This window comes from Colobus angolensis, unplaced genomic scaffold, assembly GCF_000951035.1.
Source record: "Colobus angolensis palliatus isolate OR3802 unplaced genomic scaffold, Cang.pa_1.0 Scaffold278, whole genome shotgun sequence".
Classification (NCBI taxonomy): Eukaryota; Metazoa; Chordata; class Mammalia; order Primates; family Cercopithecidae; genus Colobus; species Colobus angolensis.
This window is the reverse complement of record NW_012116021.1, coordinates 2,113,734-2,184,914: the sequence shown is the minus strand read 5'-3', so window position 1 is coordinate 2,184,914 and position 71,181 is coordinate 2,113,734. Positions and strand designations below refer to the sequence as shown.

General features: G+C 43.9%; 1 protein-coding gene across 3 annotated transcripts; it reads right to left on the bottom strand.

The window, feature by feature from the left end:
* Positions 1–24,643: 24,643 nt before the first annotated feature.
* DET1 (de-etiolated homolog 1 (Arabidopsis)) lies at positions 24,644–49,438 on the bottom strand. Of its 3 annotated transcripts, XM_011948336.1 has the most exons (7): positions 49,299–49,432; positions 46,882–46,951; positions 41,971–42,073; positions 40,981–41,831; positions 37,998–38,185; positions 28,618–28,809; positions 24,644–25,304 (listed from the first exon to the last, which is right to left on the bottom strand). In XM_011948336.1, the coding sequence occupies exons 4-7, from the start codon at positions 41,215–41,217 to the stop codon at positions 25,115–25,117; spliced, it is 807 nt and encodes a 268-aa protein (XP_011803726.1). In that variant the 5' UTR covers positions 41,218–41,831; positions 41,971–42,073; positions 46,882–46,951; positions 49,299–49,432; the 3' UTR covers positions 24,644–25,114. The 3 variants fall into 3 exon arrangements, with proteins under 3 accessions (XP_011803726.1, XP_011803724.1, XP_011803725.1); XM_011948334.1 differs by having other exon boundaries at positions 40,981–42,073; positions 49,299–49,438; XM_011948335.1 differs by lacking the exon at positions 46,882–46,951 and having other exon boundaries at positions 40,981–42,073.
* Positions 49,439–71,181: the final 21,743 nt, after the last annotated feature.

Below are 71,181 nucleotides of genomic sequence, written 5' to 3'. Positions count from 1 at the left end.
AGAGAGAGAGAGAGAGAGAGAGAGAGAGCATGAGAGAGAAAGAGAAAGGGCACGTGAGAGAAAGAGAGAGAGCACAAGAAAAAGAGAGAGAAAGAATGCAAGGGCCAAGTTGGGTTTTCTAACAATCTACTCCATGACCTAATCACCTCTTAATGGCCCCACCCCTTAATACTGTCACAATGGCAATTCAATCTCAACATGAGTTTTGGAGGAACATCCAAACCATGGCAGAGGCAAAGGTGCCATTTCCGGGTGGAGGAGGGGTGAGAAGCACAGAAGTGGCTGCAGGGGCGCCACCAGCAGAGCCTGTGTGGGCCCTGTCTCAGGGATGGGACTCGCCTGGGCCTGATCCTGGGCCCTCTGAAAGGGGGTGGGAGGGGGAGCCTCAGTGCATTGCAAGGACCCCTCTCCAGTCCCCTCAGCTGTGCCAGCCGGGCTGCCTCTGGGAAAGGACACACAGGGGATCCTGGTGGTCTTGTCCCTGAGAGCAGGCAAAAGCACATTTTTTGTCCTGTTGGGATTGGGATAATTGGGGCATTAACGGAAATGCATTTCTCACCTATTTTCTGTCTGATTGAAAAGAACTTTGCAGTCATTTAGAGCTCTTACACCCTCTCTAATCAGAGCTCACTTCACTCAGACAGAGGCAGAAAACTGGGTCACACGTGGACTCCAAAGCCTCCCAGGATGCGACAAGCCAAAAGTGCAGCATCCCCCACCTCCTCTGCTCCCTGCCACCCAAGGACATAACCACCCTATCCCAACCCCTCAGTGAGTACAGACTCAGTAGCGGGCTGAACTTGGAGTACCGACAAGATACCCTTTATTTTTCTCCCATCACTGCCTCCAATCAGCTTCCTCACATCACCCTTTCTAGACTCCTGAAGCTCTATCTCAGGGAGACTCCATGGCTTTCTGGTACTTTTTCTTCTTTCAGTAGGGACAGGGTTTTTCCATGTTGGCCAGGCTGGTCTCGAACTCCTGACCTCAAGTGATCCACCTGCCTTGGCCTCCCAAAGTGCTGGGATTACAGGGGTGAGCCACCACTGCGCCTGACCTGGTTACTTTTAATTCCAAGAATAAATCCCATTTGATAGTTATGACTCTTCTTCAGGGACCTAAAATTCCAGTCAAGTCTATAATAAAACCTCAATCTCACCACCCACGTGCGGCTTCCCCTCCTCATCTTCAGGCTCTTCCAGGTCTGGGATCACAGAAGATGAAACTGGGGAGAACTCACGTTGTTTTGCTCAGCAGGTGCTATATGTGGTGCTCTCTTGGCCAACCCTGGCAGTCACACCTCCTTTACTCCAGGGGGATTCTTTCAAGGGCCCTAGAGTGAGCCCTTTGGAGACTTGCCCCACCCATCCATCCATGCAGAGACCTCTGCCCCAGGCCCTTCTGAGGGGGATATGGAGTTGTACTGCCTCACATCTCCTCATGGAAGCACCTATCACCCAGCTACCAGGAGCACTGTCAGCACCAGGGACAGCCCAGGCCACACCCTTCCAATGGCATGTCCACCAACAGGGGACATCCCTGACAGACACTTTCGGCTCCAACTGAACCCCCCAGGGGCCTGCAGCACAACTCACCTTCTTCCTCCGCCTGATCCCGCTTCCTCCACTTCTTCCCACAGGCATTGATCCTGGGGTACTCCCCTAATCTCCAACTCAGAGCTGTCTCCAGGTCGGCTCCTTGGAGAACCCAAACACAACCCCTTCCCCGACAAGCCTAAGCACTCTCTGCACTGCCTCTCCTCACCTGTCTCAGCTCCTGCCCTGTGGCCCACCCCATCCAGCCTCCTACTGGGGGGACCCCTGAACCCCATTAGGTGAGAGGGGTACCAGCAATGTTGGCTCAAGCCCAGCTCGCTTCACAGTACCCACTGAGCTGCAGGAGCCTCAGGGGCCACCAGTTGCTAGCAGCAGAACTTACCCGGCCATTGCCCCTCTCTCTTTGCCTACCATACAGGCTGCTCCTCCAGCCTTCCACTTCCAGGCTTCTCCTGGAAGAAGCATGCTCCATTATCTACCTGCACAGTGATGCCCCAACCAAGTCACATGAGTTACCATCAGCGCTTTGCTCCCAAGAACTCTCTTGTTAAAGTCTGCTTTAAAGTGGTCGAGGCCGGGCGCGGTGGCTCACGCCTGTAATCCCAGCACTTTGGGAGGCCGAGGCGGGCGGATCACGAAGTCAGGAGATCGAGACCATCCTGGCTAACATGGTGAAACCCCGTCTCTACTAAAAATACAAAAAAAAAAAAAAATTAGCCGGGCGTGGTGGTGCGTGCCTGTAGTCCCAGCTACTCAGAGGCTGAGGCAGGAGAATGGCGTGAACCCAGGAGGCGGAGCTTGCAGTGAGCCAAGATGGTGCCACTGCACTCCAGCCTGGGCGACAAAGCAGGACTCCGTCTCAAAAAAAAAAAAAAATACAGTGGCATGGAGTAGGCTCACAGGTTTTCTGCAGCTCAGCAAGCCTCCAACCAGATCATGAGACACCATCCTGCACTTGTGATAGGCTCCACACTCTACAAGCCAGCTGCCCATCGCTTGACTTCCAAGCAGGGGAAAGCAGCTGTGACTGTATATGGTGTCTCTCTAGTTGTGCCTGCACAAGAATTGGAAGAGGAGCGGCAGAGACCATCCTCATGCCCCACCCCCTCCCTCTGCCCTTGGTTAGTTGGGGTTTTTTCTACTTTTTAGTAAAGCATTTGCTTACTCCCCATGCTTTGGTTGGGGAGATGGTGGATTTTTCCATAGCAACTTTATGGGTGTTGAGAGATGGCTGTGACAGTGGCCATGACAACCTCTCCATTGGGGTCAAGGAGCTGAAGGTCACCCACCCCCATAATCACTCCCAAAGCCCTGTCTCCAGGGGACCAAGGTAGCAGCAACCTAGGACATCTGCAGGGACTCTCTGGACCCTTCCAAGGATATGTAAACACCTAACATCCAGTAACAAATCCTTTTCTGCCTGAAATAGCCAGGGTGGTTTCTGTTTCCTACAACCGAGAGCCTGACTGGCGCAATACACCTTTTCCAATTTCTAATCTCTTACTTGGCCTGGAATGGGTGGCCACCGTTGGATTCATTTTGCTGTCCTTTATTAGTCCTGTCTGGAGATAAGTAGCCCTTCTCTTACCAGCCCTTCTCATCCTCGGCTGTTCACATGAATTCCTAGGGACCCTTGTGAAAATGCAGGTGTGGATTCAGTGGGCCCTGGCTGGGGCCTGTAAGTCTGCACCTCTAGCAAGTTCCAGGAAAGGCCTTTGCAGTAACCCTACCCTGGATGTGCTGAAAAGCACAGCTTTAGACTGTCGACCCTGTCTCAGCCTCCAGGAGTGCACAGTGAGTTGGCTCCTAACTGCACACAGGGCTGGCTGGGCAGTAAGAACACGGGCCACCTGCCTTCTCTGCACCTTGAGACTGAAGGAGAAGTCCAGCCTCCCAGGCAGAGGGCAGCAGTGCTTCCTGGGTGGGCTTGTGATTCCTTGAAGGACCAGCACCTCAGGAGCACCGAGGAGCACAGCAGTCATTGTGCTGGGGGCGGAGATGGACAGGCACCAGGCAGGAAAGGAAGTCCTCTGAGGGTGGCAGCTGCTGGGCTAGGCCTTCTGTGGCAACAAGTGGGCAGAAGGCATGGCGTGAGTGATGGGGAGAAGGCAAAGAAATGCACTGGCTGTGTTCCAGGACCCAGGAAACAGCCCTCCTGAGTGATCTGGGCAGGATGGGGCAGAGTCAGTGCAGGTGCAGGCTGAGGGGAAGGACTGGAAACAGGGCTGAGGCCAGGCAGTGAAGGGCCTGCAGAGGAGGCTGGGGCGTGCCTAAGAGTCCCGAGCAGGGCTGTGATCAGAAGCATGGCAACACTTGGAGAACGGAGAGTGGAGAGCAGTGAGGAGATGGTGGCCTGGAGAGAGTGGACTGAGGGACAGAGGCACAGAATAAAAGGGCTCCGAGTTCATGTGTCCTCCCACCGGCCTAGCAATGGGAGCCAGGCCTCATGGGCCTTATTAACTATATTTTATAAACTGATCCATTCACTCAGCCAGCTTTCGTGTTTTTTCAAAAGTTAGGGCACTAAATAGGCAACAGAAAAGAATACGTTGTCCATTCATTTAGATTATGCCATAAACTTGTGCCTTTGCAGGGCACATTGAAAATATCCAGCATGGCACTCAATATATGTGTTGAATGTGTTAAATGAATGAGTGAATTTATAAAAACTAGAGCAAGTTGCCATGGGTGGGGGTCTTCCAGGTTGCTCTGGTCATAGGCTGTGGGGTTGGCAGCCTGTTCCTGTGGGTCCACCCTCTCTACTCTGACACACTCAGCCCAGGTTTAGCAAAGTGGTCACTGATCACTAGAAATATATAGATCTTCTTATTGAATGTCTAATAAACAGCTCAACCCACATGGCAAAACTGCAACTCTTGGTTTTCATCCCATCCCCAGAAAATCCTTCCTCTGACCCAGTCCTACCTAAAGTAACCACTCACTCAGTTCAGGCCAACAGACTTTGCAGTCATTGACTCCTTTTCCTTACCCCTGTGCTGAGCTCATTGACTGGTCCAGTTGGCCCAGCCTCCAAAATATAACCCAATCTGACCACTGCTCACCATTTCTCCTGCCATCACCCTACTCTTGCCTGGCCCTTTGCCTTGGCCTCCTAACCACCTTATCCTCCAAGCACAGCCCCATTTTGCCCCCAACATCCAGAGTAATTTTTTTTTTTTTTTTGAGACAGAGTCTCCCACTGTCACCCAGGCTGGAGTGCAGTGGCGCGATCTCGGCTCACTGCGACCTCTGCCTCCCAGGTTCAAGACATTCTCATGCCTCAAACTCCCGAGTAGCTGGGATTACAGGTGCATGCCACCACGCCTGGCTAGGCTTTTTTGTATTTTTAGTAGAGATGAGGTTTCACCATGTTGGCCAGGCTGGTATCAAACTCCTGACTCAAGTGATCTACCTACCTCACAGTGTTATTTTTAAAGCACAAGTCATATCATGTCACTCGTTTATTAGTTTTCTTACGTTCTTTGTCTTTGGCTAGAATGTAACTCTATGAAGGCAGGATCTGTGGTTTTGTTGTAGCTGGGGCCTAGGAAAGTGCTGGGTAGGTGCTAAATGTGTGTTGAGGGCCTCACCGAAGAGGAGAGTCTATGGCGGTGGCTGGAGTGGGGGCCTCACCTTTAACCATGTCAGTTGCCCAGAGCTGTCCTGACCCACCCCACAATGCAGAGGAGCAAACGCCCAGCTCCAGATTCAGCCATGTTCCAGAAAACGGCATGGGAACACTGGCGTGCATTACAAAATGTGATTTTTAAGATGGTTTTCTAGAATGTTTCTGGAGAAACATCCCAAAACGTTAAGTGAACTCTGAATTAACAACAAGATGAATGACTAAAATGATATATGGGGTGGATTCTACAGTGTTATCTAGAACCCAAAACATTAACCAGGGTCTGATTCTGAAAGGACTATAGTGGTATCTCCAAAATGTGACAAAAGAATTTAGAAAAGGAGGGGTATTTTTTCTTTTCAAAAAATAGGTGCTTAATAAATATGTATTGAATAAACTGCTTATATAATATAAAAGAAAAGAAAATGTGTCCCACATGTCATTCTGAGACATACTAGAATGGCTCCAGAAGCAGTATTCTGAAAAGGGGTCACTAAGAAATCCTGGCACTCCATCCACCTCAGGGGTTTATTATATATTCCTCTGACTCCAAATTATTCAAATATTTACTTTATTATTGTATTATTTTGAATGTATTGTTGAGAGGGGCGTCTAATCCTTTGTGAAATGAGGCAGGAAATAGAAGGCAGACGTAACAAATGAAATCAGCAGACTCAAATCATGGGGGATGTAGAAAACATGGAAGAAGGAGAATCGAGAGGAGGGGAGGAGAGAGATCACTCACTTCAGGTACCAACTACAGGCCCATTGTCCTGGTTTACATCTTCCTTTCTAGAAGGGAGGTTAAAGGGGGTTCTCTAATAATTCATAAAATCTTTTGCTCTCCCAGCTCTTCAGATTAGGAGACACTTGCTGGGTGAACCACCTGGCCATTGAGAGGTGGGAGATTCCAAGGCCTTGGTAATGGTTGTGTCTCATCTCACTGCCATGGAGATGGAGATTAGAAAGCCCTAAGCATCCAGGACTCAGAGTTGTGGGAAGGGCCAGGCAGAAGGGCCCACCGTGCGTCTCCACCAATGGTCCCTACGGTTGCTGGGTACACTTAATCCCACTGTCACCACCCACTCACCACAGGGGTACACGGGCAGCTCTCCCCTGCAAACAGCAGCTGGTCAGGGCTGGGCTCCACAGCTGCCTATCTGCCACCCACTCTCCTAGATTCGAGGATGTCTCTAAGACAGGCCTTATCCCTCAGAGCATCTCATTCAGTTTCTTCTGGTTTGGATCTGTGGCTCAGATGGGGATTTTCCCTCCTTCCCACATGGCTGGCCACCTGCATGCAGTGTGAGTTCCAGATAAACCGTTTGTCCTTCCCTACTCCATGCCCTTCCCCAGTGCCTCACGTAGCAGGAGGGTAAAGATGACTGAGCCGCAAACTTGAAGTCTAAGTTTGAATTCTGGCTCCAGCTTTGTGACTTTCAGAAGGTCACTTAGTTTCTCTGTGCCTGAGTTCCTTATCTATAAGAAGAAGACAGTAACAGTAGGCATTTCAGAGAGTTAAGTGGATCATAATTGACATATACAAAGAATTTTAGCACAGTTCAAGTGCCCAAGAAGTGCTCACTGTTCTTAGCTCCCCTGCACTCCTCCTGGGTGGGGCTTGTAGACGCCTGCTTTAACTCAGTCAGGGCCTTCAGCTCATCTGTTTGCACTCTAAGGAGGCCCAAAGTAATAGCTTTAGAACCCTCTTCAGAAAGTGTCCTGAAAACTATGAATGGACCTTAAGAATCTAGTGGCAAGACTATAAAACAAAAGGCCTGCATGCCAATTGTGACCCTGTCAGTGACTCCCTTGTCCTTGTTCTCTTACTGGTTTCCCAGTCTATACAGTGGGAATCCTTTCGCCTAATTCTCATCACTCCAGCAGTAGAATAATTTTTTATGCTATTTCCAGATGTGATCTGGAAAACTCAACTTTGGTACTAAAATACTAGTATCTGGGGGCTGCTGCCCTAGATAGGGAGCTCCCCCAGGCTATCTGTGTTGCACAGCTGGCTCCAGAAGTCTGGCACAGGTGGGCTGATTGGCAGAGCCTCAGTAGCAATGCCCCCGTGAGGGAGGCTGGCCCTTGCTTCCAGTTAGAACTCAGAAAGTGTAGCACAGCACAAACCCAGAAAGAGGTTCAAATGCTATGGGAACCAATCAAATGACAACGTCGCTCAAAGGGTCTGAAAAGTAGAACCATGGGGGTGAGCCCACTGAAGTCACTGTATGGGTGAACTGACGCCCTGGACTGGAAACTGCTGGGAGCCTCTGAATTAGGTGGCCTCGGAGACCCCACAAGCACTGCTTCAGTGCGAGGTTGCAGTGTGAGACTGCCTGCGGTTCTGTGCTACCTGCAGCACTGAGTGGCCACAGCCCAGCTGCTCCTTTTCATTTTCTGAGGAAGTTGTGGAAAGGACACAGCCTTCCACCGTCTTCCTCTGCACTTCTACCCTCAAGCCAGACTCCTGTTGTTCTGTGGCTCACACAATATAAAATACACACACCTAGAAGGTGTCTGCAGGCTGAGACAGGCCGGTGTTGCCTGCACAGCAGGAGAACTGAGAGGTGGTCGCTTCCTATTTTCACTTCATCAATAAGCAGCAGTTGGAATGGAAGCCAGACCAAGGGCTGTCATCTCTTATAGTCTCTCCAGAAATGGAAAAAGCTTGTCCTTTCTCGCTATGGGTAGAATGACTTGAAAATGCCAAATTAACCCTTCAAACATGCACTTGTGCCCACCCTGACTGAAGGAGAGGCTCTCTGGAGAGGGCAGCCTAGCCTGGCACTTGACAAGTGCTTTCTGTTGTGGATGGCTCACTACATATTAGACCCTGGCCAGACATGCAGTCTCTCATTTCATCCTCAACACAACACTCAGCAGTCAGTATTATTATGCCTATTTATAGATGAAGAAACTGAGTCTGAGATAATACAACAGGGTCAGATAGCTGAGGAAGCATGGAGTCTGAATTCTAGAGACCAAATCTTAGGCAACTCACCAGCCTCCCTCCCTTGGCGAGTGTGATGAATTCTGTCCCTCTGGGCACTCTCCCTCTCTCGCTCCTACTCCCCTTCCCTCTGCTTCATCTGAGCATCAGGTCACAGAACTCCTCTGCCTCAGGTTTCCAGGGGTCCTCGCCTCCTTCACTGTCCAACCTGGCCCCAAAGACAGCATGTGCTCATGACAACAGCTCGGGCTTCAGAATCAGAGACTCAATTCAAATCCTGATTTTACATCCACCGTGTGTGTTATTTAGGGCAAGTCTCTGAGCCTCAATGTTCTCATCTGAAAACAGGAATATTATTGCCTCCTTCACAGAGCTGTCGTTTAGATTGGTGGAAATGTCTGACAATTCCCTAAGACAGGTGCCCAGAGAGGGCAGCAATGCAGGCACGTGACAGTTCTCAGCAGAAGCTTCAGAAGCAGAGACCATGCAAGCTCAAATCCTGACTCTTCCACTCAGTAACTGAGGGCTGGTAACTGAGCAGTCCAGAAATACCTCCTGGTTTACTTCACAGGGTTGCTGGGAGGATTTAAGCACCATGCTTGCCACACAGTTACTGCTCAAAACACTCCCCTGGGTGACTCAGCGACTCCAGTTGCATGCTCTGCCTCTGGCTCCTCAAGCTTGACCTCCAGTCTCGAGGTCTGGCTCTCCAGGTTTATTACCTGCCTCTCCTATGCATGTTCCCACTGGGTATCTTCTCGTGAGCACCACAAACCGTGTCTGGCATCTTTCCGTCCCAACTGGCCTCTTCGTGGCTCCCCAGTCTTGGTTGGGCACCATCTTCCCCCACTTGCTAACTCACCCCTGACTCTGTCCTTCCCTTGGTCACCCATGTACAACTGCTCACTCTCTATATCATGCCCATCCATCCTATCCTCCCCATCCCTTGGCCACTGCCAACCCACAAACACTCCTGACCATCCACCCTGGGGCACAGGGCACTGAGGCCTGGTCAGTGTAGAGGGGATGGTGCCCTGGGCTGGGACAGGACACATGCGATAGTGCCCAGCAGACTGAGAGCTCCATCGAGAGGCAGCAGCTTGGACAGAAGCTGAGATCTCTGCCATCCAGGTTGTCCAACAATAGCTGTCCCTGATTGAGCACTGAGTGTGCCAGCACTGTGTCAAGCCTCCGCTGATATTATCAAGTCCAGCTGCCAGTTATAAGAAGCTAGTGAGGGTGGGAGAAGCAGGAACAAAGTGGACAGAGGAAGCAATAAGAATGCGGGCTGAATGCAAACAGCAGGAGCCGAACCTAGGGCAGTTTCTGCACCTCTGAAAGTCTGTTCCTCCCTTTCATCAGGTCTCCATTGCCTACAGGGTGGGAGGGAGGAGTTCAGGAGTCTCCTACGCATGGATGATTTATTTCCTATGTGACTGTAAAGGCCTCTTTTCTAGACCTCCCTGCTTCCTGCATCAAATCCATTCTGTAGCCAGGGTAATCTGAAAACACAAATCTGACAAATGGCTTCACCAATTAAACTCTTCAAGGGCTCTCTAAACGCAAAAGCTCAGAAGGCTGACAAGGCTCTTCATGGTCTGCTCCCCACTGCCTCCCTGGCCACCCCAACGGAGGCACTTAGCTTTAGGTAAGGTTTTGTTTGCTGGTCCCCAAGCATGCCAAACTCTGTTGAGCATCCATGCATCTACACCTCACTGCCTCTGGCTGGAACACCCTTCTCTTCCCATTCCTCCACCTCTCCCCTACTGTCATCAAGCTAACTCCTCTCATCCTTCAGAATTTTCAACTCAGGTGACATCTTTGCCAGAAGCCTTCCCCAACCCCCAAGTCTAGGTCAGATACCCAAGGTCTCTGTGCTCCCCCAACCCTTGTGTACCTCTCTGTCACCTGATTTCAGTGAATCCCCCCAGCCCATTTATTTGTCTGTCTCTGAACCTGGTCTATAAGCTCAGGGAGTCCAAAGACCACACCGTATTGACCTTTTTAGCCTAGTGCCTAGCTCAGGGCCAGATACTCAAAAGAAACTCAATAAACCTTTGTGGAATGAATAAATACGAGGTGGCCCCTGCAGACACAGCCATGCTCACCACTGTGGCTAGAGGACACAGGAGTCTCACACTCAAAACAGAGCTGAAGGAATGATGAGGGGACTGTGCAAGCTGCAGAGCACACATGCTCAGTCTAAAGGGGGCCCCAGTTATTGGCATGTGGGACTGTTGGGCTTCCTGACAGCAACATTGAAAAAGCAGGATATTCTTAAAAACTTCAAAACTGCAAATATACTAAATAAAGCATGTCAGTGTGCAGCACCTCATCTCAAGGCCTCCAGTTTGCAACCTCTGCAGAAGCACTTGGGAGGAACCAGCCTGGTCTGAAGTCTAGTCTCTGAGCAGCCATCTCTCAAACCTGGTGAGGAAGACAAGTTCAGACTCATAGTGGTGGCTGCTTTGGATATCCGCCATCCCACTCTCTCTTTCCAAGGGCCCTAATTAACCAGTTAGCCAGCCACCTAGGATGAGGCTGAAGCTCCCCTTGCTCCCCTTGCACAAGGTGGTGTGGTGCCAGGGCCTCCAGTACCGCCCTCTGCCAGTCCATCCTGAAAGGCAGGCCTCCCAACGGGGGGTGAGATCATTCCCTCTTCCTCAAAGTTGTACTTTTAAATCCCAGTGGACTTTTCTAGGCCATGTTGCTCTGTCTGTGTAATAGCTGGTCACATTCTGTCTGCTCTAATCATGAACTTGAAGGAGAGGAGTGGTGGAGCACCTGAACCACCAGTAGGCAGTTCAAGGATCAAGAGGTTCAGTACCACAGCTGGCAGGAATAACAAGTTCAGACCACTCTCTTCTGAAGAATTAGCCCCAGACCCAAGGACACCCCTGCCTCCACCCCAGGCTATGACGGCAGGTGAACTGGCCAACCCCTCCTCTGGAGAGAAAAGGCCTTAGAGCAATCAGATGTGAGTACTTCATGTTGCTAGGGAGCAACAGGCAGCAGCTGGCTGAGAAATAAGTCGTGTCCTTGGGAAAGCATGTTCCTGGCCACTAATTAAATGCTGCTGCAGCGTCTCCTCCTTCAGGGAGCTATAGAAATGTGCTGAATTAATGCAGATGGGAGCAGCTGGTTCCCAAGCCTGCTAAGCCTCCTCCTGTCTCTGCGCAAAGGAAAGGCTCAGGGGGCAGGAATGAAATTGCTAAACCCCTGGAAGGCTGGTAAAGAAAATCTGGCCTCAGACTACTCAGTTCAACTAGCCTACAGAGTGTCTACCTAATACCACCTCTACTGCTGCAGGTGAATTCATCTGTTAAATACTTTTAAGAAAATCTCATTAAATTCCACTTCTGGGTACATGCCCAAAATAACTGAAAGCAGGCTCTCCAAGAGATATTTACCCATCTATTGTTCATCACAGCACTATTCACAACAGCCGAGAGGTAGAAGCAACCCAAGTGTCTATTGATGGATGAATGGATAAACAAAATGTGGTACCTACCCACAATGGAGTATTACTCAGCCTTAAAAAGGAAGGAAATTCTGACAGGGCACCCTGTAATCCCAGCACTTTGGGAGGCTGAGGCGGGTGAATTATGAGGTCAGGAGATAGAGACCATCCTGGCTAACACGGTGAAACCCCATCTCTACCAAAAATACAAAAAAAAAATTAGCCAGGCGTGGTGGCGGGCACCTGTAGTCCCAGCTACTTGGGAAGCTGAGGCAGGAGAATGGCGTGAACCCAGGAGGCGGAGCTTGCAGTGAGCCGAGATTGTGCCACTGCACTCCAGCCTGGACAACAGAGTGAGAGACTCCATCTCAAAAAAAAAAAAGGAAGGAAACTGACACACGCTACAACATGCATGAACTTTGAGGACATGATGCTAAGTGAAATAAGCCAGTCACAAAAGGACAAATACTAGTATTCCACTTATATGAGGCACTAGAGTAATCAAATTCATAGAGACAGAAAGTAGAATGGTGGCTGCCAGAGTCTGTGGGGAGGGATAACGGGAAGTTGTTGTTTAATGGGTATGGAGTTTCAGCTTTGCGAGGTGAAAGTTCTGGAGACTGGTTGCATAACCACATGAATGTACTTCAGTAGCACTACTGAACTCACAGTGGTGTTATACTTAAGAAATAGTTATGATGATAAATTTTATGTTTTTCACTACAATGAAAAAAATCTTCTTAATTCATGTTCACAGTGAAAAAAAAATTACAAAGATAAAGGGAAATGTCTATCTTCCCTAACTTCCACGCCCACTTTCCAGAGAAAACCATTAATAGTCTTCTATGTCCTTTCAAAAGCATTCTGACTCTACAAGCATGTATGTATTTATATGTATACTGACTTTAAGTTCAGCAGTTTAGTTTTTTCTTCATATGAAAAATAGCATCATACTAAACACAGTTCAACTCATGTCTCGGAGAGCTTTCCAAATCAATATGTACAGATTTGCCTCATTACTTCTAACAGCTCTATCAGATCCCATTGTATGGCTGTTTCACGATGTATGTAGTCTGTTTTCTACTGATGCACATTTAACAGTTCCTACTTTTTCATAAAAAGTTGCAGTGAACATGTCTTGTTCACATGTTTTGCCCTGACATATTTATTATTTTTTTCTTCTGATACCTTTGGTAATGACACATACAGTTAGAATTTAACTGGGTTAAAAGTTATATGTATTTTTTAACATATTGCTTTTTTGTCTTTCAAGAAATCTGAACCAACTTACTCTCCCACCAACAGTGGGTGACAGCACCCTACACTTTGTCGATACTAGGTCATCAAACATCTTTAACCCTTGCTAACCTGATGGGTGAAAAATAAATATTATAAACAATTGTCATGTGGTTTTGACCATGCTTCTGGGAACACTCTGCTAATAACATCATCCATTTTTTTCTTTTGTAGTGTTCATATTTTTATTATATGTTTATAGGATGTTTTGTAGTAAGGAAATCAATCCTTTGCTAAAGGTGTTGTCATTTGACTTTGTTTTGTTTTTGTTTTTTGCCATGCATAAATTTTCACTTCTGGGATTTTTATGGGACTTTTACCCCCTGGAAGGGGCTTTCTCACTGCAGAATTATAAACAGAAACCCAGAAGACAATGGCACCGTGGCTATCATCACAGGTCCATTTTGCATACTTGTTTTTCTCTGACCTTGGCCCCTGTTGCTTGCCTCTCCCTGAATCCTCCCATCATGAGAGGCACAGAAATGTTCCTGCATCCGGCTCCAGCTTTCTCCATTCTGCCTTTTTAGGAAACTCAATATTTTTCTAACATGTTTCTTAACCTTCTAAAATTTATCCCCTCATTTGATAACCAGGTAAACCTCATGTTCCTCTAAGATTTTGAGGGGATGTACCCCAGTTATGAATCACTGCCTTCTGCATAACCTCCTCAGACAAGATTGCTTTTCAAACTCTCTGAGGTTTGTAATATGAAAATGTATGCATTTTGCATTTTCCCAATGAAAAATGTACTGAGGTGTTTTTGTTTTTGTTTTTGTTTTGAGACAGAGTTTCACTTTTGTTGCCCAGGCTGGAGTGCAATGGTGCGATCTCAGCTCACTGCAACCTCCACCTCCCAGGTTCAAGCAATTATCCTGCCTCAGCCTCCCGAGTAGCTGGGATTATAGGCGCGTGCCACCACGCCTGGCTAATTTTTTGTATTTTTAGTAGAAACAGATTTCACCATGTTAGCCAGGCTAGTCTCGAACTAGCCTGGTGATCTGCCCACCATGGCCTCCTAAAGTGCTGGGATTACAGGCATGAGCCATCACACCCGGCCTTTTTTTTTTTTTTTTCTTTCCAAAGGATATCCGTCTCAGGATTCTGACATGGCTACTATATCAATCTCATCCCAAACCTACCCTGAGGGTTGACAATCACTTTTCAGATAAACATTTTTAAAAAATTGTTTTAGCCAGAATGACATTTAAAAAAGAAGATCTGAAAGGAAAACAAGCTAGAGTCAATTTGTTTTTGTTGTTGTTGCTTTTTATTTCAGTAGCTTTTGGGGTACCAGTGGTTTTGGTTACATGCATGAACTAGCAGTGAAGTCTCAGATTTTAGTGCATCTATCACTTGAGTATACACTGTAGACTGTTATCCCTCACCTCCTCCCATCCTCCCCCTTCCAAGTCTCCACAGTCCATCATATCACTGAATGATAGAAGCAATTTATTTTGAGTAATACATCCCTCCTTAAGACAGATTTCAAACTTTGTAACCCCCAACAGAAACTTTTAAAGACTATGGCAAAGAGACTGAATCTAAAGATTACCTTTCATTCACTTTTTATTTCTGTTCAGAACATTCCCATTCCCGAACTTCTCCTTTCTTTCAGTAGAAATATAGGCCCCTCTCTATTCTTTCAACAATTAATTAAAACTAAGAGACTCTCTGTTTTTTCAGTCTCTTCTTCTCACTCTGAGAAGTTAATGACTACACTTAGAAGGGAAACAGTAGTTGGAGACCATATCTTGGGTCCCAGGAAGCAGAACGAGCTGGGCCAGTAAGAGCAGCTCAAGGTGCAGCAGTGTGGGGAGCCTTTGAGCCCCACTTCTGCTCACTAGAGTTAATGTATGCTACTGCCAGGCAGCGACTGCTGACAACTCGCCTGGGGCGCTGCAAATGCTCCCTGCAGGAGGTGAAACTTCAGCATCAAAGAATTAATGAAACATTACATGGATAAGCAGTGAGCTTCCACAAAAAACAGCCGCCCAACACTCAGCTTTCTTGCTAACTCCATACTCAAAGACTGGTTCCCTGGTTCCCTCACTGATGGTGGGACAGTTGAGAGGACAAGGCACCTCTTTCTTTCTAAGAGAGGGAGACTGGCATTCAGAGACATTACCAGACTAGAAAGGCAAAGGTTAGAGCTGTGATTTACACATTCTTCTATTCCTAGTCCCTGGCACTTAGCAGGTCCTCAATAAATGTATGACATATGAATATACACACAAGTCAACTAACAGACTAGTGTTAAGAGGGAGAAAGAGGCCAGGGTCACACCTGTAATCCCAGCACTTTAGGAGGCCAAGGCAGGCGGATCACTTGAGGCCAGGAGTTGGAGACCAGCCTGGCCAGCATGGCAAAACCCAGTATCTACTAAAAATATAAAAACTAGCTGGGTGTGGTGGCACATGCCTGTAATCCCAGCTACTTGGGAGACTGGGGCATGAGAATCGCTTAAGCCTGGCAGGCGGCGGATGCAAGAGCTGAGATCTCACCACTGCACTCCAGCCTGGGCAACAGACTGAGACTCTGTCTCAAAAAAAAAAAAAAAAAAATTTAAAGAAAAACACAGGAGAAAGAGAAATCATGTGGGATATATTGTCAACCTTTAATAAAAAATACTTTGCTAAGTCATCCCCCAAAAGGAAGAAGACAAATACAAAGACACAAAAATAACAAATTTCCCTATTAATGTTTTTGGAAATCAGTAAAATACCAGTTTAGACTTAAATAAATTCAGAGATTTAAATGAATTCTGACATAGGCCAGGTTAAAGTTTACTTGACATTAACCAATAATGTTACTTTCAGCAAATTGCTTGATCTCTCTGAGGTCAGTTTCCTTATCTACAAAATAGGAATACTGCATTTTTCAGAGGATGCCATATTGCAAAAAGACACCTTTATTTATGTGTGTGTTGGCTATACATTGCTACACGACAAATTACCTCCAAAATTCAGCAGCTGAAAACATTTATTGGCCAGGCGCAGTGGCTCACGCTTGTAATCTCAGCACTTTGGGAGTCCAAGGTAGGAGAATTGCTTGAACCTAGGAGTTTGAGACCAGCCTGGACAACATAGGAAAGCCCTGCTTCTACAAAAAATTAAAAACAATTAGCCAGGCATGGTGACACATACCTGCGGTCCCAACAACTCAGAAGGCTGAGATGGGAGGATCATTTGAGCCCAGGAGGTCTACAGTGAGCCATGATCATGCTACTGCACTCCAGCCTGAGCAACAGAAGGAGACCTTGTCTCAAAAAAAAAAAAAAAAAAATTATTATCTTACACAATTTCTGAGAGTCAAGAATCTGGGAGTGGCTTAGCTGGACAGCTCTGGCTCAGAGTTTCTGATGAAGTTGCTGTCATCTATAGGCTTGAATGAAGCGGAAGGACTGCATTCTGAGATATTTCATTCACATGGCTATTGGCAGGAAGCCTCAGTTCCTCAGCAAGGAGGTCTCTCCAGGAGGTTGCCTGTGTGTTCTTGTGATATGGCGGCTGAATGATGGGAGGTGCGGGCTGGGTGCAGAAGCCTAGCCTTGAAATGTCTTTTATAAATAAGCCTTGAAAGTGGTGCATCATCACTCCTGCTGTGTTTTATTGGTCATGCCAACCAACCATGATACAATGTGGGAGGGCATGAATATGGAAGGTAGGGGTCACTGTAGGCCATCTTTGAGTCTGACTACCACAATCTGTCACTCTAAGAACAAATTAAACCATGACAATGCTTATTGCTTGGAATCATTTTTATATTATATTAACCATGCCTTTTGTTTTCTGATGCTTGGACATCTTCGGGCCATCCTGACCCTGGACTGCCCCTCCCAGAGTTTGCTAATGCCTGGAGATAGCAAACAACTTGCCTGGGAACATGTCTTTTATATGCAAACCAACCAATTCAGAGCCCACACCCCCAAGCACCTTTTTATAGGGCTCTCACACTCAGCCCCAATCACCCCAGGGCCAGGTGCCAGACAACTAGGGCTAGCACCTAGACCCTAAGGCCCATCAAAATTCAAATTCGTCAATCCCAAACCTGCTTACCTGCTCGTCTGGCACACTCCTTTCTGCTGAAACCACAACATAGGCTCTTATCCATGTTTTCACCTGCTCCCTCTGCCTCCAGACCAATCCAGGCGCTTGCCCAGGCCCTGCATGGCATACCAAGCCTTCAATTTCTAGGGACCTACCCGTATAACAAATTTCTTTCTTCATGACAGTCATTTCCCATGTGCCTTCCCACAGCTGATTAAGACAAATGCCAGTACCTTTGAGATACACGTATTCAAAAAGTGCTTTTGGCCTTTTTCAGATTTTGTTTCTTATCTGACTTAACCTCTAGTTTCACTTTTTTCTATACTGAATCACATGTCCCTGGAAGTTAATCAGCTCCTGTTCAAAGTCAGCAGGAAGCATCTAACAAATCGATTCACATCTCAATGATTAGTCCTGTGCTCCGCATGAATTGGTTACACTAGGCCTCTCACTACATTAAAACTTGTTCCATTTATTCCAAAGGATGGGTCAATTTCTCCTTTAGTTGTGCCTTGTTTGCTGTTTGAAAGGCAATCTTTTTGCATGAATCTCAGCATTTCAGTAAAACTTCATGTACTAGTGGGTCTCTTTCTTAGTTCCAAAAAACAACTCCTGCTTTGTAAAAAATCATGTTCATTCCTCCAATGGCAAATCTGTGCTTTACTAATATCAAATTAACCCCACTGCTCTGCCTTTCTGAGTACAAAACCACCTTTTATTATAATACCAAATCACAGTATAATCTTTTTGACGGCATCTTAAAAAGCACTTACATTGAACACATGTGGTTATCAACAATGCACATTACTCAACAAAAATGATGCCAATGGGAAGAGCACGCCCAGTTTGCACATCCACAGGTGACGAGAACAGCAATGTTGCAACTGCTGCCTGGCTGACACTGAGAAGACACCAACTTTAAGATACACTCCAGTTTCAAAAACTGCATCTCAAAATTCATGAAATGCAAATACTTTCCTATATAAGGTGCTTGGCATAGCATCTGGCCCATAGTAAGTAAGCTTTTAATAAATGTTAGCCATCAACAACACATCAATAACAAACCTTCAGCAAACAAAGCTCCCTTTAACCAACGTGTTTGGTGGCAAGGCAAAGCAGGTTGGAGGTGTTCTGGTCTCCTCAGACTTGGGTATGCAGGGGCAGAGGTGATACATGGCAAGAGAATGGCACCACCTCAATTGCCATGGGTGGGCAGGGGTTGGGCCTAGAGAAGCGGCAAGCTTATGTCAGTTGGTCACTAGGAAATGAAGAGGTACAACCTGGGCTGGGAGTAGACTGTGACACTAAAGAGGCAGGAGACTGTCCCAAACAGGCCACGAGATTTACAGAGAAGGGAGAAGGCAGGGTGCATTTTACTGAGCACTTATTATATCAAGAGCTTTAATTAGTACTCATTTAGTGCTCACATCAATCCTGAAAAGTAGAAATTATCCCCATTTTACAGAGGAGAAAGAGACTCACTAAAATTCTTTGCATCAAGCCCAGGGGTACATCATAGGTGACAGAGCCAGGGTTTGCACCAGGCTTCACATGAAACTTATTCCCATAATTCTATCAGGCACTATGGATAAAGAATCCAAGTCCTACTAAGCATCTCCCTGCCTCCTACACTGGTAATCAAACGTTGCCTGATGGAGAGAGACTTCAGAATTTTTTTTTTCAAACAGAGGGTTATAGCTATAAAGGATATATACTGAGCAGATAAATGCTGTAAACAAAATTGCCCTGTGGAACACCAAAATCACTTAATATGCTCAATTGCTTTCAAAGCATGCATTGCAGAGAACCGTTATGCTGATTACCAATAATTATAATCTACTCATTAAGGAAAGTCCCTAAGGGCTTCCACAAAGGAACACTTCATGACTGAGTTTAAGTTACTCTGTGTACTTGAAAATAATGAAGCTACCATTCTTTTAAAAATTATCTAATTTAGGTTTTTCACTCATTTATACTGTGCTTCTCTGCAAGGGCTCCAAATGAAAGAGGTTTTGCTACCCTTAAATGGAGCCCTTCTCTCAAGGTCCAGAGCAGCTTGGCACTGATAGTTGACATGTCAGCTCCCTGCCAAGCAGGGATGGGAGGAGAGAGGTTCAGGGAAGAATCTGGATCTGAAAGTCTGTCCCTGCTTTGCTTAACATTTTGGTTCCAAAGAACTTGTTTCTCCAGATTCTTGAGATCCATCAGACATTTGTGGAGAGAAGACACTGGAATTGACTAAGAACTGCCATAAATCCTTTAGGAATAAAACTAATATACAAAAAAACAAAGGCATTGATAACTTAATATGGGCCAAGTACTCAGTGAAGTGAGTGCTTCCCCTCTACTCTCCTTCAGCTGTTGGAGTGCCCCAGTGCCTTGGATCCTCATCCCTTTTACTCTATATATTCCATTCCCATGGTTTTAAATTCTAACTATATGCTGATGTCTTTTAACATTATAACTCCAGACCTGACTCCTTTCTTGAGCTCCAAATTGATGCATCCCATGACTTAAAACATCCTCATCTGGATATTCAAAACTAGTATGTCTAAAAAAAAACTCATTTCCACCCACCACAACCCCACCCTACCAACCTGTCTTTCCTCCAAGACTTCTCATATAGCTTCAACATCTATCCATTTATGTGACCCCAAAACTTAGGAATTATTCTGTTTCTCTTTTTTCCATCCCCCTCTGTTCTGTCCATCTCCCACATATCCGACTTCACTCTAGGGATGTCCCCTGAGCACTCTAAACCAATCACGATAGTCCCATACTCTTTGCTAGAGACCAGAATCCTAGGCCAAAACTAGTCTGCATGGAATGTCATGTGTCTTAATTCAGGTCAGTGGTACAATGAGGTAAAAGATTTCTGGGAACATTTCTTTTTTGAGGATGTCAGTGAAGAAACATGTATCCCACATTTCCACTATCCAGTGCCCTATGAACATACTCAAAAAGAATCCACCTTAGGATGAGGCTGATTTTCTGGATGGCAGAAGGGAAGAGGAGGAAAGAACCTTGCTCACAGATGACATGGCTGATTACCTAGAGCAGGGGTCCCTGACCTCTGGGCCATGGACCAATACCTGTCCATGGACTGTTAGGAAGCAGGCCGCACAGCAGGAGGTGAGTGGTGGGCAAGTGAGTGAAGCTTCATCTGTATTCACGGCGGCTCGCATTACTACCTGAGCTCCACCTCCCATCAGATTAGCGGTGGCATTATATTCTCATAAGAGCGTGAACCCTATTGTGAACTGTGCATGCAAGGGATCTAGGTTGCGTGCTCCTTATGAGAATCTAATGCCTGATGATCTGCCACTGTTTCCCAACACCCCCGGATGGGAATGTCTAGTTACAGGAAAACAAGTTCAGGGTTCCCACTGATTCTACATTATGGTGAACTGTATAATTAGTTCATTATATATTACAGTGTAATAATAATAGAAACATGGTGCACCATAAATGTAATGTACTTGAATCACCCCAAACCATTTCCCTGTGCCCAACCTGTGGAAAAATTGTCTTCCTTAAAACCAGTTCCTTGTGCCAAAAATGTTGGGGACTGCTGACCTAGAGCATACAACCCTGAAATTCATTCTACATGTGGATTTCCAATTCTGTGAGACAATAAATTTCCTTATTGTTGAAGCCAGAAATTTTGGTTTTTCTGGTTTTGCAGTTGAAAGCAACTTAATAGATGCAAACAAGGGGAAGCCAACAAAGGGGACCAAGAAGCAACAATCAATAAGGCAGGAAAAAAAAAAACATAAACTGTCCTAGAAACAAGAGAACCAAGTATTTCTTGCTATAGAGACAAATCAACTATGTCCAATATTGGGAGGTTGAGGAAAAGGACTAGAGGTGACCACTGTATTGGCAACATGAAATCACTGGTGACCTGGACAACTGTAGTTTCAGAGAAGTGGTGGGGACAGAAACTTCTCTGGAGTGGGTTGAGGAACTGGGACACAGGGAAGTGAAATCATTTAATTTAGACAACTCTTTTGAGAAGTTTTGCTATGAAGGGTAGCAGAGAAATGAGCAGTAATAAAGGAGAATAAGGGGTCAAAGCAGGACTTTTTAAAGACAAAAAATCTTCTAGCAACAAAAATGATTTATCAAGAGAAATATGATGCAAGATAGAGAAAATAATTGCAGGAACAAAGACCAGAGTCTTTTGAAAAGTCACAAGGAGACAGGATCTGGTGGACAGGTAGAGGGGCTTGCCTTTTAGAGAAGCAGTGATTATTCCATTTGCTGCAACAGGAGGTAAGGCAGGGAACAAGTACAGATGCAAGTCATAGCTAACATGGTAAAGAAAGGGGAGTTCCCACCTGATTCTTTCAATTTCTGCCAAGTGGCAAGATGACCAGCTGAGATACTGGAGAAGTGTTTTAATGTGTTTTTAATAAAAAGGGTGTCACTCTGTTGCCCAGGCTGGAGTACAGTGAGGCTCACTGGAACCTTGAATTCCTGGGTTCAAGCAATCCTTGTACCTCGGCCTCCCAAAGCACTGGGATTATAGGCCTGAGCCACCAAGCCTGGCCTACTGAAGGAGGGGTTTTGAAGTGAGAGGCAAAGGTGCAAAACAGCAATTTCAGAGAGTTGGAAAGTAAACAAATAAGGAAAGTCTTACAATGTTGAAAGGATTGCTCAGCAATCTTGAGTGCCCATTTTAAGTCTGTGGTCATGAATTTAAGAATAGACATGGTTTTTCTGCAGTTATTTTCAGCTGTTCAGAGACAGAAATGTAGGGAGTTGAGAGTTTTCAAAATCTGCATGAAGGAGGCAGAATAGCAAGGAAGTCAATTGAGTGATTATGGTGTTAGATCATGCAACCTAGCCTGAATAAGGAAAGAAGAGAGGATCTGAGGGGAGATGACAGCTATGAAGATGCTGGTATCCCAGCAAAGGCTAGTGGTCCACCAAAACTCATTCTCTTTTCTTCTGAATGCAAGAGTACACAAGACACAGCTGGCCAGGCACACTGTATTTCCTAAGTTCCCTTGCTTGTTAAGTGGCCATATGGTGAGGACCTCTTCAATGGAACATGAAGGGGAGTGATGTGGGGTCCTAACGGAGAGTCTCCTCCACACTCATCCTCTCCCTATTTCAATTCAGGACAATGCCACAGTGAATGGCAAAGAAACAAGATGGAAGACACTTGGGTCCTTCAGGCTGTGTGTGGCAGAACCACTCACTGACTCTGAACATCTGCCTTGCACTGTGACCTGAGAGAGAGGAAAAAAAAAAACTCCTCTCTTGTTTAATCACTGCATTGTGGGGTCTTTTAGCTTAAGCAGTTTAACCTTATCCTAACCTGGGTCAGGGATTGAGGGTTTCAGTGGGGTCTAAGATCCTCTGTAGTGGAAGTAGTAAAGAGAATGAGGTGAAAAGCTAAAAGTGAATGGTCAGAGTGGGGTGTATGGATTATGAAATTGAAACTTTCGAGGTGGGCAGTTAGAGGTGATAAAAAGATCTAAGATAGGACCAATGGAATGTATGACTAAGGTGGAGGAAAGTGCAAATTAAGTTTCAGAAAAGATAGGAGACTGGCCTAGGATCACACATGAATGAGCAGAAGGGCCCAGATTCCCACTGAGACCTAAATGACTTCACACTCCATGCTCTTTCCACTCTGCCAGGTCCTCAGGTTCAATCAAACCACCTGGTTCAAAGAAAAAGCTGCAGGTAAAGTGTTTCTATGAAGAAAGGTTAGTTTGGTCCCACGAACATGTAACACAACTTCTCCTGGGTAATGGGTAGTACACTACAAGAACACAATTACAGCCAGTGCCTGACTCAATAATGGCTCAACTCAGGACTGACTGACTGACTTACAAGACTGCAAAAGCAATACACATTGAACAAAGTCCTTAAGATGGGGTTATGCCCAGGTAAACCCATCATCAGATATCTTCAACTTACAATGGGTTTACCTGGACGTAACTCCCTCGTAAGTTGAGGAGCAACTGTTTGGTTGTTTTGTTTTTGTTTTTGTTTTTTCGAGACGGAGTCTCACTCTGTCCCCCAGGCTGGCTGGAGTGCAGTGGCGCAATCTCGGCTCACTCAAGCCCCACCTCCCGGGTTCACGCCATTCTCCTGCCTCAGCCTCCCGAGTAGCTGGAACTACAGGCACCCGCCACCATGCCCGGCTAATTTTTTGTATTTATAGTAGAGGCAGGGTTTCACCGTGTTAGCCAGGATGGTCTTGATCTCCTGACCTCATGATTCGCCCGCCTCGGCCTCCCAAAGTGCTGGGATTACAGGTGTGAGCCACCACACCTGGCCAAGCATCTGTATTGTTAATACATAATTAGAATCATCATGCTTTGCAACTCTGTATTTTTCATGATCTGTGAAGTATTTCATCCATCCAGGGGCCCAGTGGCAGCATTCACACCCTCCTGTTCTCCTTTGGATGACCACCACTGACTCACCTGGCCTCTCCCTCTAGTCTCTATTCCCTCCAAGCCATCTTCTAGACTGCTGGAAGTTACCTTGTAAAATTCGTATTATGCCTTCCACTACATAAAACCCTAGCAACCTGCACAAGACCTCTCTTTCCAATATCCCCTCAGTCTACCTGTTCAGTCACATTTCCCCGTCTCCCTCGCCCCAGTGTACGCTGCAGCTGTATTCGCTTATTTACCATTTTCATACTTCCATGCCTTTGTATATGCTGGGGTTCTCCTTGAAATGTCTTCAACCCTTGGTCATACAACACACTCCCACTGATCCAACTCCAGTGCTCTTCCCCAGTATATTTTTCTTTTTCTGCCCTTCCTTCATCTCTCTCCACTGTCCCTAGGGAAACACAATTAGAGCTATTATTGTACTGTATTATAATAATCCATCTATTTCTCTCCTCATCCTTGGCATCCTGACACAGTTTCCACTTGACTCATAGTAGGTGCTCAAATCCTGTACTGAATGCTGAATGAGACTGAATTTAGCTGTTCCATTTTGACCACACTGAAATTAGATGAACTGTTTTTGGTGGAATTCAGGATTTCATATCACATTTCTTATTTTCCCAAAGAAAGCCAGTCTGGATGGCAGAGGAAATACAGGGTTCAGCTGTTTGCATCCATGGCCCCTTTCACAGTCTGCTCTGGAACCCAACATTTCAAAGCTACCTTCAAAGTCAGATGTTACTAAACAAGCCTACTACACTACTGACGGATACATTATGCAGATGAAACATAAACAGGCTGGCAAGAGTTGAGAATGTGACAGAGGATGTGGCTGGGGTCACCAGGTGTTTGTGGGATGGCTGTGATGGCTCAGCCATCCAGGAACAGCCAGTCTGGTCTCTGTAGGGACACCTGCGGCTTGCCAGCTCCCACTACCCAAATTACAGTACGTGCTACACAGTATTTGTTTCTGCTATGGCCAAGGAGAGCTGCTCACTCTTCCACCTGCATGACACAGATGGTACAGATGGGAGCATGCTTCCACATGAGGATGTGCAATTACACCCAGTTCCTCCAGCTGTGACAATTACTAAGAGAAAACCCGAGGGAAGGAAACAATCCTGGCAGATAACTGTCTTCCCTGCTGGCGCTTACCACTTAGTTCTCCCAGGAACAGCTGCTGCATCCACGGCCTCCCATCTCTTTTACAGTCCTTCCTGGAACCCAAGTACTTGAAAAGCATTGGGTATGATAGGAACATAAAGCAGTCATCGAAGCATATATATTTAAGTATGAAAATACCATGGCTTTATTTTTCTCTTAAAAAGATAGCCATGCTTATGGGTTAAATGGAAAGGATGTACATCGTTCTCATGAGTAAACAAGATTTAACTGCTTTCATATGCAAACCATAATGCCAAAGAAGTGACATGAAGGGGGTAAAAGTCTAATGCTTTCATCTTCACAGCAATCAAATGCAAAGTAAAGCAAAAATGAAATGGACTTAATTAATGCTGGGCATTCCCACAGGGAAAATGCAAGAGGATATTATATCAATCAGTAGCAGTATTGTATACAATTTAAAAATTCCTTTAGGTTGAGCCACCCTCACTCTTCTCTCTGGCTGTCTCCCATCTGAGGTATAGCAGGCTGGAACTAACAGAGCTAGTAGTCAGGAGTTTTTGCTTTGGAGTCCACTGAGATAAGTGGGTGGCAAAGTCTTGGAAGACCAGATAACCTGGCTCTGGTGAGGCACCTACGTGCAGCAGTGTCGCATATGGAAGTTGACAACATACTCAGCATTAGTCCTCTGCACAGAAATAGCGAAAGGCTCAAAAGGGTGAAAGGTGAAGGCAACAAGGCGTCGCACTGTGTGGTTGATGGGGCGGCCCAATAACCCCGCCTGGATCTCAAACTTGAGCAGGCCTGAGTCCCGGGCATAGAACCTAAAAAGAACAAGGACAGAGACAGAGAAAGAGGGGAAGTATTGATATTCACCATCAAACAGAAATCTAGACAGCAGGGGAATGTGACAACTCATTATTTTACCTTATTCATGAAATCTCCTCTTATATCAGCCCCAGGTTATCAGAACTATAAGATCACCTTGGTATGATCAGCTCATTTAGTGAAGAGTGATTATAAATTTTACTATGTTGCACTGAGTCACTGGTCATTTCTTTTTCCTGAGATGACTCAGTTTTACAGTCTTAATTATAGCCTCTCCGCTTCCAGACGCTCCTGCCTCAAGATTGTCTAGGCCAGGGCTAAAAATGAAATGAAAGCCACGTGTGTAATTTTAAATTTTCAGGTAGCCATACTGAAAAAAATAAAAATAAAAAGGGGAAACTTAATAATACATTTTATTTACTCTAATATATCCAAAATATTGTAATTTCAACCTATAATCAATATCAAACTATTAGTGAGATATTTCCCTTTTTTTTTTTGGAAATCTGGTGTGTATTTGACACTTGAGCACATCTCAACTTGAACTAGCCACATTTTAAGTGCTCAATAGCCACATGTGGCTAGTGGCTACCATATTAGACAGTGTGGATCTAGGCTCATCTTTGAGTTTTTCATATTTAAGAATAAATTCTTTTAAAAGGTTCTTATTTTTCATGCTCAGAAACAAAATACTAAGTAGTGTTTAATTTTTCATCTAATATATGAGACTAAAGATGCTTTCATCCATCCTAGTATTTAAATGCCTTTACCATATGCAAAATAAATGCCCTATGGTTTGGAGAACTACTGATGATTAGTGAGTGGAGGCTGAATGGCTGAGGCAGGTGGGGGTGGGGTGGCAGGGAGGATTCTAGAAAATAAAAAGCCCTGAATTAAAGAGTCCTATAATCTCCTTTTGGAAATGCAATATATAAGCAGACCTAAAGATATTTATACCTTTTGACTCAATAATTCCATATCCAAGAATTTATATCCTCAGAATTTGATTTAAATGAAGTAACTAGTATATGAATAAAGATGATTATTATGGCATTTGTTTTAATGTAAAAATGTAGAAAGAGAATAAACGCTCAGTGATGGGGGAATGGTTAAATAAATCATGGTACGTCTATTTGATAGAATACACCATCATTAGGATTGTAATTGTGAGGACTATGTATAATAACAACATGAAATAATGTTTATAAAATAAAAACAGACTACAAAAAATGATGCTAACTGTGATTACAAGTGTGTAAATGTAAATATGCACACTGACAAAGACTAGACTGGATTATACAGTAAAGACATTGGAGGAATGGTATTCTGTCTTCAAATGCCCTTAATATCCTTATATTTCTCATTTTAAATTAAAAATATAAAGAAGAATTATAAGAGAAACTCCTTTATTCAGGAGCAATAGCATTTCCAAATTTTAGATTCATCTTCTCCAATTAGAAAAGTAGGAAAGTCAGAAAGGAGAGAGAAATGTATCTCATGGTACTTGACTCATAACAGATGAGGCCCATCTTTTTTATGTGTAAAAAACACACAGCCCTACTCCCAAAATCCCCAAACTCAAAGGGATTGTAATTTAAAGTGGGTTGTTTGAGTTTCTAAATCTCACTCCCGCTTTACAGGACATATGGGTAAATAAGAAATATAGTAAATACTATCCCAGGGATGCAATGAGCAAAATCTAGAATTTGGAGAACACTAGAGGAAAAACAACCTAACTTCCTCAATAATTTCATTGCAAAAAAAATAAAAGGGGGAAGAAGAACCTACAGAATAAAAATGACTGGGCCAGCCACAGTGGCTCACGCCTGTAATCCCAGCACTTTGGGAGGCTGAGGTGGGTGGATCACCTGAGGTCAAGATTTTGAGGCCAGCCTGGCCAACATGGTGAAACCCCACCTCTACAAAAATACAAAAATTAGCCACGTGTGGTGGCAGGCGCCTGTAATCCCAGCTATTTGGGAGGTTGAGGCAGCAGAACTGCTTGATCCCAGGAGGCAGAGGTTGCAGTGAGTTGAGATCGCGCACTCCAGCCTGGGCAACAGACAGAGACTCCATCTCAAAAAAAAAGACTGAAGGGACCAAATGCAATGCATGAACTTTGTACGGATCTGATGCAAACAAATTAGCTATAAAAAGAATATTTGTAAGCCAACAGGGATATATAAAAACTGACTAGATATTTGAAGATATTAAAGATTTTTTGTTAATTTTTTAAAGATGGGGTAATAGTGTTACTTGTTTTGCTAGGATAACTTGGATTTCCTTTAAAAATAACCTCAGACAGTGATGGGAAGGGGAGGGAGCAGTGGTGGTGATGGAAATAGGTGAGACAGGAACAGCCACGAGCTGGTAACTGTTCAAGTGGGTGATGAGTACATGAAGGTTTATTACGCTCTTCTACTTTTTGTATATGTTTTTCCATATACAACTTTCCATAATAAATAAAAATATTAACTAGTTTTTGGAACTTGACTCTAATTTCCCAAAGGAAATATTATAAATGGTGATTAATTATACAGAATATGTCACACAGGCCCATTTAATACACAAGGAGGCTGGATGATGAAATATATCTATCATAAAGATCTAACTACCACTGTTTCTATGTGAAAAAGACCTTCCAAGCTCCAGCCTAGAGCTCCAGGAACACACCCACCTTGAGGTAACTCCACTAGTGACAGTAATTCCAGCTCCTCCCGCTAATACTATTACAGCACACAGAACAGGCTCCGTGTATGGAGAGACAGATGGGTCTGTGAACTAGACTTCTGTGAGGAAAGAATTTCTTGTAAGATGTCAGTTTCAAAGTTCTAACAATAACACAGCAGTCTACATTCCAAAATTCCTCCAAGTGAGGAAGCATGAGTTTCTTCTAAATCTGTCAGCAGTTCCCCAAATTGTCTCTGCTATTTTTTCTATTAGGTAACATGGCAGGATAAAATCTGTGTTAGACACATAATTATAAAGCCTCAACGACAAAAACTATTATGGAATCGTATTAGATTATTAAATGGGAAAGTACAGCTTCCTACCCTAGATACCTTTAAAAGAGGACAATACTTATCTGAATTAGATGTTCTGATGAGAAGCAAAGAGTAGGAATAATTTATGAGACTAGTACCTAAATGATTGTAGCACTCACCGCATTATAGAGATAGCCTGCCTTGCAACCTTACCCATGAGTACGAGTAGAGACAGTCACAATCAAATGATGTCCAGAAGAAGAGAAAAGAAAGCAGACCATCTTCAGCCCTTGAGCAGTTTGTAGCTATAGCAGCGACACTGTACCTGATTGGGTGATCTCCACAAGTCTTGGGCCGCTCCATGACAGATACCCACTTGTCATCATAACTGAAGAGAGACAAATCCAGATAGGGGCTACCGCTGTAAGACTGAGCACTGATGGGGAGCTGACCCAGCAGCCGGCGTACTGCCTCTGTGTGTCCTCCATACTTGGCATTTATAATAGTGTCTTTGAACCTAAACAAAAGGGCCGGTGAGGAAGGCTTTGTTAGTGAGTACACAAAGTTGTCTTGGATTTTAAATTGACAAATATATATCTAAGAACAACTCCTTCTTTAAATACAAATTAAAACCTAGGTAATGAATTAAGACAGAATTCTCTCTCACACATTACAAGTCTGGCCAGCTACAAATACTTTTAAAAAGCAAAACATATAACTAAAAATGGAAAACAACAAATTACTTTAGAAATGTGTTTGCGTTTTGGGTTTTTTTAATTTTGAGACAGGGTCTCGCTTTGTTGCCCAGGCCGGAGTACAGTGGTGTGATCTCAGCTCACTGCAGCCTTGACCTCCCCGGCTGAAGCGTTCCTCCCACCTCAGCCCCCAGAATAGGTGGGACTACAGGCACATGCCACCACGCCCAGCTAATTTTTGTATTTTTTATAGAGATGGGATTGCGCCATGTTGCTCAGGCTGGCCTTGAACTCCTGGGTTCAACTGATCTGCCCGCCTTGGCCTCCTAAAATGCTAGGATTACAGACATGAGCCACCACACCCAGCCCTACTTTAGAAGTTAACAAAGACTCTACAAACAAGTTTAAAATGAGTATAACTAGTTTATGACAACTATTTCTACTCTTTTCTAATAACAGCTCAACTGGGGAAAAAGGTCAAGAACTTACTTTCCCCAAATAACTGCCTTAGCCTGAATTAGGAAGGAGTTATAGAGAACAGAAGCAGCCTTGACTCTTCTTGGGACCACCCACTTCCAGCAAGCCTTTCACAGATAAATTACCCATTCTTTGTTTGTTTAAATAAAATTTGGAAACTAGCTACCTATACTCCTGCAGAAACACCAGTATCTAGAAGAACAGTAACAGACATAGAGTCATATATCTAACTTATCTTTGAAAATAATGACAAAGCAGTTATTTCTCATGACTGTAACAAAATGCTAAGTTTTATTTTATTTTTTTTAGAGACAGGTTCTGGCTGTGTTGCCTAGGCTGGAGGGCAGTAGCACAACCTCAGCTCACTGCTACCTCCACCTCTCCTGGGCCCAAGCAATCCTCCCACCTCAGCTTCCCAAGTAGCCATGAACACAGGTGCGTGCCACCACACCCAGCTAACTTTTTTTTTTGTAGAGACAGGGTCTCGCCATGTTGCCCAGACTGGTCTTCAACTCCTGGCTTCAAGCGATCCACCCACCTCAGCCTTCCAAAATGCTGGGATTACAGGCATGTGCCACTGTGCCTGGCCACAAAACTAAATTTAATACTCTTTGACAAGTACTTCTATTCTTCTGGAAATTTGCCCTAAGGAATCACTCCTACATGCAGAAAAATCTCTGTGCACGTTCATAACAGCATTGTTTATCGAGGAAGAAAAAATAAAAAGCTAATAGAAAACTACCATTTTCAAAGATGATATGGTAACAGGGGAAATGTTTATCACATCTGTAAATAAAAGAAGTAGGATACAATACTGTCTATATAATATGGCTAAAAACACAAAGAAAACAAAAACTCACACTTAAAGCGAAGACTGGCAGAAACACATTAAAATGTTAACAGTCGTATAATGACATTTTGAATTTTTTCCATATTTTTCACTTTCCTACAGCTTCGTAGAAACAATGTCAACTGTCTATCAATATATATGTATTTTAAACCTCTATATTCAAGCATATCATACGGTTCAACAATCAAGGGGATATACATTTTTTTTAGTCTGGGAGAAAAGTATAATATCTCATCCCTGAAACAAATGGAATAAAAAAACTTCAGTGTTGCTAACTTTCATGAGACTAGAAAGATTAATTAGTTGAGGGTAATTTTTATTTTCACTATTAACCTATGGTATTAGGTGGACATGAACACTTTTCCGCTCCCCCTAAAGAAACCCTAGCAAGCAACACTGCTTTTCCATTACTCCTCCTGACAGTAATTTTCACAGCCTCAGTATAAATCATAAAAATAAATCTTGGGCCAAATAGAGCTTATTTTTTCCCTTTCATTTGAGCTGAAATAAAAGATCCTGGGCACTTTCGTTTTCAGCAAAGATCTGGCACCATCTCATCTACACCTTAGCCCTGCCTGACTCACCGACTCGCTGGCTTTCAAAGGTAAAATGATGGGGGCTGGTTCACAGCTTTGTGATGACCACAGATCAAAGCATCTGTGATAATCTACAGGTTGAAGCAGTTCCTCTTCCTCTGCAGCACCTACCACCTCCACTCTCCATGCTCCCCACTGATTAAAAGCAGTCACTCTGATGTCTTCACACTTTAGCTCCTGCCTCAGTGTCACTCTGTCCAGCCACACCTCTCTTAATTCTCGATAATTTCAAAATCCTCAGAGATGTTCTTTACAGCACCATAGCCTCCTACTAGTTCCTTGACCTCCTCTCAACCTCAACTGCTTATTCCACAGTCACACCCTCAACCTCACCATTACCAACGACTGCAAACCCTCTCTAGTCACAGGGTAGACCGTCACGCTCTCCAACCATCTTCTCTCCCATCTTTCCAGCTCACTCCCTCTATTCGTCCTAACTTCAGCAATCCTTAAACCGCTACAGGACCTATAATCCACTGAGTCTATCAACTTCTTGCCATCCTACACTCTCATCATATCCTCTCTTCCTTCCTTCCACATAAGATGAAATCACTAAATCATCCATTGCACACATCCTCAACAATCTTAAATTATCTTATGGTACTTGCTTAGAAAAACTACAACCTCCAGTTAAGCTCAACTTTGCCTATTCCTTCCCTGTACTACTTGGTTTTCTCCACGGCTGTAGAAAAACATGCAATGCTCACTTTAAACTTATGGCCATGAACTTTATGTAGGCTCTTAATGCTGCAGGGCACTCGTATTACATTTCCATAGTCCTTCCAGACTCCCACGCTCTTCCATGACTATTTCGTCTCCTGTCTTCCATGCTGACTCTTAGCTAATGGCATCACTTACTTTGTTACTGACAAATGGAAGTTAGCAGAAGATAACTTTTTTAAAGCTCCCATCAGCACATCCACCCAACATTTGTACATATATAAATTTCTGTGCTCCCATGCAAGGCAAATCCATCTGCCAGTGCACTAGAACCCAGCCCCTCTCACACACTTAAGAAGTTCTTCCACTTTCCTAAACTGTTTCCCCTTCTCTACAGGATCAGTCCCATCTGTATGCAAACATACCATTTTTCCCTCTCATCTAAAAAATAACAAAAACAAAATCTAACACCACCTACCTCTCCAGCTAATGCACCACTTTTCAGCTCCCATTGTAATAAAACTCCTCAAAACACTTTTCCATACTGTCCAACTTTTCTCCTCTCATTCTTTCTTAAACCCACCCTAAAGAGGCTTTCACCCCTACCATCTTACTCAAACCTACTCTTGTCAAGGTTACCAATGACCTCGATGCTGCTAACTCCAATAAGTTAATTTTCAGTCCCTATTGTACTGAAAATTGTCAGGTGGCTGTGACACAGCTAACACTCCTTTGAGAAACTATGAGACACCTCCACTTACAGAACTTTTGATCCTCTCCCCTAAACCTGCTCTACCCACAGGCTTACAGTTTAATGGCAACTCTCTCTTGCAAGCTGTTCAATCCAAAAATGTTAGAATTATCTTTGACTTTGTTCTTTCATAGCCCATAGACCATCCTCCATTAATCCACTGGGCTCTAACCTTCAAAATACATTGAGAATATAATTACTTACTATTCCCAATGCTACCACCCTGATCCAAGCCACCACAGTTGAACAACAAATAATCACAGAGGACTTGGTATGTGCCAGACACTCTTCTAGGTGCTTAGGATACATTAGTGGACAGTAAAGAACTTAAATCCTAGTGGCAGGAAACAGAATGCCATAGTTATACTTACTGGATGACTGCAACAGTCTCTTAACTGGTATCCCTGCTGCCACCCTACCTGCCTACATTCTAATCTTAACAGAACAGCCAGAGTGACTCTGTTAAAACATAAGTGAGACTATGTCATTCCTCTGCTCAAACATGACACAATCTACCTCATCTATAGTTAAAGCCAAGACTGTCAAATGGCCCGATGTATCTGCCTACCTCCCCACCCCAAATCACGTCTCTGACCCTATTTGCAAGTACTCTGCCCCTTGCTCACTTCAGTCCAGCCACCCTGGCCTTCTTGTTGTCCCTCAAATGCATCAGATCCACCTCAGGGCCTTTAGATATGCTATTCCTTTTGCTGGGTATATTCTTCTTCCTGCTATCCACATGGCTTGCCCCCTGACTTCCTTCAAAAGCTTTCTCAACCACCACCTTCTCAGTGAAGCCTATGCTGACAACTCTACTAGGAAAACTGACAATCTTTTCTTAATATACTCAAACCTACCAGTATTCTAACAACTTTTTTTTCCTTGGACACATTCTTCTTGGACTCCTCCACTCTCGTGCTTCCAAATGGTCTGACGGGTGGACAGTCATTCTGCAAATTCCCTTTATCATTATCCTCAGGACTCTCTTTGCCTCTCTCCAGTGTCAGACTATTTCCTACATACCATTCTTTTGTGGTCTATTGAAGTATATCTCCATAGGCTTCCTTAGAAAAGGTACATGAGAGGTAATCTTTTCAGACTTCACAGGTTTGAAAATGTCTCCATTCCACCCTATTATTTGGATATAGAATTCTAAATTGCAAATCACCCTTTTCATAGACTTCTGAGGGCATGATTTTAATGACTTCAAGCTTTCGGTATTATTGGTAAGTCTGATGTCATTATGATGACATTGTTTTTACATGTGAAATGTATGTTCTTTCTCAAAGTTTTCACAATGTTCTCTTCATCCCCAATGTTCCAAAATTTCACAGTGATATGCCTCTCGGTGTGGGTCTTTTTCATTGACTATACTGGATACTAGATGAATCCAGTGGTGCACTGATAAAGGTTTGATTTTTCTCAGGGGAAAAAAGCCATGATTTGTAGTGCTTGCTGATTTCTGTGTTGTAAATCTTCCTGCCAAGGTACCAATGTGACACTACTCAATGTGCAGTTGCCAAGAGAAGAGTAGTAGCACCTTATTATATAGTATTTACACCATATAGATAAAACAGATGCAAAAACCGCAAGAGCCTAAGTAACAGTAAAACAGGAAATAATTTGGAAATAATTTTTAATAATGACTTTGTTTAACAACCAGCTTGCAAAAATTCCTGAAAGTTTAACAGTCAGATCTCACGAGCCAGTACAAGCCAGCTCCAGCACTGGATGGTCCTGCCAATCTAAAAATTTATGTTCTTCAGTCCTGGGAAACTATCTCATTATTTCTCCACTTTGTGTTCTCCACTGCTCCTTCAGGAATTAGCCAGATATTTGACCTCCTAGGCAGATACTCTATTTTTTTTTTTTAATGTTTCTCTTCTATGTCCCTTCTCTTATTGATTTACTCTACTTTCTTGGAGAGTTCCTCCACTACATCCAACAAATTTTAAATTTCCAAAAGTTTCTCATTGTTCCAGGAATGCTCCTGTTTTGTTTGGTTTGTTCGTTTGTTTTTGAGACGGAGTCTCGCTCTGCTGCCCAGGCTGGAGTGCAGTGGTGCAAACTCGGCTCACTGCAAGCTCCGCCTCCTGGGTTCACGCCATTCTCCTGCCTCAGCCTCCCGAGTAGCCGGGACTGCAGGCACCTGCCATCATGCCTGGCTAATTTTTTTTTTGTATTTTTTCTTTTAGTAGAGACAGGGTTTCACCATGTTAGCCAGGATGGTCTCAGTCTCCTGACCTCATGACCCGCCTGCCTCGGTCTCCCAAAGTGCTGGGATTACAGGTGTGAGCCACCTGTAATTCCCTTTATCATTATCCTCAGGACTCTCTTCACCTCTCTCCAGTGTCAGACTATTTCCTACATACCATTCTTTTGTGGTTTATTGAAGTGTGAGCCACCTGCAAATTCCCTTTATCATTATCCTCAGGACTCTCTTTGCTTCTCTCCAGTGTCAGACTATTTCCTACATACCATTCTTTTGTGGTCTATTGTGGTCTACCTGGAATGTTCCTGTTTTTATACTTTAAATTGTTTCAGTAAATGTAACATTGTTTCTTTTTTTTTTTTTTTTTGAGATAGGGTCTTACTTTGTCACCCACTCTGGAACGCAGTAGCTTGATCTCGGTTCACTGCAACCTCCACCTCCCAGGTTCAAGCAATCTTCCTGCCTCAGCCCCTCCAAGTAGCTGGGATGACAGGTGCATGCCACCAAACTCAGCTAATTTTTTTGCTTTTTGGGAGACCAGTCATGTTCCCCAGGCTGGTCTTGAACTCCTGAGCTCAAGCAATCAGTCCATGCCAACCTCCCAAAGTGCTAGGATTAAAAGCATAAGCCACCATGCCAGGCCTGTTTCCTTACTCTTTATTCTTTACTCTGTTTGTTTTGTGTTGGTCTCTTTTAGGATAAAGGCTTTCCTTAAATGACTCATGATCCTTGGTGTCCATTTTTATTCTTGAACATTTATTTTGACCTATAAGGGTCCCCAATTTCATTGATTTTTACCAAAAGATTACTGGGAAAAGATTACTATAAAATTTAGCATTTAGAACCATGTGTTCACAAGAAGTAAAAAAAAAATTTCAATTTATATATACATTATATTTTCAATGTAGCACAGTATGATTAGTGGTCAACAAAATATGTTAGCATACAACTGTGTTGGGGACATAGAATAGACATATAAATTTAAGAATCAGAAGAAACAATGTAAAATTCTCAATTATGGGTATAATTTGCCACGAATTTTTCATATAAAATACTTGAATACCAAATTACTAAGGTAATTAGCATCCTTTTGTTATATTTTAAAGTGTTATTTTAAATGTCAGTGTTTAATATACACTGAAAATATGATCCTCTACAACTATTTAAATTTAGTAGTAACAGGAAAAAAAATTTTTAAATCAACTTAAAAATATGTGAGGGTACCCCAATTTTTCAAAATCTTTTGGTGGTAAAGTAAAATTCTTAATATCACTGAGCTGGAATATACAGCCTGTCTCCTCAGTTTTTTCTGGAGCTTTCTGTAATTTTGTTTAATTCTAGATGTATTCTGAAATAATTTTTGGAAAACAGTTTCTTCTAATTCCTGGATAACTTCATTCATTCAGCAAATACCTACTGAGCTCCTCCCACAGGGCAGACACTGGCCTTGGTGTTGTGGATACGGCAGTGGACATAATAGACAAAATCCCTGCCCTCATGGAGCTTATCATCTAGTGACTTCTTTTATGTTTTGACTGAGTGCACCCATCTTTTGTTGTTTTTGTTTTTTTGTTTTTGAGACAGGGTCTTGCTCTGTCACCCAGGCTGGAGTCCAGTGGCACGTTCATGGCTCATTGCAACCATTGCCTCCCAGGCTCAAGTAATCCTCCCACTTCAGCCTCCCTAGTAGCTGGGACTACAGGCATGCACCACCACACTCGGCTATTTTTTTGTTTTTTTTCATTTTTTGTGAAGACAGGGTTTTGCCATGTTGCCTAGGCTGGTCTTGAAACTTGGGCTCAAGCAATCCACCTGCCTTGGCCTCCCAAAGTGTTGGGATTACAGGCATGAACCACCACACTCAGACTGTTACTTGTCAATTATCTGCTTAATTTTGAAGCAAATTTTAAAAGAAAATTCATCCCAAAATGAAAAAAAGCAAAATCTGACCCACGTTCTGCATATAAAAATTCTTCTATACTGAAGAGATACTAAGGCAGAAGATTTGTGTGAACCAAAGAAAAAGGAAAACGCAAAACAGTTGTCTGAACTCAGTAGCCATCTATCTATAACCGAGTACTATCACTTTATATAAATATGATGCCACTGCATTAACATATTTGTTTTTCCCAGTGGCAGTAATGCTTATTCTGATTCATCCACTCACTGTGGTCTGATCTATCTTTGGACCCAGAACAGGTATTTTTCCATTACTGCCTAAAGTAAGGGAAACAATTTAAGTATGTGAAATATGATGAGGCACTAACTAAAGCAGGATTTAGTTTAGGCCCTTGGCCCAAAGGAACCATTTGTTTCATAATAATGTACTACGGCAATTATTAGAAGCTCTGGTTCACAGGAGGGCCTTGCTGACTGGGGGGTATATATTTAGGGTGACCTAAGTGATTTGTAAAGGCACTCCAGGTGTCAATATCTGTAAGTCTCCTCTTTGTGCTGGTCAGTTTTCCTAGGGAAGAATCTCTAATCTCCTGCCTGGAAGGTACAAGTGTGGATGCCATATCTGGGAAGGGGGGTAGGACTCTTACCCTTCCGTATGTCAACTTTCACCTAATTCCTGTTTTTAGCATAACATGTCTCATCCCTGCTTTTAAATATACCTCATAAACCTGACACCAGAGCCCATGTGGTTCAATCTGTTCAGAGAATAAACTTCCAGCCTTCTGCAGATGTAGAAGAAAAGATAGTCACTTGGCTATGTAGACTTAGAAAAGGGATCTAGAGGGTCTGACTACTCCTTTTAAGAACTTTACCAATCCTCTTCATTTCAGCCTACCTCACAGATACCTTTGACACCTGGGTATCTTAGATACTTCGAGGCACCTGGGACCTCCAATGTCCTGACCCTTTCCTGAGTTCTCTGGTGTAAGGCAGCTTGTTTCTTGATGACTAAGCTCTGCAGCCTTGAGTTTCTGCTCTCTGAAGTATTCTAAGTCAGTTCTCACTCATTCCCTGGCTTTTCAGCTTTTAAAACTTTGTTAATATGTCCTATCTCCCATCGTCTCCTCTCCTATTCTCTTTGTTCTTACAGGTTTATACCTTCCTTTATTGTCATTTTAGTGGGACTTAGGGATGGAGCAAAGATAAATACATGTGTTCAACATATCATGTTTAACCAAAAGTTCTAAAATTATTTCCTTATTCATTCAATAAACATAAGTGCTTGATAGTGTACCATTGAGGATATAGCAATAAGTGAAGACACAGCCTCTATCTTTCTGCAGCTCACATGCAGTCTAGAAAGAATCACAGACAATGCACAAATAATTCCACAGGTGCTGAGATAGAAAGAAGTTCAGGAAGAAACAAGGGGTTATAATAGGCAGACTAACCAAAGCTATGTGGACAGACAGAATAAGAGACGGTTTCCTAGAGACAATAGCTATTGGCCTAACACCAATTTTTCTAAAAAAAATTAAGACTGTTGAGTCGGTACAGCAGCTTACCGGCGCTGGATCTGCCTTGCAAAATTGTTGCTAGAAGCTGAGCAGGGAAACTGGACTTCACTGTGCAGGGTAGCATTACGAAAAAGGTCACAGAAGTTCTCAAAGAGCTCCAAAAGCTCATCTGATGTATTCTCAAACACAGCAATCACCTCTGTCGTCACCATATTGTACACCACAAAGAAAGATGCCTGCAGAAGAAAAGAGAAAGAGGTATAGGACAGCTGAGTATAATGCCATGCCTAGGAAACTTATCACTTGGCTGAAAATTCAAGGCATGAATTTTCCAAAAACAACAACAACAACAAGCAAACACCTCAGCTTTACCACTAAGGTGGAAACATGGCTCCAAGTGGTTCTGGGAAAATAGGAAGCAACAGTGGGATTTATCAATTGAGAGGCTCAGTGTTGCCAGATTTCCCACCGTATCTGTGCTGCTAGACTTACTGAGATGGCCAGCATATGAGTATAAAAAGGTTTTAAATTTTCATTTCAAACTGTGCAAATTCAGTATTTTTCCTTCCAAATGTTTATTCCCTACTTGCTCCCCAACCCACCCTGAGATAAAAAGCACTTCTTAAAATGCCAGATTTAATTTTCTTTCCTGCTGAGAAAGTGATTTGCAGCCTGGGGCTGCCTGTTGGCAAATTATTTTCTCTTGTATATGTACAGTTGAAAGTTCAATTTAGGGGTATTTATTTTTCCCTCTTAATATTTCTAACATGCAGAGAGACACCTTAAGTACATCTTGTTCTAAACTGCCCAGGCAAGTTGTATACAAGCAAGGTACTGCTGAACAAATGAAAAATCAGATAGGCATTTTCCACTTTTTTCTTCATAAATGTTCTTTCAGCCAAGAGCATTTGTAAAATACATTTGAGATTTGTAGCAATTAAGATCAGAGGGGGAACCTGAAAAGCATTCAAATGCCATAGGTGACAGAGTTACTGCTTTTTCTAAATGGGCCTTCAGTGGCTAGCCCTCTTCCTTTAAACTTCCAGTGCTCTGCTCTGCCTAACAAGGAAGTTCCAAGAACCCCTAATTTTTGTTACAGTGAATGTAGCAGTGTGAATCATCTACTTCTGACAGGACTCTAGAAGTTCTCAGACCACTAGGATTAGTACTTCAGCCTCCTATGATTGAGTTTAAATCTCCATTACCAATTTCTGGAGCCATTCGACCCACCTGTTTTACTAGTAATTAGTGCTTCTCAGAGCTTATATTACATGGCTTTTGCAGTCACCTGCAAATTAAATTTGGCTGTAAATTAAAGAGGCTAGAGGGTAACCTGAGAATAATACTCATAATATTACTGAGGCCTTGTGTTTGGATGTACTTTTTACTTATTAATCTTACTAGAACCTATCAAATTAAACTGGGGGAAGAGTGCAAAGGACAACTAGGGCAGAAAGATTGGGTTTAGAGTTACAAACTGTATAAGCAAAGTATAGAACCCTAGTTATGTCGCTAGCTACGACTTATTGTAGCTACCAGAAAAAACTAGGCCACCTTTCAGCAAAGAAGAATAATCTCAAAGGCAGCAGTCACAGACAACTTACTACCTCCAAAATAAAAAGGCAATTATAGCTCAAACCTAAATAAAGATTGATTCAAGTCCTTTCTATAGCCCTGGACAACACTTTGATCCTATCAGGGCTTCACCAGAATCTCTCATAATTACATGGATATAAAATTACTCAAACATTTACTAGCATTCCCTCCAAGGCAGACTGGGAAGTAAAGAACAGGAGGATAGAGAAGTCAAGGACTTCACTGCAATATCCCATGATACATAAGACGAACCAGATGCTCACCTGTGATTGCTCAATGGGTGACTTCATCATTGATAGGGAAGAAAAAAAATCCACAAAAATTGATCTCTAACCATATTACTCCCGTACTTTTTTTTAGAACACACAAACTACAATTCAGAAGGAAAATGTTAGAAGATATTTTACCACAGGTAGCTGGTGAGGTTATAGGACATGATACCCTGTACAGAATCTGTTAATGGTAGAATCAGCTACAGGTCAATAAGAGATACCAAACTCAGTCGACTTCGTGATTTACTGATTTGCTGGTTGTTCTGAATTTCCAAACTAGTGTCTAAGAAGACAATCTGCAAACAGGAGAACTGGGGGGACAAAGGTGTAGCAAGGTAGTTCTCTAACTTGGTCAACACTGAAATGGAGAGGTTTTCAAAGACAAATGCCCAAATTACCCTGAATTTCAATGTAGTGTTTCAACCCCCAAATCTTAGCAGTTCTGTGCTCTTTATATCACCTTATTCCCTTTTGGGAAATGCTTCTTCCCCTACTGAAAGAAAGGCATTCTTCCCCTAAACTGAAAAACCTTTAAGACTTGTTGTCCTGATGACTCTCCTCATGCATCATAAATTTTGGCTTCTTTTTGATCTCTTCACTGCTCTACAAGCTATGTCCCGGCATGTGGGCAAAGTCAGGGTAAAGTCACAAAACTTAATTCTGCCAAATGAATGCACCTGTTAGTTACCTTATAAATAGGACTTTACGGAGAAGTAAATTATTAACGATTTAAGGATGAAAGTGGGGTTACTTAGAGAATTTTCTTTTTTGTATCGTATACTCATTCTCATTGCCATTACTAAAACAGCCAGACCAATAAGCACAATCTTACAAAATCAAAAGAGGTTATCCATAAGTAGTCCAAACCTTGACCTTGTAGCATTTGGGCTTCCATCTCATGAGTACCAAAAATGCTCTGCAGAAGAGCTAGGGTAGTAATCAGAGTTGACTATCTTCCTGTAAATGACTTGAACTTTAGCTTCCATTTGTCCAGATAAATACATATGACCAGAGAAAAATGGAGCTGATTTTAAGTTTGGACCCTAGGATATCAACTCAGACTACGTGAAACGTCTATTTCTGAGGGGTGGGCTATAAACAGAGAAACCTTCCCATTTTGTCAAGGAGACTGGACAAGTAAAAGGCAGAAGTGCACCTCATACCTGTGATGGATCTGTGACTCGCAGTGTTACTACATCCTCACTAGTGTACTTGATAAACAGATGGTTTTCATCCAGAAGCTGCATTTTCCACATTCGCAGCTGCCGCAGTTGGTCAAAATACTGGAAGAAGCGCCTCTTGGCCATTGCGCTACCATCCTGTTCTGCCCGGCGCCACAAATACACCAGCAACCGGTGTTTGAGGGAATTGATGAAAGGATCCCTAAAGGGATTGGCCATGCCTGTCTGACTATCCCGCTGTACCTCAGGGAAAACAGCTGACACAGTGAGCAGGTCATCCTCATAGCAAAAGCGGCCAATGGTCCGCACATCAATGAAAGTGCCTTCAGGAGTCACCTGGAAGACATGGATGGTCTGTTGTTGCACAGACAAGATGGCCAGGATGTTTTTGTACAAGTACAGCCCTTGGTTGTGTGACAAGACCACCTTGTCACACTTGAATGTGCGTGTATCACATAAGCGGCCAGTATGAAGGTCAATGATGTGGAGGGAATAGTCTTCTAGAGGGGACCGTGGGTTGGGGGTCACTGATTCACTGTTCCGATAAACCTCAAAAAATGGAGGGTGAGGCTCATCCGGGAGGTAGGCAGCTGAGCCCACGATGACACAGCGGCAGTCATCAGTGAAGAGACTACACTCCCGGTTCAGGTGCTCACCATTGGCCGCAACATTGGTAATGTGCAGCAGGACAAAAAAGCGTTCAAAGAGCCGGCCCCGGATATTCACTGACCGCTGGTCATTGCCATTGGACAGGATTTCTCCTTCATATCCCTGCAGTAGGTCCTCTGCTGCCTGGCAGCCCTGGTACTCATAGATTTCAAGAGATGTCTGGTCTGAAGAAAAAGCAATAAAGTAGCGTCCATCAGGTGAGAATTTACGCAAAAAACAAGGAGGCTTTTCAACGTTGACAACTGTGAAGTTGGGGAAGACATTCTGATGGAACACTCGGACTTGGTGCCAGTGGGTACCTGCCTTGCCTGAACTGATCCGCCGGCGCTCCAAGCGGTGAATGACATTTTGGTTTTGGATTCTTCGAGGCCTGATGGTAGAAACATGATGATCCATTATCACATCTCTAAACAGAAAAGTAAAGCAGAAGTCAAGAAAATGAAACAAAATTTACCAAAATATAAATATATACAAGTCAAACAGATTTCTCTTCTTATATCCTGAACCTAGGAGCTCCCAGGATGACAGTGACTGGCATTACTGCTTCCCCTTAAGTGGTCCTAACATTTCTAAGTCTAGAAACAGGTCTAAGGGAAGGATCTAGTTCACTAGGAATACCTTCCAAGTATGCTCAGCTGTTGGGAATGTTCAACAGAAAAAAATCTACAACTGCAAATTTGAACAGTATAAGACACATTCGGCCGGGCACGGTGGCTCATGCCTGTAATCCCAACACTTTGGGAGACTGAAGCAAATGGATCACTCAAGCTCACTAGTTCAAGGCCAGCCTGGAAAACATGGCAAAACCCCATCTCTACAAAAAAAATAAAAATTAGCCAGGCATGGTGGCACACGCCTGTAGTTCTAGCTACTTGAGAGGCTGAAGTGGAAGGACTGCTTAAGCTCGGATCATTGAAGCTGCAATGAGTCATGATCATAACACTGCACTCCAGCCTGGGCAACAGAGTGAGACTCTATCTCAAACAAACAAAAAAATCATATTCAATGTGTATTCACTCATTCCAGCAAAAAATATTTATTGGGCTGTTAAGATGTCCATATTACCCAAAATAATCTACAGATTCAATACAAACCCCATCAAAATCCTAACAGTACTTTTTACAAAGATAAAAAATTCATCCTAAAATTCATATGGTATGTCAAGGGCCTCCAAATACACAAAATAATTTTGAAAAAGAACAAAGAGGACTCAAGCCTCCTGATTTCAAAATATAATACAAAACCACAGTAATCAAAAAAGTGTAATACTGGATAAAGACAGACACAGACCAATGAAATGGCCCACAAATAAACTCTGGCATATATGGTTAAACAATCTTTGATAAGGTACTACTACTACTCAATAGAAAAAGCATAGTCACTTCAGCAAATGGTGTTGGGAAAACTGAATAGCCACATGCAAAAGAATGAAGTCGGATCCTATCTTACACCCTATACAAAAATTAACCCAAAATAGGTCAAGGACCTAAATATAAGACCCATAATTATAAAACTACTAGAAGAAAATACAGGAGGAAAGCTTCATGACATCAGACCTGGCAGTGATTTCTTAGATAAGACATAAAAGGCATAGGCAACCAAGACAAAAACAGACAAATGGGAATACATCAAACTTAAAACTTCTGTAATCAAAGAACACAATCAACAGAGTGAAAGGGCTTTCTACACAATGGAAGAAAATATTTGCAAATCATATACTGGATAAAGGGTTAATATCTAGAACATATAAAGAACTCCTATAACTCAATAACAAAAAATCATATACCCAATTTTAAAATGGTCAAAGTACTTGAATAGACATTTCTCCTATACAAATGGCCAAAAAGCATATGAAAAGATAGATGCTCAACATCACTAATCATCAGAGAAATGTAAATCAAAACTATAGTGGGATATCACCTCACGCCCATTAGAATGACTGCTTTTTTTTAAAAAAAGAAAATAACAAGTGTCGTTGAGGACACAGAGGTAGCTGAACCCTTGTGCACTGTTGGTGGAACTGAAAAATAGTACAGCTACTAAGGAAAACAGTATGAAGATTCCTCAAAAAAAATTAGAACTACCATATGATCCAGCAATTCCACTTCTGGGTATAAATCCAAAATAACTGAAAGCAGGATTTCTAAGAGATATCAGCACACCCATGTTCATATCAGCACTATTCACAGTAGTCAAGAGATGGAAGCAATCCAAAAGTTCACTGATGGATGACTGGATAAACAAAATGTGGTATATACATACAATGGAATATTATTCAGCCTTCAAAAGGAACAAAATTCTGACATATGCTACATCATTGAACCTTGAGGACATGATGTGAAGTCAAATAAGCCTATCACAAAAAGACAAATACTGTATGATTCCATTTAAATGAAGTATCAAAAGTAATCAAATTCAACAGCCAGGTGCAGTAGCACACACCTGTAATCCCAGCTACTTGGTAGGCTGAGGTGGACCACTTGAGCCCAGGAGTTTGAGTCTCGCTTGGGCAATAGAGCAAGACCCAATTTCTAAAAAAAAAAAAAACTTTTAATTTAAAATACTTATCATTAAAAAAAGAAAAAGGAATCAAATTCACAGAAACAAAGAAGAATGGTGGTTACCAGGGACTAGCAGGAGGGGAAAAGGAAAGGTGCTGTTTAATGGGTTAGACTTTTCAGATTTTCAAGATGAAAAAGTTCTCAAGATCTATTTCACAACAGTGTGAAGATACTCAGTACTACTGAATTGTACACTTACAATCGGTTAAGATGGTAAATGTTATGCTATTTTAAAATCACAATAAAAATATGCTTTAGGCCGGGCGCGGTGGCTCAAGCCTGTAATCCCAGCACTTTGGGAGGCCGAGATGGGCGGATCACAAGGTCAGAAGATCGAGACCATCCTGGCTAACACGGTGAAACCCCGTCTCTACTAAAAATACAAAAACTAGCCGGGCGAGGTGGCGGGCGCCTGTAGTCCCAGCTACTCGGGAGGCTGAGGCAGGAGAATGGCGTAAACCCGGGAGGCGGAGCTTGCAGTGAGCTGAGATCTGGCCACTGCACTCCAGTCCCGGCGACAGAGCGAGACTCCGCCTTAAAAAAAAAAAAAAAGCTTTAATATTTATGGGGCATCTATTATATGGCATAGTCTTCTAAATGTTTTATTATACCTTGATTCAAATCAAAGTTAAATCACAGGCCATAAAAGTCAACGGCATTTAGTGAAAAACTCAAGTTATAAAGCTGTTGCCAGACAAGAAGGAATAAGCAAACACCACCTTCTCTCCCACTAAAAATGCAGCTATAAAACCTAGACAGAATGCATAAGACAGGCACATGAGAAAAACCAATTGGCTAACAATAAAGTACCACTGAATGGGCAGTGAGGTTAATGCTGTCTCCCCCCGGTCCTCCTGCTGCTTGCAGAGCAAGTGTGTTGCAAGGAAGGGTAATTAAAGTCCCAATTTTGTCATCAGAAGATCAAAAGGGAGACCCCAATGGAACCAGAAGGTACTGAGGAGATATCAGAGGGGGAGGAGCGCAGAAAAGTAACATCATGAAGTTGTTCATGAACTCCCAAGCTGCGCGTGTGTGGATCTGGTCCAAATCAGACTAAAGGCTTTGAGATTTGAAATAATTACCACCCAGATCTCAGACTGGCCACTGAATGTCACATGCATGAGACAGATCCAAATAGCACTGCAAAGACTTTCTGAAAATTCATCTGCCATTAGAACCATAGCCTAAAGAAAGGGAGTTGCAAATTGCAAATTCCCTGAAGCTAATTAGGTAGACTGGCTACCAAGCCAAAAATTACCAACATTCCTCTTGGGATTTAAACAAGCCCTATCATCTTATAATATTCAAAATGTCTAGGATACAATCCAAAATAATTCAGCATATGAAGTACTAGGAAAAAACTCAATCCAGAAAAGACAATTGACAGACACCAATGTTGAGATGCTACAAAAGTTAGAATTCTCTGAGAAAGATTTTGCAGTACCTGTTATAAAAGTGTTCTAATAAGCAATCACAAACACTCTTGAAATGATGGAAAACCAAAGTCTCAGCTAAGAAACAGAAGATATTTCTTAAAGATCCAGATAAGAAGTTTAGAGCCGAAAAGCAATAACCAGCATACAAAACTCTTCTAGCTTCCATAGAATCTAGTAAAAAATTTTTTAAAAATTTAAAAACAATTCTGAAAAAGAATAAAAAACTCGCTGATGGGCTCAAGGGCAGATTGAAGTCATCACAGAAATGAGTCAGTCACCCTGAAGATAGATTAGTATACGTTACCCAATGTGAACAAAAGAGGAAAAAAAAAAAAAAAGGACTGAAAAAAAGTCAGTAAAGCCTCAGGGCCCTAGGGAAAATATCAAAAGGTCTAACACCCTGATCTTTCGAGAGAGTACATAATCCCAGAACTTTGGGAGGCTGAGGTGGGCAAATTGCTTGAGCCCAGGAGTTCAAGACCAGCCTGGGTAACATGGCAAAACCCCATCTCTACTAAAAATACAAAAAGTAGCCAGGTACAGTGTGTGCACCTGTAGTCACAGCTACTCAGGAGGCTGAGGTGGGAGGATCACTTGGGCCTGGGAGGCAGAGACTGAAGTGGCTGAGATCACACCACTGCAATCCAGGCTGGGTAATGGAGTGAGACTCTGTCAAAAGAAAGAAAAGAAAAGAAAGAAAGGAAGGAAGGGGAAAAAAACAAGGAAGGAAGGAAGGAAGGGAGGGAGGGAGGGAGGAAAGAAGGAAGGAACTTCCCAAATTTGGCTAAAGATATAAATCCTAAATTCAAAAGGTTCAGAGACCCCCCAAATTCAGGAAGTTCAGCGACCCCCAAATACGATAAATCCAAAGAAATCCATGTCCAGATACATCATAGCTAAAATGGAAAAAACTAAAAGATACACAGTAAAATAAAGTAACCAGATAGAAACCATGTATCACCTATAGAGGAACAACTATTCAAATGTCTAGATTTCTCATCAGAAACCAAGGAAGTCAGAAAGAAGTGGAACAACATTTTTTAAGTGCTGAAAGATCTGACTCTGTTTCATCATTCAAGTCTCAGCTAAAATAGTACCTCCTCAGAAATATTCCCCAGCCACCTTACTTACTCAGTAGATTCCCCACCCACCCGAATCTACTGATACACCCTATTTTATTAATGGTCTTTATCTCTTTCTGAAATTAAGTTGTTTACCTTTTTAGTATCTGTCCCCCCATACCAGAGAGCAGGGAACTGGTCTAATTCTTTGCTGTATTCCCAGCACCTAGGAGAAGGGACAGTTAAGTGCTCATAAATATGTTAAAATGAATTAATGGAGCAACAATTGGCATGAGCCTTGAAGAATAATACACTAAACAAAGTAAAAGAGGAACAATGGGCCGGATGCATTGGCTCACACCTGTAATCCCAGCACTTTGGGAGGCTGAGGCCGGGAGGTCACAAGGTCAGGAGTTCGAGACCAGCCGGGCCAACATAGTGAAACTCCATCTCTACTAAAAATACGAAAATTAGCTGGGCATGGTGGTGGGAGCCTGTAGCCCCAGCTACTCAGGAGGCTGAGGCAGAATTATTGCTTGAACCCAGGAGGCGGAGGTTGCTGTGAGCCAAAACTGTACCATTGCACTCCAGCCTAGCAAGACTCTGTCTCCAAATTAAAAAAAAAAAAAAGGAACAAACCGATAAAAGGTACCTAAAAGACACATTTTAAAAAAGCATGACAGCCGGGCGCGGTGGCTCAAGCCTGTAATCCCAGCACTTTGGGAGGCCGAGACAGGCGGATCACGAGGTCAGGAGATCGAGACCATCCTGGCTAACACAGTGAAACCCCGTCTCTACTAAAAAACAAAATCTAGCCGGGCGAGGTGGCGGGCGCCTGTAGTCCCAGCTACTCGGGAGGCTGAGGCAGGAGAATGGCGTAAACCCGGGAGCCGGAGCTTGCAGTGAGCTGAGATCCGGCCACTGCACTCCAGTCCGGGCGACAGAGCGAGACTCCGCCTCAAAAAAAAAAAAAGCATGACAAGGCACATTTGGGAAACAGAGCAATTTCAAGTGGTTAGAGCACAGGAAGCACAGAGTGACTGATAAGAGAGGCCTAGAAAAAGACTGGAAAGCAGGGGAGGGATTGCATCCAATCTGTATTTTAAAACATACAATGAGGTATTTATTCACATTCTGTCTCCTTCTGAAAAGGTTCCAAATGCCTTATGTAAGTATATATAATACCCAGTCAAGTTAAAAATGTACATACCTCCATGACTGAGCAAGTTTCTCAAACTGCTAGTCACACCTCATTAATAGGGCCTTGAATCAATTTAGTGAATAGTCTTACTGACATTTTAAAAAATGAAATACAAGAAAATAGAAAATATCAAGCTATCATATATTGCAATGGCAAGTATTGTTTTGTAAAACATTCGTTTCAATTATATCGGAGTTACACGCACTGAATAAGGACCTAAAATGTATACTGGTCTAGAATAGAGCAAGGGTCTGCAAACTACTGCCCTCGGCCCAAATCTAGCCCACCTCTCACCTCCTGGTTTTTTGGGGGTCTCACTCTGTCGCCCAGGCTGGAGTGCAGTGGCACCACCGTGGACCTCCCTAGCTCACGTGATCCTTCTGCCTTGGTCTCCCAAAATGCTAGGATTACAGGCATGAACCATCACGCCTGACCTCCACCTCCCAGTTTCTGTAAATAAAATTTCACTCGAACCCTGCCATACCCAATCATTTACATAATGCTTTTGCCCTACAAAGGCAGAGCTGGGCAGCTGAGATGAAGATCTTACCTATGTTTACGGCCCTCATTAGATGGTGATGTCCGACCGACCAATACGCAAACACTATATTCTATATGCTCATCACAGTGTTTGACACATGGTAAGTCTCCCTTCTTGCACACTGGATCTATCTAACGGGAAGTTCTGTGCCAACTCAGGCATCCACAGAGACTACTCCCTCTGCCTGGAATGCATTTCCCCTGGCCCTTGCTGTAACTTCTCAAGTTGCAGCTTAAGTGCGGTCTCCTTTAAGAAGTGTTCCCTGACCATCTTATCTAACACAGGCCTCCCATTATTATTATATTTTGTCTTCTCCATAGTAATCATCGCAAGTTGTATTTATACTTCCACTTGCATGGTTGTGTTTAATGTTTGCTTCCCTTGTACCTGTACCCTCCAGACAGGAAGTAACCAGGTCTACCCTGGTCATCCGGTATTCTCAGAACCTAGCACTGGGGCTGGCACACGGTAGGCATTTGGTACCTTATGGAATGAAAGAAGAAAGCCTGACTGAATTGGGACACTAAACTCACTGTGTGGTACTAAGTCCTTTACCCTTGCTGGGTCTCAGTTTCCCTATGGGGGAAGGTGCACATGTCCCTCAATTCCTTGCGACGGCCTCTAAACCAGAAGGGGATGCCAAGGGGCGGGCACACATACCCAAAGGGGCGCCCCCGGAAAGAAAAGCCTGGGGCGGGGCCTCAATGGGAAGAGAATTCTGAGAGAGGGAGGGGGCCGTGGGGCCTCTGGGCATCAGCGTCATGCGGGGAGGAGCCTGCCGGGGAGGGTCTGACGGGCTTGGAGGCTGGGCCAAAAATGATAAGTCCTCACCTGTCTGGTCCGGGCTCAAAGAGCCAGGGCGAGGGATGCCCCAGCCTGTTCCGTGCGCGCCTCCCCCTGCCCCGCCCCCGCCATGCCCCGGGACTCCGGCCCCCGCGGCTGCAGGTTCCCGTTTCCGCCAGCCACCGGAAGTGCGGCCCAGCAAGAAGGGAAGTAAGGAAGAGCGCGGCACTGTTCAGCCGACACCAAGAGACGGTACAGCGCACCCTGGTGCCCGGAGGAAGGATCGAAGCCGTAGAGGCTCCGTGGCTCCGAAGGAAAAATTAAAATGGCGCCTGACCTGGCCATGTCTGTGAGTTCCAATGGCAGTGTCTCTGCACCTACTGGACACAATTGAAAAAATATGAATAGAATTGATTTTTCACCTATTGCATAGATGCTGAGAAACTTCCTACTCTGTTATCTTCTAGATAGCGAGCGCCTTGAAGACTGAGACTGTATTGATCATCTCCAACTAGCAAGGAATTTGCCATGCTAGTTTTAAGATGCAGTTGATTTTAAAATGGTGTCACTCTGGCTCTCGTACGTTCCTACTTCCCTAGCAAAAAGATTTTCAACACCATTAGTTATCAGAGAAATTCAAATCAAAACAATGAGATACCACTTCATACCCCTTAGGATGGCTATAATATCTTTAAAAGGAAGATATCACATACTGGTGAGGATGTGGAGAAATCAAAAGCCTCATATGCTGCTGCTGGAATGGGTGCAGTCACTGTGGAAAACAGTTTAGCTGTTCCTCAAAAAGTTAAACATGAAGTTACCATTCGACCCAGAAGTACCTCTAGGTATATAACCAAGATAAATTAAAACGTGTCCACACAAAAACTTGGACACAAATGTTCATAGCGGTATTATTTATAGTAGATAACATATGGAAAAAGCCTAGGTGTCCATCAGTAGATGAATGGATAAACAAAAGGTGGTATATCCATACAATAGAATATTATTCAGCATTAAAAGAGGATGAAGTACTGATACTTGCCACAACATGATGGACCTTGAAAACATTCTGCTAAGTGAAAGAAGCCAGTCACAAGAGGTCATGTATTGTATTACTCCATTTATATGAAACATCCAGAATAGGCAAATCTGTAGAGACAGAAAGTAGATGAGTGTTTTCTGGGGGTAAGGGAAAAGGAGAATAAGGAGTTATTGCTAGTGGGTGTGGAGTTTCTTTTTGGGGTGATGAAAATGTACTGAATTAGATAATGGCAATGGTTACACACTTCTGTTAATATACTAAAATCTTCTGAATTGTACATTTTTAAATGGTGAATTGTGTAGAGTATGTCTCAATTAAAAAAAAAAAAAAGAACAGTTCTAATTGTCAGATTGTCCCCAGCTTTGTGACTGTGATGGTCTGTGGAGTCAGCCCTGAGTGTGCTGCAATCCTCCCACTTCTCCATTCAGCCTGTCAGATGCTGCTGCTCTTCAACGTTCAGCCCAACACCCTCTCACCCCTCCACAGCCCACCCTTGCCCACCCCTGCCCACCATGGGGAAGGTGGGACTTCCCTCTGATTTCTTGTGGGAGAGCCTTTCCTTGAGGAGTGTAGGGTTTAAGCCAAAAATATTCTGGGACATTGAGTTCATCATACTTTTCTCTCTACTTTTGTATACATTTGAAACTTTCCATAACAATAGCAAAAAGGACTCTCCCGTCCAGCCTGCCCAGCACTCAAGCAGCTTGTGTATATCTTTGTAGATAAATTTACACTCATGGTTGACCTACATGAAGATAAAACAATAGGAAGAATTCCCTCTGCTGGAGTGTAGACCCACACTGCCCTTTTCCCAGCATGGTGATAACAGGAGAATAGAATAGGGCCTATGCCTTCTCTTCTCTAATGATCCTTGGCTTGTAAGTATTTTCCCCAAGAGACTATTCCTTTTTTATTTTTATTTTTGTAAAGGCAGGTGAGTTGCCTTTGCAAATCTTTTGTCCATTTTTCCACTGAGATTATTTTTCTTATTGATTTGCAGGAGCTATTTATATATTCTGGATATTGATCTTTTGTTGGGACTGCAAACATTTTTTTCCCTGTGTGAGGTTTATCTTTAATTTTTAACCGCATTTCTGGTGATGTCGTTAAAATACTCTGACCTTCCGTTACTGTTCTTGCTATTTGTCAGTTTAAGACAGGGTCCCATGTAAGAGTCTATCACACTGTGCTTCCTGAAAAATCTGCTAGTGACAAAGGAGATTGAAGCTTGTCTTCCCTCCTTGCCTTTTCCAGGAAGTGGATTTCATTTCATTTTTCCAGCTCTTATTGCTACCACAGTACAATGGGGTTAAAGGAGCAATCAGAGGCAAGATGATGACTGCATTGTGAGTCACTGCAAGGACTTTGCCTTCAATTCAGGGTAAGATAAGGAGCCAGGGAGGGCACTGAGCAGAGGAGTAGCTACAGCAATGGTCTAGGCAAGAGATGGCGGTGGCTTGTTTTGGGGTGATAGAGGTGGAGGTGGTGAGAAACAGTCAGATTTGGGGTGCATATTGAGGATAGAGCCAATAGGACTTGCCGGTGGATTAGATCAGCAGTGTGAGAGAAAGAAAAGAGACAAAGATATCCCAAGGTTTTTGGCCTAAGTAACTGTGGCTGCTTTTGTTCAAAAAGTAATCAAGTATTGAAATTGGGCTAAAAGTTAAGTCAGTTCCACAAATACAGAGACCATCTCTGTTTTGTGACTACTGATCCCCAAGCTACCACAGTGGCATGTACATAAGCACTCAGTAAATGTTCATGGAACGCTAAATAACAATCTTCTGTACAAATGGATAGCATCGGTGGTATAGGCTTCAAGCACACCTGAGGACACATTTTGTTTCCACAACCCTTTGGCATCCATCTCAACTGTCCCAACTTCTCATTCCTCGCCCTCCCTTCCATTGTCATCTCACCCTAGGAGGAGCGCTAAGTCCCCCACTGTACCCCCATGCTCCTGCCTCCTCCATCCTTCTCATGCAGGGTGCCCCAAGGAGTGGGAAGATGGAGTGACAGGCAGTGGGGGCCGAAGGACTGGAGAGCTTTCTCTCCGCTCATTTCAGTCCTCCTGTGGTTCTTCTGCCAAGGCTTTTAGCAACTCTGCTCGCTATCTGCATTAGCCACAAGAGGAACGGATGGGAACAAAAGCAGGATGAGAGGCTCTTGTTCTTTCTCCCTTTCTAGAAGAGGTTAGCAGAGCTCTTCTTACGTTGACATTTAGTGGCAGACATTCATTACCCTAAATATTACACCACCAACAACTACACTCCCATCATCATTGTCATCACCAATCTGCTAATCAAAATAATTGCAATCACCATTTAGTAAATGTTTACCATATGCCAGATGCTACTCATTTAACCTATATTATGAATTTCATCTGTGAGGACTCTGTGAGGTAGGTAGTGTCATCCCCATTTTACAGATACACAAACTGAGACAGTTTCACTTGACCCTTTTGTGGATCCCCTACCCTATTCTTGCTTTGCAAGGCTCACTTCCTCATGCTAAATCCTTTATTGCTGTTTGCAAAACATGCTCAGTTTCTACTTGCAGTTCTGCAGCCTTCAGATTTCAAATCCAAATTTTTTAGAGTCAGGCATGGTCTCACTATATTTCCTGGGCTGGAGTGCCATGGCTATTCACAGGCATGATCATAGTGCACTGCAGCCTTGAACTCCACCATCTGAAGACATACCTTCCCCTCGTGCCCTCAACTAAATGCTTGCTGCCCCAGGAGGGACTTTTCTCTATCTTTGGTGACCGTGCAGCCTTCAGTCTTTCTCAGATACTCTCTTCTCACTGCCTCTGGCACCTAGTTGTGCTCAGGCAAAGGGATGAGTATTGTTCTGCTTGATTTGGGGGAAAAGAATAACTCATGGATTTGAGCCCAGAGTAACATGGCACCAGCTGTTTAGGGCTTTCGCTATTTTACCAAAAATAGCAAAAATCTCTTGCCAAAAATCAATCTCTCTCTCTCTCACACACACACACACACACATACACACACACACACACAAACACACACACACAGCTTTCTCTTGGCTTGAAAATGTTTTGAGGGCACATTGCTCTTGTTCACATGGCAAAGAAAAGTGTGGGTTTCAGTATCAAGCTGACTTGGGTTCAAACAGGCTGTACCTGAGCTGGGTCATTGTGCCCAAGAAGCGTGAGTCAGGGCTGAAATCTACTCACTGGCTCAGCCAAGCCCGGAGACCTGGCTGCATCAGCCAAGGAAGGAATGCCTTTTTCCAGCTGGTCTGCCCAGAAGACTTGCCTTTTTGCAGTGCACTCACTCAGAGGGGGAGTCTTTTCCTAACGCACACAAAGGTGCCTTATGTGAGGGGCAACCATGGTTCAAAACCCATTTTGCCTTATGCTAGCTGTGCTGCTTAAGACAGGCGTCTGTACATATATTTGTTCTCTTCAGCCAATAATTTGAGAACCCTGACTCTGCAGCAGGCACTGTGCCAAGTGTGGCAGGACCAGTGTGACAAAGTCACGATTCTGCCTCCGAGAAACCTGCAGTCTAGTTGAGAGATACTCACCAACAGTTGGACGGGCACTTAACCTAGCACTCCCAGAATAGATGCTGTAGAAGATGCTGAAGGAACAGTGTTCCAGGCAGTAGGAACTGCACAGGAAAACGCAGTGAGATGTAAAACAGCATAGTATCCACAGAGAACAAAGCACAATTTGGCATTCCTGAAGCACAGAGGGTCAGGTGGGCCACAACAGGAGAAAGGGAGAGAGCCTCTGAGGCTCATTTCTCTTATCTCTAAAGCAAGAATGACTAATACCTCCATCAGTCCTGGACCTGATTAGGTATTCAATGCATGATTGCTTCTATGCCCAGGCAGCTTTGGAACTCTGTTGCCCAGATTGGAGTGCAATGGCGTGGTCTCGGCTCACTGCAACCTCTGCCTCCAAGGCTGAAGCAATTCCCCTGCCTCAGCCTCCCAAATAGCTAGGATCACAGGCACACACCACCACGCCTGGCTAATTTTTTAATTTTTTTAGTAGAGATGGGGTTTTGCCATGTTGCCCAGGCTGGTCTCAAACTCCTGAGCTCAGGCGATCTGCCCGCCTCAGCCTCCCAAAGTGCCAGGATTACAGGAGTAAGCCACTGTGCCCAGCCCTAGTTTTGAAACTTCTCAAAGGCAGGTACCATGTCTACAGTTATACCCTATCATAGCACACTGCAGCTTTGAGCACCACTGTTTGAAGACATACCTTCCCCTCATGCCTTCAACTAAATGCTCACTGCCCATGAGGGTCTTTTCTTTATCTTTGGTGACCCTGCAGCCTTCAGTCTTTCTCAGATACCCTCTTCACACTGCCTCTGGCACCTATTCATGTACAGGGAAGGGGATGAGTATGAGACACTGTGCTGAGAATAAAATCTGTGTTAAATAAGTAGTTTTTGATTGTCCAGTGCTAGCACATATTAGAGATCTAACAATTATTTGTTGGATGAATGAAATAAGCCAGTCCTGAAGTCTGGTCCTCACCTCCTAGATCTGCCTGAGATATGGGGTTGAAAGAGGGTCTTTGGAGAGGAACGAGAAGGAGAAAGCACATCTAAACCTTCTTTCCAGAGGGAGTAGCTGCTTGGACCATAGAGCAAAGCCCTGTGCAGCATTTTCCTTAAACTGGGGGCTCCTGCCGTAGGGCCTCCACTCTCTGCTTTCAGCTCTCAGGGGCAGGACAGGGGAGCATGGCTGAGGTGTGAGTGGCCAGTGTGGGGGTGCGGCAGAGCTCCAGTCCCAGAAAATGACTGCTCATGTCACTTGCTGGGAGTGGAAGGAAGAGGCTGGGGGCTGAAGAGGCAAAGCCTGGGTAATATAAGAAAATCTTAGCTGCAGGGAAAAGCACTCTTCTTTGCAATGAAGGCAATGAAATTAGAGGTAATTGTGAGACACTGAGATTCAATAAAACCTAGGGAGGTGATCAGGTAAGGGGGGCTGGAACTAGCTCGGGAGATGGAACAGCTGTTCCTCCCCTCCAGCGCCGCTGGTAATAGCCCCTGTGTTGTAAGAATTGAACAAACAGTCCTTCCTGGCCCCAACCAGCGCTGCCCTGTAATGGGGGCAGCTGGAGCAGCCAGAGGAGTGGGGGTAGCTTGCCCACCTACAAGACACAAGCTTTCCCCCGAGACACCACCCTACTCCTGGGGTCTGGAAGCCCAAGAATGGTGGAGCTTGGACCTGCTATAAGAGCAGGAGGCTAATGGGGATGACTACCATAGGACTGACCTCCCTTTCACCTGCAGGCCACAGGCCACCAGAGGCCCTGGGAGGAGCTAGGGCATTCCCTCCTTCCCTGTCCCCTGTGTCCTCCCTTTCACCTGCTGAGGATACAGTGGTGAGTAACTCATACCACAAAACAGAATGAAATGTGGAAAGTGCTGGTTAGGAAGCACAGGGCCACGTGGATGCATACAGCAGGTGACAGCCCAGCCCAGGTGCTCCTCAGTTTGGGAAAGTCTTTAAGAAGAAGGGGTCTTTAGTGGCGCCTGATGCATGGCTATGGGGAGAGGAGTCAGTAAGAGGGGATGGTAGCTGAGAAAGCACAAGCACCTTCTGAAAGATGTATTGCACTTCAGAGCAAGTTTTTCTTTCTTGTCTATTTTTTTAAAATGTCTTACTCTAATCTCATGACAGATAAGGGAGGCAGGTTTTGAAGAAGGTTGCTGATGAGATAGAAAAGCAACTTGGGGAGATGCAGGGCAAACAGTGACCATGATGAAATTAGCACAGTGGCTTTGGGAACTAGTGATCCTGAGCTCTACCTGGTTGACCCTGACTGTGGGAGCCCTGGGCCTGGAGCTGCCCTTGTCCTGATGGGAGGTCCTGTGGTGACTGCCTGCCTACTTCCTGGAATCCTCTAGCTGCTATGCCCTGGGCACTGTGGGCTATGGCGTGGCCACTTTGCCTGATTGCGAGGACACCATACATGAGCTGCAGAATCAGAACCAGGAGCACAAAGCTGACTCAGCCCACGGACACCCTACCCTCATTCCTGCCCAGACAGCCATCTCTCCCATTTGCCATTAAAGAGCAAGTTTATTTTCTAATAAAAGAGAGAAAAGAAAAGAAAAAAGAAAAGAAAAAGCAACTTAGGGGGAAGGATTATTACCCTGAAATAAATTACAGTGACAATACTTAGGGGAATAGAACCATCCATACCAAATGCCATCACAACCAACATGTCCCACAGCCAGGAATAGCTCAGAAACTCCACGAAGGCCCTCAGGGGACATTAAAGCCAATGGTGGCGAAAACTAAGGCATAACATTTTATAAGTTTATGATGAAATAAGTGCCAGAGTAGAACCCAAACTGAACAGATACCAAAAGAACAAGATTGTGTCCTTTGCAGGAATGTGGATGGAGCTGGAGGCCACTATCCTCAGCAAACTAATGCAGGAACAGAAAACCAACCACATGTTCTCACTTACAAGTGGGAGCTAAATAAGGAGAATAGATGGGCACAAAGAGGGGAACAGCAGACACTTGGGCCTACTTGAGGGTTCAGGGTGGGACGAGGGAGAGGATCAGGAAAAATAACTATCAGGTACTATGCTTAGTGCCTGGGAGACGGAATAATCTGTACGATACACCCCTGTGACACAAGTTTACCTATATAATGGACCTGCACATGTATCCCTGAACCTAAAATAAAAGTTTAAAACAATAAATAAATAAATAAATACACATATACAATATGCCAACAAGAACACATTGGAAGAACCATGCCCAAAATGAAACAGTACAAAATGATCATGCTTGGGTAAGGGATTGTGGCTGATGTTTCTTTCGTTGCTTGTTTAAACGAATTGTTTTTGTTTGTTTGTTTGTTTGTTTTTCTTTGAGACAGTCTCACTCTCTTGCCTAGGCTGGAGTGCAGAGGTGCAATCTTGGCTCACTGCAACCTCTGCCTCCTGGGTTCAAGCAATTCTCCTGCCTCAGCCTCCTGAGTAGCTGGGACTATGGGTACCCACCACCATGCCTGGCTGATTTTTGTATTTTTTAGTAGAGACGGGGTTTCACCATGTTAGCCAGGTGTGGTGGCTCACGCCTATAACCTCAGCACTTTGGGAGGCCAAGGTGGGTGGATCATGAGGTCAGGAGTTCAAATTGTTTTTATGATTTACATTTTCCACATGATTTTTACAAACTAAAAATGTTATAGCTAACAATAGGAACTACTTAACCATCTACCAAAGGGGAACTGGTACAGTTGTTGAAGATGGAACATCAATCAGTGTTTAAAATGTGTGAGATGAGTCTGAGTTGTTTGGGAAAAAACTATTCATGATATGTTGTTAAGTGAGGAAAGTGAAGGGGAAAAATGTACAGGCCATTTTAGCTCAGGCTGCTATCATAAGATACCACAGGCTGGGCAGCTTACACATTAGAAATCCATTTCTCATAGTTCTGGAGGCTGGGAAGTCCAAGATCAAGGTTTCCACATGTTCAGTGCTGGTGAGGTTTTCTCTTTCTGGTTATGTCCTCACATAAGGGGCAAGGTGGCATGCAGCGGTGGTGGTGGTGAGAGGGCCCATGGGCAAGTTCCCTTTCTATAAGGGCACTAATCCCATGATGAGGACTTCACTCTCATGACCTAATTACTTCTCGAAGGCCCCATCTTCGTTTGGAAGGCACAAACCTTCAGTCCATGGCATGTGAGTGATAAGAAGCCAGCAAGCTTATACATTCATCTGTTGACAGTGATTATTGCTGGGAGGAGTAAGAGGGAGAGATTCACTCTACTTTATACACAATTTTTTAAAAATTGTAATGAGCTTATTTTAATAATTGGAAAAAGGCTGGGCGCAGTCACTCATGCCTGTAATCCCAGCATTTTGGGAGGCCGGGCAGGTAGATCACCTGAGGTCAGGAGTTCAAGACCAGCCTAGCCAACATGGTGAAACCTCTTCTCTACTAAAATACAAAAATTAGCCGGGTGTAGTGGTGTGGTGTGTGCCTGTAATCCCAGCTACTTAGGAAGCTGAAGCAGAAGAACCACTTGAACCCAGGACAGGGAGGTCGCGGTGCGCCGAGATCGTGCCACTGTACTCCAGCCAGGGTGACAGAGTGAGACTCTGTCTGAAAAAAAAAAAAAGTAAAAATAAATACAGATATTTATATTTAAAGTATTTAAAATAAAACATGAAGGCTGGGCATGATCGTGCACAGCTGTCGTCCTAGCTACTCAGGAGGCAGAGGTGGGAGGATGGCTTGAGCCCAGGAGTTGGAGGCTGCAGTGAGTTATGATCTCACCACTGTACTCCAACCTGGGAAACAGAGCAAGACCCTGTCTTTAAAAGATAAATTTAAAATTTTTTTTAAAACATGTAAAATTTAAAACATGAATAATAGCAAAAAAAATGGTAGGTTTAGAAAAACGTTGTTTTCAAGCTGCTTGTTATTTCCCTTCTCCCTCAAAACAAGGTCATTCATGGCCATTGTCTCTGTGAGGACAAATTATGTTTCCTTCATTCTGCTGCCCAGAGACATTGTGTTCTGCTAAACTCAATCCAGCTCAGTAAGCCCTTTTTATGTGAACATCTTCCCTGCGAAGGTCACCTGGCTAAATGCTGGAGCTATGGGGTGAGGGAAGGAGACATAAGCAAAAACAAGGGGAGCCCTTGTCTTCAGATTGACTGGAATATAGGGATGAGGAAGGGAATTAGGTTAGAAAGAAAAATGTAGGAACCTTTAGGAGAGTCTCTATGCTAGGACTTGCTCTGCAGGGAGTGAAAGGTGAGGGTGTGATAGGATTAGAGTTGGTTCTTAGGAAGATCATTCCAGGAGCGGTGGGAGGACAGGCAAGAAGTGTGGAGTCAGGAAGGTGAGAGAGCCCAGAGACTGGCCCATGCTTCCAGGGGAGGAGAGCCAGGCTGGGGAGGGACAGCAGGAAGTGCAGCCAAGGAGCCCCCTCTTATTGGCCAGCAGGTTTCTCTTAAGTGTGGCAGACAGGGAACAGGCTAACTCACCATCTCTTCATGCCTGAAAGAAGAATGCACCCTGGGCAGTGGTTCCCAACCTTGGCGGCCCAATGGACTCAACTGAGGAGTTTTAAAAATACTACATCCTGGGTCTATCCCCAGATAGGCTAATTTAATAGATTTGGGGTATTTTGGAGCTTTCAGAGGATTCTAACGTGTGGTCAAGTTTGAGAGCCACTACTTTAGAGTACCATCAAACACACTAGGAGTCCACGCTCCTGGTCCCCAGACAAGCTCTTACACTTCTGCCTAGAAGAGATGCTAAGCAGCTGGTCACTCTTTTTATTTGGCTCTGAATTTGGAGCTTTTCTGGGGATGTGACAACTATGTCCTCTGCAGCACCGAGAGCACTCAGCTACTTTGGCTCAGTACTACTGATGGCTTTCTGCCTTCTGATCTCTCCTCCTGTGTTCTTCATCACTATGTGTCCACTTCCTTCTGTATGTCCATGCCTTTACCATGCAATTTTGAGAGACAGCAAGAAACCACATGTGTTTAGGGTAACATCCTGACCTGGAAGCTCCTTTCTGTCTTTTATGGGAGCAGGGGTGCCAGGGAGATTCTGGGCCTTGGGGACATCCAGTTTTCCTAGTTGTCAATGGCTGTATACAGGAAAAAGATATAATTTTAGGTATATTTATAAAGCAGCTGACCTCTGTCTCAAGATGGCTAGGATGAGCATTTGGAATAGAAGGTTGACATTTGTGATATGTTACCAATACCCACAGTAATTAGGCATGAAGTTTGGCCACCTCTTCTATCAGTGAGGCCATCCAGAGTTATTCTCGTCTTTCCTCCACCCCATTGAGCATCTCTGATGTGACAAAACTGAAATGCTAGAGGCCTGGGTCCAGCACATGAGGCCAGAGCAGAGTATAGGTACCTGGGAATGTCAGTGCCAGTCAGTGTGACCACAGTAAGGTCAATCACCCTGGCAACTCTCCCAGGAATCTGTCCGTGTGGACAGCCAGTGGGGTGACTTGCCAGAGTCCATTCCCCTGCCAGTCTATAAGTGGCAAGCTTGGGAGACAGACAGCCAAGGTCCTTCTAGGGATGTGGCCAGCAACCTCTGCCAGAAACCTAGCATGATAGTGGCAGAGGGATAGTCAGCTGCTGTGAACCACTGGATGCCCTCTAACCAACATGGGGCAAGCTGAAGAGGTGGGAGGAGGGAAGGGAGCAGTGGGGATGCCTTCCCCTGTCACCTTCACAAATTATTACTATCTGCTGGGGGCTGGGCCCCACAGTGCATCTGATAAGGTTGTTAAGTCAGCCAGAACACCTGCCCGGCCATCTGGCACTTTTATCCTCGAGACTAGGCCATGCAGGCCTCTTTGCCCACCTCCTCAAAGGCAGTGGGCTGCAGGAGTCCCAGAACACCTGCTGGGGAGAATGAGTGTCCCCACGTCAAGCCCCCTGGGCTGCAAGGCAGCATTCTGGGTCCCCAGTTAACACTTCAGAAATCCTTCTTTACTTTGTTGAGAGATGGCTCCCTAGCAGCAATGTAGCAGGGGTAGGGGCCACCACTAAGGCTCCCTGGAGTTTAAACACAGGTTGATTCTGACCTCGCTGAGATAATAGAGCAACGTAGTAGTGGGGCTGGAACAGGGAAATTTAACCACGGCTTTTTCTTCCCTTCCTATCAGACTAAATTGGAGCAGCAGCCCGGGGATCATTAATCATCTCAAATGCTGGGCTTCAGAATCTTATCTCCAGTACAATCACCTCATCCCCTCTTCTGGGCTCTGGAAACCATAGCATTTGAGGAGAAAGCACAGTACCTATGTTAGCAGATCTTGTTAGGCGCTATCTGACAGCACGTGACCCATTAATATATATGTTTAGCTGTTCCAATTGAGTTCTGATTTGTGTTAAGAAAAACACAATTGGGGCTGCTGGAAATGTTCTGTATCCTGGCCCAGATGATGGTTATACATTTATAAAACACCATCAAGCTCTACACTTAAGTGTCCTTTATCCGTGTTCTCTCTCTCACACTCTCTCGCTATCTCTTCCTTATCCTATTAGTAAGTTTAAAAGAAAAATAGGCTGGGCGCAGTGACTCACGCCTGTAATCCCAGTACTTTGGGAGGCCGAGGCGGGTGGATCTCCTGATGTCAGGAGTTTGAGATTAGGCTGGCCAACATGATGAAACCCTGTCTCTACTAAAAATACAAAAATTAGCTGAGTGTGATGGTGCATGCCTATAATCTCAGCTACTTGGGAGGCTGAGGCAGGAGAATTGCTTGAACCCAGCAGGTAGAGGTTGCAGTTAGCGGAGATCGTGCCATTGCACTCCAGCCTGGGCAACAGAGCGAGACTCTGTCTCAAATAAATAAATAAATAAAATCTGTTTTTCAAAAACAAAAGGCACAATTGAGTGACACTAAACTCTCTAAAGTAGCAACACCACCCTTGCAACCAAGGGGCCCAGGCTGTGTGTCCACACTGTAACCTTGGTGGCTGGATATCTGGCTGCTCAGGGCAAGGCAGCAGCAAGGTGGAAAAGAGGTAGAATTTGGAGAAAGGCACATCTGTATTTGCATCTTGACCCTGCCACTTTCTACATCACTCTGGGCAAGTCATTTGGTCTCTCTGCTCCCCAGTTTCCTCACCTGCAAAGTGGGGATGATATTGCCTGTCTTACTGGTTGTTGCAATTAAGATGATTAAATGCGACACCTGGCACATCGAAGACACTCACCAAATGGCAATGCTCATTACCATGTAATAGCTGGCTTTTCCTGCTTCGCCTGTCCTCACCTTACCCTGTCACACCTAGCACCTGAAATAAACTTTGATGTTGCTTGGCACCCAGTCCTCTCCCTCCACCTCTTCTCACCCACCCCAAGATTCCTGCTCCGCATTTCTTTTTTTTTTTTTTTTTTTCAGACAGAGTCTTGCTTGTTGCCCAGGCTGGGGTGCTGTGGTGCAATCTCAGCTCACTGCAACCTCTGTCTCCTGGGTTGAAGCGATTATCCTGCCTCAGACTCCCAAATAGCTGGGATTACAGGTGCCCACCACCATGCCTGGCTAATTTTTTGTATTTTTAGTAGAGATGGGGTTTCACCGTGTTGGCCAGGCTGGTCTCAAACTCCTGACCTCAGGTGAGCCACCAGCCTTGGCCTCCCAAAGTGCTGGGATTACAGGTGTGAGCCACAGCACCTGGCCTTGGCTCCTCATTTCAACTGCAAAAGTCCTGCTTATATGTCTTAACCTGACCCATGCAGGTGCTGCCAGCCACTGCAGCAAGCGTAAGTCACTCCTTTCTACTGTCCATCCTTTGAGATCATCCCAACCCTGACTCTGTAGTCAATGCCCTCAGCAGCAGCATGGCCCCAACCATACCTGTGGGCTCAGGAGACACTGGGTTGGAACTCCCATGGTGCATGAAAAGGACATCAACAGCTACTCAATGCTTGCCAATGGGGACCAGGGAGTGGTGGTTCCTTAGAGCACAGGGTATGGGTGGGTGCTATGGTCTGACTGTTTGTGTCCCCTCCAAAATGTATTTGTTGAAATCTAATCCCCAGTGTGATGGTATTAGGAGGTGAAGCCTTTGGGAGGTGATTAGGTCATGGAGGTGGAGCCCTCATGAATGAGATTAGTGCCCTTGTAACGGAGGCCTCAGAGAGCTGCTATGCCTCTTCCACCATGCGAGGACACAGCTAGAAGGCTCCATTTATGAACCAGAAATTAAGCCCTCACCAGACACTGGATCTGCCAACACCTTGACTTTGGACTTCCAGCCTCCAGAACTGTGAGGAATCAGTTTCTGTTATGTATAAGCTACCCAGCTTATGGTGTTTTGTTATAGCAGCCTGAACCATGACAGTGGGGCAGACCCAGTGCTATTTGTGTCCACTCAGGAATGCAAACCAGTCCAAGGTAAGGTTTTCCAGAGCCTGTCTGTGCTGGGTAGACACATCAAAGGCATTAGACTCACCCATGCACACCCTTTTCCAGCATGCTTGCCTGTACTGCAGTGAATTTACTTTCCTTTATGAACCACCTACATTCACAAAATCACTCCTTTCTAGTGAGCCCACGTTTGCTTCCCTCTCATGCCAAACAGAAGCAGTCTAATCCCTTTTCTGCACTCTCAGTATCCAAATATTTGAAGATATTCGTGTCCCTTATCCTCGAAGGGAGCCTCGTGCAGGTTAAAGATCCCCTGTTCCTTCAATGGTAGCTCAGACATCAGCCTAAAAAGCAACCCTTTGCTGTGGGCCCTGCACCATTTTCATCACGGAGGTGGCAAGAGATGAAATGACGGTTTTGTCAGTGGGCGATTTGCAGACACAGACCCTTAGGAAAGCATGGCTATTATCACACTGGCTCCCAAGTGCCCATAACAGGCCCTCCTCTGTGCGCTTCACACCCTTTTACCATCCTGCACCAGCCCCTGCTCTCCTCTCTGATTGATTCCCGGTTCACACTAATTAGGCATTGCTTGGACTGTAACAGGAACGAGAGCTTTGCCATTTTCTTTAAGGAAACCATGTGAAAGACCGACCTGCTGGTGGTTGCCAGGCAACCTTGATGATCCTACAGGAGAGACAAACTCGAGAGCGACAGGGCAAGAGAACCTAGTTAGCAGCTATTGAATATGATCTCTGCTGCACCAAGAGGTGCGAGAAAGTTCTAGTCAGACGTCTTTTTTAAAGGGAGTTCGCATGTGTGTGCATTCGTGTGTGTGTGTGTGTGTGTGTGTGTGTGTGTGTGTGTGTGTGTGTGTTAGAGAGGCATACTCAAAGGGAGCTGGGAAAGAATAAAGTGGTGCTATTCTTTCAGGTAGAATAATAACACATGCTGTGGCAGGAACATATATTGAAATATTATACTTTATCTGTTTGCCTTTAGTTTTCCCTCCTGCCCCCTCAATTCTAGTTGCTGGGCAGAACTTGCCCGTCCTCACTTTGGAACAAGACAGAAAGCAGAAGCAGTCAGTAAGCAAAGCCCTTCCCCTCTTTTGTAAAATGTTAAGCCACAGAACAAGGAATTGTGTGAAGAGTCTTGGAAGGTGGAGTAAGAGAAGTGTGAAGTTGCAGAAGCAGGATTTTCTGGGGTCTGGGAAGGAGACAGAGGTCTCTGAGTCTCCACTGCTCAAAGACCTGGCCAGGCACAGTGGTTCATGCCTGTAATCCCAGCACTTTGGGAGGCTGAGGCGGGTGGATCATCTGAGGTTGGGAGTTCGAGACCAGCCTGATCAATATGGAGAAACCCTGTCTCTACTAAAAATACAAAATTAGCTGGCCATGGTGGCTCATGTGTGTAATCCCAGCTACTCGGGAGGCTGAGGCAGGAGAATTGCTTGAACCCAGGAGGCAGGGGTTGCAGTGAGTCAAGATCATGCCATTGCACTCTAGCCTGGGCAACAAGAACAAAATTCCGTCTCAGAAAAAAAAAAAAAAAGACCTGGACACAATGCCTGGCAGTGCTCCAAAGGGGATGGTGAGATGTCAGATGGTCTAAGCACCTAGGCTCCCGACCTCACCAAGTGTTCCTTAACCCACACATGACACAGAGTCCCCTGGTGAGAAGGAACTATGCAGATGGCACAGTGCATAGTCCAGGGAAGCCTGTGGAGTTGTGGAGCTAAGGAGGGACCAGCCTGGTAGTTTGGCATCTGAAACAACCCAGAACCTCTGCACAGCCCTGATCGCTGGGAGAGGAAACAATGACTTAGATTGCACTTTCTTCACATGGAGGCAAAACAGGGACACAGCAGAATGGATTTGATGTAGGGCAACTCAAGCTTTTTAGGTGAACACTTTGCTAGTCTCTACCAAACTTTCAATGTCACCTCCCAATAGTTGCATTTGTGTTGAGGTAACATTTATTGCACTTTTACCATGTGCCAGCAGTGTTCTAAGAACTCCACCCTAACAACACAGGAGAGTATCTACTTATACTGCACACTTACCCACCGACTATTTTCAATCTTTAAAAATGTTGCCAATCCAACTGTTCTGAAAAATGGCATCTCATTGTTCTTTTAATGTACATAGCACTGAGTAATAGTTTTTCACTTGCATTTCTGTATCATTTGCATTTTAACAATGAGAATGAGTTCATGTATTAACTTGTATATAAAATTAAAGTATGTCAAAATAATGGATCCATATGCACTTAAGAATATGGCCTTAAAATATATGAAGCAAAACTCCATAGAAAAACAAAGTGAAATTAATAAATCTACGTAGTAGATTTTTGCTATATGTATATCAATCAAGTAAGCAAAAATAAGTAAAGATTTGATAACACAATCAAACTTAATCATATACAAATATATATTGCAATCGCATTATATATGTACATATACATATGTATATGTATACACACAATATATACATATAGAAACACACATATACATATATATTGCTATAGTCTGAATGTTTGCATCATCCCCAAATTTGCATGTTGGAACTCCAACCCCCAATGTGACAACATTAGGGGGTGAAGTCTTTTTTTTTTTTTTTTTGAGACAGAGTCTCGCTCTGTCGCCCAGGCTGGAGTGCAGTGGCGCCATCTCAGCTCACTGCAAGCTCCGCCCCCCGGGTTCACGCCATCCTCCTGCCTCAGGAAGGTGAAGTGTTTTGGAAGGCAGAGCACTCATTACTGGGACTGGTGTTCTTAAAAAGAGGCCCCAGAAAGCCCCTTTGCCCCTTCCACCATACGAGGACACAGTGAGAAGGCACCATCTATTCACTAGGAAGAGGGCCTTCACCAGACTCTGAATTTGTCAGCACCTTGATCTTGGACTTCCAGGCTCCAGAACTATAAGAAATAGATTTCTGTTGTTTTTAAGCTACCTAGTTTATGGTATTTTTAAATAATAGCAGCCTGAATGGGCAATGACATAAACACACAAAAACACACTTAAATCCAATAAAACTACGTGCATACACACAAACAGTATACAGAGAACACTCTCAAAAAGTTGATTCTGCCATCGGCTACAAAGAAAAACTGGATAAATTATAAAAATCAAAAGTCATAAAGAGCTGCAATCTCTGAACACACTGAAATAATTGTTTTTTTGTGTGTGTGAGACAGAGTCTTACTCTGTCACCCAGGCTGGAGTGCAGTGGCACCAGCTCAGCTCTCCACAACCTCTGCCTCCCAGGTCCAAGAGATTCTCCTGCCTCAGCCTCCCAAGTAGCTAGGACTAGAGGCACCCACCACCATGCTCAGCTAATTTTTTGTAGTTTTAGTAGAGGCGGGATTTCACCGTGTTTGCCGGGATGGTCCTGATCTCCTGACCTCATGATCTACCTGCCTTGGCCTCCCAAAGTACTGGGATTAACGGCGTGAGCCACCACGTCCAGCCGAAATAATATTTAAGATTAGTAATTGTTTTTAAAAGGATAACCAAATTATCATCTGCTTAGAAAAAATAAAATACGCTCCTAAATAACTATTAGGTTAAGAGAAAATTTAAAAATAAAATTACAATTTACTTAGAAATGAAAAACAGTCATCTTGTCTGGTTTTCCTAGAGGATAAAAGAAAGAAATGAAAGACAACCAATTGGTTTGAAGATGTAAATGTAAACCAAAAACTAGGTAAATTATAGGTAGTTAAAAAATAATCTTGGCATAGGAAAAGCCTTACTAAATATGACACAAACCTCAAAAATTCCAAACAACTAATACATTCAACCACCTAGGAATTTTTTTTAATGTGGCAAAAACCACCATGGGTATAGGCAAATGATAAACTAGGAAAAAATATTCACAACTTATATCACAGACAAAAGATGAATTTTCTAATATATAAAGATCTCCTATAAATCAATAAGAATATAGACTACCAGCCCAAGAGAAATATGGCCAAAGGATATGAATAGAGAGTTCACAGAAAAGAGAATTTAGGAAAATGGCTCTTGGCTGAGTGTGGTGGCTCATGCCTATAATCCCAGCACAGTGGGAGGCCAAGATGAGAGGATCCCTTGAGCCCAGAAGTTTGAGAACAACCTGGGCAATATGGTGAGACCCCATCTCTGTAAAATAATAACAACAACAAAAACCATAGTGACACATGCCTGGAGTCCCCACTACCCAGGAGGCTGAGGCAGGAGAATGTCTTGAACTCAGGAGTTTGAGGCTGTGAGTCACAGTGAGCTGTGATCTCACCACTGTACTCCAGCTTGGGGGACAAAGCGAGACCCTGTCTCTCAAAAAAGAAATGGTTTTTAAAACATATGACATGATATTCAATTGCACTCATAATAAACTTAATTGTAAAATAAAACTCACTGAGATATTGAGTGAAAGAAGAGAACACATGGATGATTATATTCACATAAAGTTTGGAATTTTAGCCAAAATAATTGAAGGTGTTAAAGGTTAGGTGAGTCGTTATTTTGAGGGCCAGGGAGTGGGAGGATAAGGGAAGACTTCTGGGTGCTGGTAAATCCTATTTCTTCTTCTTTATTATTATTATTTTTTTTTTTTTTGAGACAGAGTTTTGCTCTTGTTGCCCAGGCTGAAGTGCAATGGCACGATCTCGGCTCACTGCAACCTCTGCCCACTGGGTTCAAGCAATTCTCCTGCCTCAGCCTCCTGAGTAGCTGGGATCACAGGCTCCCACCACCATGCCAGGCTAGGTAAATTCTATTTCTTGATCTGGGTGCTGTTATAGATTAATTCACTTTGTGAAAATGAATGGAGCCATACACTTGTTGGTCCATATTTCTCTTTTTTTGTTGTTTTTTGGGGGTTTTTTTGGTCCATATTTCTTTTTCTTTTTTTTTTTTTTGAAATGGAGTCTCACTCTGTCACCCAGCTGGAGTGCAATGGCATGATTTCAGCTAACTGCAAGCTCCGCCTCCCCAGGTTCATGCCATTCTCCTGCCTCAGCCTCCCAAGTAGCTGGGACTCCAGGCACCCGACACCACGCCCAGCTAATTTTTTGTGTTTTTAGTAAAGACGGGGTTTCACTGTGTTAGCCAGGATGATCTCGATCTCCTGACTTTGTGATCTGCCCGCCTCAGCCTCCCAAAGTCCTGGGATTATAGGCGTGAGCCACCGTGCCCCGCTGGTCCATATTTCTTTACGTTATATGTCAATAAAAATTACTTAAATGAGATATTATTTTTCACTGATTAGGTTGGTAAGGAGCAAATCATCTGATAGTGCATTATGTTAATAAGGGGAAAAGGCTTTCCTCTTGTATTACTGATGAGAGTGCAGATTAGTAAAGCTTCAATAAGGAGATGACATTAACATCTGTGGAAATTACTACTGCACATGCCCTCTGGCTGCATTTTCACCTCCAGGAGCTTACCTTACAATAATACTTGCACCTTTGTGATGACATAATGCATTCCCACATCATTGAGATACAAAACAATGGAAAGCTAACTAAACATCCTCAACAGGGGACTAATTAAATAGTGAGTGCAGTGGTTCATGCCACTTTAGGAGGCCAAGGTGGAAGGATCGCTTGAGCCCAGGAGTTCAAGACCAGCCTCAGCAATATAGTGAGACCCCGTGTCTATTTCTAAAAAAAAATTGACCTATGGTTATGTAAAGAGTTGGCATTAGGGGAAACTGAAAAACACACATCAATTCTCTCTACTATTCTTGCAACTTTCCATAACTCTAAAATTATTTAGGAATAAAAACTGAAAGAGATTGGACACGGTGGTTCACGCCTGTAATCTCAGCAATTTGGCATGCCGAGGTGGACAGATCACCTAAGGTCAGGAGTTTGAGACCAACCTGGCCAACATGGTTAAACCCTGTTTCTAGTAAAATTACAAAACATAGCCAAGCGCGGTGCCATGCTCCTGTAATCCCAGCGACTCGGGAGACTGAGGCAGGAGAATCACTTGAACCCAGGAGGCAGAGGTTGCAGTGAGCCAAGATCATGCCACTGCATCCCAGCCTGGGCAACAGAGCAAGACTTCATCTAAAAAAAAAAAAAAGCGAAAGAAGGGTTAACAGATGGGAGGTTGGTGACACATTAAAAAATAGAGACAGAGAGAGAGAGGAAAAGAGTTAGAAAAGCAAAATTAAACAATGCCTTTGGTACCTCTGTTTGGTGAACAATGTCCTACCTCCAGGAAATGACAGCCTACTGGGAGTTTTATCTAGTTGTGGAGATAAATGTTCAGACTTCTTAATGTTGACTTCTTTATGGAAAGCTCCATGCCTTACACCAAATTTTCCAACCAAGTATATAAACTATATACAGAGAGAAAATGTATTGAACTGGAAGATCTCTGTGCCTGGTCTCCTTGGAAGTTATATTTCTGATAAATCCATACATTTTCATCAGCTTCTAGGAGTTCAGCTAACATGTGACCAAATCTGAGGTATGATCTGCTTGCCACCTGCCGAGAAATCAGGGTTCTGAACCTGCAATCACTACAGTAATGACTATGAGGCTGGGGAAGCCTTTGGAGAATCCCTTGCCCCATTCATTCAGTATCCAACAAACATTTATTAGTGCATCCTGTGTGCCAGGTATGACTATGTGCTGAGAATATGACATTGAACAAAATGTAAAATCCCGGATGTCATCCTGGCTTCAGGCCAGCTAGGAACACAGACAAGTAAACAGGGAAATTAAGCACCTTATGACCCATGTTGAGGAAAATCCCACAGTGATGTAGAAATATATGACAGGAAGACTGAACTCAGACCTAGAGGTGAGGGAGGGCAAAACCATCCCCACCAAAGGCCTTTCTATTTGAGTCACAACAGTTCTCCATTCCAAGGGTGGGAAAAAGGAATGGAGCTTGGGACAGGGTAAATAAACCCAACCTTTGTGAGATGTAAGGCCGAAAGCACTTTCCTCTAGAGAGCTAGATCCAAGAACATTTCTGCTGTGGGGAGACATTATATCAGGGCAGATTGGTTGTCTGGAGGCAGGTCCAATAGAGACTGTAATGGTGGGAGGCTTTATGAGTAGAGAATATACAATTCACCTCTTCCAAGAAGAAATTGAAGGTGACGGCGGATAACAGAGCATGTCCTGTGGCTTCCAAATTGATTACTATTTTCCTCCACTACACCTGTAAGCACCTTCCTCCACCACTTAACTGACCTGCTTTGGTCTTTCCATCCCCCTACAGCACCTACCTCCATATTAGTCCCAAAGCTTTCAGATGTATCACTGCTCTCTGTGAATCTTCCATAGGCAGAAGTTCCCCTGAGCTTTTGCAGGCACAATCTTCAGCATGTTGCCTTGGCCTGGGTATGGCCTTAAAACTCAGAAAATTCTGATTTGAATTGTCACTCTGCTGGTACTTAGCGTTGTGCTTTAGGCACATTTCCTTACCTCTCCAAGCCTCAGATGCTAGATCAGTAAAATTGGGGAAATAGTATGCACTTCATAGAGTGGTTGTGAGAATTCACTGGAATTTATTTAATAAATACTCATTAAACACCTATTATGACAATGTGCCAGGCACAGTAAATGCTCAATAAATGCTAGTTCCTTCCTAAGTTCAAAAGGACTTCCCATCCCTGTTAGGCTTCACTTTCTGGACCCTACAGTCAGAGTTGGCTTCAAGGCATTTGACTTTTATAGACATGCAAGACCTGTGCTTAGAAGGGCCCTACATTTGATGCAATTCTGTATTATTGCCATCTCAAAATTCTTAATATTTTTTAAACAAAGGGCCCCATTTTCATTTTGCACCAGGCCCCACAAATCATGTAGCCTGTTTTGCCCACTCTGATAGTGGGTTATAAAGTACTATTACTTTATACAGTTATAAGGGACTATTACTATTAAACAAAGTTGGTAGCAATGATATTAGTCAAAATGAATTAAAAATAAATTAATAAAATGTAATAGCCAAGATGGGTTCAGTGATGAATTCTACCAGACACTTAAGGAAGAAATTACACAAATTCTC

Bases quoted from the DNA above. Each gene is read 5' to 3' on its own strand.
- DET1 (XM_011948334.1), bottom strand. From the start codon at position 46,904: ATGGGGGGACAGATACTAAAAAG. The intron at 42,074-46,881 runs GTAAACAACTTA...TTTTCTGTTTAG, and splicing joins GGGGGACAGATACTAAAAAG to AGATGTGATAATGGATCATC. The intron at 38,186-40,980 runs GTATGAGGTGCA...TTTCTTCTGCAG, and splicing joins GAGTCACAGATCCATCACAG to GCATCTTTCTTTGTGGTGTA.